Raw genomic sequence first — 71,651 nt, 5'->3', positions numbered from 1 at the left:
AACATTTTCGGGGGTGCTTCCCACACCGCTGGGAGAGGAACCTTTGGATAACTGGCTAGCGCAAGCAAGACTAATGATTGAAGAGTCAGACAAACCCGACAAATAAAAGAAAATGAGAATAATGGAGAGTGTAAAAGGTCCTGCCATGGAGATTCTTCAGGCGGTGAGATTTAATAATCCAGACACAACTCCCACAGAATACCTAGATGTTATTGAAAACACGTTTGGCACAACAGAGACGGGAGAAGAGCTATACTTCGCTTTCAAAATGATGTGCCAGCATCCAACTGAGAAGCTATCAGAGTTTCTGAGAAGAATGGAAAGAATATTAAATAAAGTAGTTCAAAAAGGGGGTTTACCACTTGCCTCCAAAGACAAGGCACGCATTGACCAACTCATTAAAGGTGCCATCAGATCTGACATGATGATTTTAAGCTTGAGACTAAGAGAGAGAAAAATTGTCCCGCCAACATTCCTGCAGCTCTTGAATGAGATTCGAGTGGAGGAGGAGCATGAGGCCTCCAGACGTAGGCTGAATCCCCCTAAATCTGTGCACGTCAAACGTACTGCTGCAGCTACAGAGATTGAGGCAACAGATCTTGGGGTGGAGGTTGAACGGCTGAGATCACAAGTGATTGAGCTCCAAGCTTTAGCCCAGTCCCAGCGTGCTTCTCCTTCTGCACCTCCACCTGCAATTCAAGCAGAGACAGTTAACTCTGAAGAGGACGGGAGCCTACAAGCTTTTAAAAGAGAGGTTGTAAAACTTAGAAAACAAGTCTCAGCAATGTCAGTCAAATCTACTGCAGCACCCCAAGAGCTTTGACCTCTCAAAGATACCTCTCCAACTCCTGGGGCGCCGAGGGCATCCATGCCCCGAGACCCCAAAGACATTTTTTGCTACCGTTGTGGGGAGGTTGGGCACATTTCCACTAAATGTACCTCACCAGAAAATTATCCGAAAGTTATTCAGAAGTTGATTCAGGCCCAGAGGAGGGGTAGAGCAGGCCCAGGATACCCCAGCCTGTGCACAGATGGAAAAAATGTTAACGCCAATGTGAAAAGGAGTGCTGTGAAGCTACATGCCGATAATCTGCCTAAAGGTTTGGTAGGACCACCCTCGACTGCTCATGTCAAAGTAGAGGGAAAACCCTGCACGGCTCTTCTAGACAGTGGCTCTCAGGTGATGATTGTTTTTGACAGCTGGTACACAGAACATTTATCACATGTTCCTTTAAATCCAGTGTCAGGATTAGCTATCTGGGGTCTAAGTGAGTCTGAAAGCAGTTACCCATATAAAGGTTATATTGAAGTAGACTTAGAGTTCTCAGAGGAGACACAAAATAAGGTGAAATCTGTTCTGGTTCTTGCCTTAGTATGCCCTGATCCTCGTTGCTCAGACACAGTGCCAATCCTCATTGGTACTAATGTTAACAAAGTCTGGTCCCTCCCTTTGAACCGAAAGGCAGCCACCTCCGACAATGTCTATGCTGCACGAGTGGGTGTGACAGATCAGGAACTTAATGTAGATCCCAAGCCTAAAAACTCAGTTCACAGCAGCAGTGCAGTGGCTGATGTTAAATGGACAGGGCCTGGGCCCCTGATTATTCCCGCTGGGGGTGAGCATATAGCGGTTTGCAAAGTCTTAGAACAAAAGAGACTAGGAGACAGCATTCTCATCTCCGAGCGTGCGGCCTCATATGCTCTTCCACCAAGTTTGTTTGTGCAGCCAACAGTGTTATTCTCCAATATGTTGGACAGAGAGAGATTTCTGGTTTTATTGCGAAATTAGTCACTAAAAGACACTGCCATTCCCATTGGCACAGTAGTAGCACATCTTCATGTAGCTGACACAGTGACTGAGATCCCAAATATAAAGACACACAGTCACAAAAAACTTGATCCATCCCTATTTGATTTTGGAGACTCTCCAATCCCCTTTGAGTGGAAGCAGAGACTGAAAAAAAAACTGTTGGAGCGATCCCATGTGTTTTCAACAGTGGAGTGGGACGTGGGGTTAGCCTATGGAGTGGAACACCACATTCGACTCACCAACGACACCCCGTTCAGAGAGCGGTCAAGGCGCATAGCACCAGCAGATGTTGAGGACCTTCGTCGTCATCTTCAGGGACTCCTTGCTGCAGGGATAATCAAAGAATCCAGAAGTCCTTATGCGTCACCCATTGTCTTGGCACGAAAGAAAAGTGGACAGCTACGAATGTGCATTGACTACCGGACACTCAACTGCAGAACTATTCCAGATCAGTATACAGTTCCCCGCATTGATGATGCTCTGGACTGTTTGTCTGGAAGCAAGTGGTTCTCGGTTTTAGATTTAAGAAGTGGATATTACCAGATCCCAATGGCAGAGGAGGATAAAGAGAAAACCGCATTCATATGTCCATTGGGTTTTTTTCAGTTTGAGAGGATGCCTCAGGGGATCACTGGTGCTCCTTCAACATTCCAACGCCTCATGGAAAGGGCAGTTGGGGATATGAATATGCTGGAAGTGATTGTATATTTGGATGACCTGATTGTTTTTGGGAGCACCTTAGAGGAGCATGAAAAGCGACTTCTCAAAGTCATTGACCGATTAGGAGAAACAGGACTAAAACTGTCACTTGATAAATGCCAGTTTTGCAGACCCCAGGTGTTGGACATGTGATTTCTGAACAAGGCATTGCTACCGATCCAAGCAAAGTGAAGGCAGTCGCTAACTGGAAACAACCCACTGATCTCCGATCACTGCAGTCCTTTTTAGGATTTTGTGGGTATTATCGACGCTTCATAAAAAACTATTCAATCATTGTTAGACCACTTACAGAGCTGTGTAAAGGATATCCGCCAACCCAAAAGAAATGTAAGGCAGGAAAGACTTCATCAAAACCCTACTACAAAGTCACTGAAATGTTTGGAGATAGGTGGGACCAGAGCTGCACTGAGGCTTTCCGTCAGATCCTTAAATGCCTCACCGATGCCCCTGTTTTGGCTTTTGCCGACCCTTCAAAACCCTACGTGTTACATGTTGATGCAAGTTTGCATGGCTTGGGGGCGGTGCTCAACCAGGAGCATCCTGAGGGATTAAGACCAGTCGCTTTTGGCAGTAGAAAGCTCAGTGCGTCTGAGAAGAACTATCCAGTACACCAGTTAGAGTTCCTGGCACTCAAGTGGGCCGTCGTGGATAAATTCCACGACTATCTGTATGGAGCCGAATTTGTTGTGAGAACAGACAACAACCCTTTAACATACATCCTTACTACCGCTAAACTGAATGCCACAGGTCACCGCTGGCTGGCAGCCCTTTCCACTTATAACTTTACCTTGCAGTATCGACCAGGCTCTAGCAACATTGATGCTGATGCATTGTCACGCCACCCTATTTCTGATGATGAAACTGAGTTTAGGAGTCTTCCCCCTGACAGTGTTAAGGCCCTCTGTAAGCAAGTAGCCAGAGATGAGTCTACTGAGTCCCTTAGCTATGCAGAAGCTCTGGGGGCTTCCCCCACTGGCATACCAGAATGCTATGCGTTTCCAACCCGTCTAGATCTGGGCTGCTTGATTCAACTGAGCAGATCAGATCTCCGCAAAGCTCAAGACCAAGATCCCATGATTGCACCTGTTAAGAAGGCATTAAGTGGTGAAACTGTATTTTCACCTGAGAAGTGTGCTGACAGGGGGTCACTTCTCCTGCATAGAGAGGCAAATAAGCTAGTCATGAGGGAGGGATTGCTCTATAGACAGGTTGAAAAACCAGCGGGGACAGAAGTGTTTCAGTTTGTTCTGCCAAGAGAACATGTTCCCATGGTGCTTAAATCTCTCCATGATGAATCAGGCCACCTTGGAGTGGAAAAGACTGTTGAGCTGATTCACAATCGATTTTACTGGCCTAAGATGGGGTCAGAGGTCGAACAGTATGTGAAAACTTGTGGCCGATGTATCACACGTACAGCACTGCCCCAGCGAGCAGCTCCGTTACATCAGATTACCAGCAGCGGGCCATTAGATTTAGTGTGTATTGACTTTTTGTCTTTAGAACCTGATTCTCAAGGGTATGCAAATATCCTTGTAGTGACTGATCATTTTACAAGGTACGCCCAGGCATTTCCTGCCAAAGACCAACAGGCAACCACCGTTGCCAAGATTCTATGTGAGTGTTTCTTCATTCATTATGGTCTTCCCGCACGGATACATTCCGATCAAGGACGTGATTTTGAAAGCAAGCTCATCCATGATCTTCTGAGAATGTTGGGGATCCGAAAGTCGAGAACATCCCCTTATCATCCTCAGGGAGATCCTCAGCCTGAAAGATTTAACCGAACATTGTTGTCCATGCTGGGGACTCTTGACCCAAAACAGAAACAGCAATGGAGTCAAAACATCAGTCAGTTGGTGCATGCCTATAATTGCACCCAAAACGATGCGACTGGATACTCACCTTACCTCCTGATGTTCGGGAGGGAGGCCCGCCTGCCGGTGGACATTTGTTTTGGAGTATCAGAGGAAAGCGGGAAAGCAGTAAGTTACCCCCAGTATGTCTCAAAGCTAAGGAGGAATCTGGAACAAGCTTATCATCTAGCTAAAGACGCAGCTGACAAGAATCATCAAAGAAACAAAAAGGCACATGACAAACATGTGACAGAGCAAGTCTTAGAAGCTGGAGATCGGGTGCTTCTAACGAACTTTGGGGTCACTGGTAGACACAAGTTGAAAGAGAGGTGGAGGACAGTGCCATACGTTGTAATGGACAAGATGCCTAACTTGCCTGTTTACCGGGTAAAACCTGAAAGGGGGCCTGGAGGAGAAAAAACAGTACATCGAAATCATTTGTTGCCCATTGGCCATCTTGTCAGGTGTACAGCTGGGGATGTTGAGTTCGAACAGGTGCAGAGACCTGTCACCAGGAGTAGACGACAGCAGTTGGAGCCTGTCAAACCTTCTTGTTATGCAGATATTGTTGTGTCATCTGATTCAGAGTTTGAGGTGGTACCCATGCCAGCTTCACGACAAGTGAATCTAAGAGACATTCTGGGGCCATCAGGGTTGAGGACTAGAGAAAAGTCTTTAGTCCATGAGAGAACTCGGGTTTCCTCACTCCCCAAGGACTTGGACAATGCTGAAGTAAGTCCAGGTTTACCTCTAAGGGATCCCCTACCCTGTCCAGATCTAGATTTAGAAGGGGAAGAAGGAAGCAGTGGGGATGTAGTTTGCAGAGCCGATGAGGTCCCTGAGGAGCGTTCTAGGCGAGTGATAAAACCGGTCATTAGGCTGAGTTACGATGAACTGGGACAGCCATCAGACCAGCCTGTAAAAGCTTTCAGTTGTGGAGTTCTAGTTGGCAGTGTAACTTACCAGGACTCAAGAAAGTTGTCTTGTCCTACTCTATGGTGCCACCCTATGGCATTATGTCGTAACTGTGTTGGGTTAGACTTAGCTGGGTCTACTACTCTTATTTGGGTCATATAACCTCATTATTTGATGGGGACATCAAATGTTTTAGAAGGGGGAGGGTGTAGCCCCCTGGGTTACACAGTTTACTTAAAACCCTTCAATGTAGTAAACCAGGTTTGACATTACTTTGTATCCACATGAACAGTGAGGTGCATGTATAATGTTAACTGTAACATTGCCACTTAAGTTATGCAGTTTACATTGAGTATTTTTCAGTTGAGAACAGGCCTCAGATGAGAAATGTTTGTTTCCATGTATGTGTGTATTATTGTTTTGTTGATTGTTTAGTCTAAGGATGTTGGACTGAATTTTAAACAAATGAAAGCTGTGTAGGAGCAATAGCAAGTTATGAACACTAGGGGGAGCTTTGGGGAAAGTTCGAGAAGAGGGAGACAGCGGGAAGGAGAGAGAGAGAGCGAGAGAAAAAAAAAGAAGGTTCGGGAGAGAGGGAGAGAGAGAGACGGCGGGGGGTTGAGACGTTGGGACGGAGAAGCGGGGGAGAGGAGAGCGGAAGACAGCAGTGGAAGAAGCCCGGAGAGACCACGAAACTTCAGAGCCGTAGCTGTGAACTACTTTTGAGTTCAGTAACAGAAACTACATCGGACCTAAAGACTGAAGAACGGTTAAAAACCTGGCCGGTTTGGAGGAGTGGGGACGTTGCAGTTGAGGAGCCGTTAAATGATTTCAACGGTGCTGGCTGCTTTAACAAGCCATAAAGCTTCTACCTGGGATAATCAGGGACAGAGACGGGACTGATCGGGAGCTGGTTGGAGCAGGAGACGCAAGGAGAGTCGGAGGAGTGGTGTGGGGAGGATCACTGAGGACGTCTGGATCCAGGTTTTCAGACGGAGGACACAGACACCCGTCGGATCGCTGAGGACATCGGGTTTCGTGTCTGTGTTGAGGATGCCTGCTCTGCGAATCTGTCAGGGCATCTGAAGGAAAGGTTTCGCATGACACAAAATCACTGTACAGGCCTGCAACGGAAAAAAAAGCTACGGTACCGAACTTGGTGTGTGTGTGTGTGTGTGTGGGTGTGAGTGAGTGTGGGCCCATGGGTGGATTTAGATTGAACTTGGTATTGTTTTTTATTTATATTTTTTGAGAAATGTATGGAGGTCGGTTAATGACCCATATTAGATATGTTCACTGAAAAAACAAACCGATTTGGTTATTTGATTCAAAGACATTTACAATTTTGGTAATTTGATTGCTTTCAGGTTAACTGAACAGTTCCTTCATTCTAAGTGAGTTCTTTATTAAAGATTTTTTTTTTTCATTTAGAAAGTTGTCTGGGCTTATTCTGGGTTAAGTGATAATGCTAATGTAATGGTTTGAGAGCAAAAGGAAAAGATTACTTTACCTTAGGTGAACCGGCTAGGTTTCTACCAGAAATCAACGAACCCAAGAAGACACCCCACCTGTTTTAGATTCTAGTGCAGTTACTAGACTGGGTAAGGGGGAGCTACAGTTGTGTTTAAAGATCCCCAGGCTCTAATATAGTCATTTTTAAGGATTGGTTGGAAGAGGCTTATTCAAAAATTAATCAAAAAGTTGTTTGTATTTGTGGGGATTTCAATATCAACCTGCTCAATCCAAAGAAGCATAACATGACAGAAGAATTTATTAGCACAATGTATAGCATGGGCTTATATCCTAAAATTACAAAACCTACCAGAATTCAGACACACTGTGCTACTTTAATTGACAATATATTTACCAACGATATTGAAAACAATGCAAGAAGCGGATTATTAATTAGTGATGTCAGTGACCACCTGCCAATCTTTGTAGTTTCTGAGGATAACTCTCAGAGATGTCAGCAAAAGACAAATTTGATCTATAAAAGGATAAAGTCCCAGGAAGCGATGAGAGCTCTGAGGGAGGATTTGGGGGCACAAAACTGGAGCAGCGTGTGTAGAGAAACTGAAGTTGACAAGGCATATGATACATTTTTAACAATATTTAATACAATATATAATCAGAACTGTCCAATTATTCTGTTGACTGTAAAGCAAAAACAAATAGATCAACCATGGATGAGTAAAGGACTACAGAACGCTTGTAAAAAGAAAAATAAACTGTATAAAGATATCTTAAATCAAAGAACAGAAGAGGCAGAATCTAAATATAAAAAATATAAAAATAAGTTAACAAATATTATTAGAAAAAGTCGGAAGGAATACTATAGTAAAAAGATAATTATATATAAAAATAATATAAAAAGAATATGGGACACACTAAACAATATTTTTTTTTAAATCAGTCAAGACAGCATAATTACCCAGAGTATTTTTTTGATAATAATAGTAAGATAGAAAATATGGGGAATATAGCCAATGGATTTAATAACTTTGTTAATATTGGGCCGAACCTGGCAAAACAAATACCGGATGCTTTGTCAGTGGACAACAGTACTAATAATTTGATTGAGCAAAATCCCTGTTCTATGTTCCTCACAGCAGTGGAAGAAATGGAGATCATAGATCTAGTAAATAAATGCGAAAGTAAAACATCAACTGATTATAATGATATTGATAGCAAGACAATGAAAAATATTATTGGGGTAATGTAAAACCACTTACTTATACTTGTAATTTATCATTTCTAACTGGAACATTTCCAAACCAGATGAAAATAGCTAAAGTGGTGCCACTGTTCAAGACTGGAGATAAACACAGCTTCACTAATTACAGGCCTGTTTCATTACTATCACAATTCTCAAAATACTAGAAAAATTGTTTAGTAAAAGATTGGATTTATTTTTGGATAAGTGTAAGATATTATCAGAAAGTCAGTATGGCTTTAGATCTAATAGATCAACTTCATTAGCATTAATGGACACTGTTGAGGAAATCACAAATGCTATAGATCATAAACATTTTGCTGTGGGAATTTTTTTGGATCTTCAGAAGGCCTTTGACACAATTGATCATAACATTTTAATTAACAAATTAGAACGGTACGGGATTAGGGGGATTGTTTTGAAGTGGTTATCAAGAGCCACAGGAAGCAATTTGTGAAAGTGGGACAGTTTTCGTCAACATACTTGGACATTGCTTGTGGTGTACCACAGGGTTCAATTTTGGGTCCAAAGTTATTTATTCTATATATTAATGATATTTGTAAGGTTTCAGAAATATTAAAGTTTGTAATGTTTGCTGATGACACAAATATTTTTTGTTCAGGGGAAAAATTAAATGAACTAATGGAAATACTTTCTGCAGAAATGTTTAAAGTAAAAAAATGGTTTGATAAAAATAAATTATCATTGAATTTAAGTAAAACAAAATACATGTTATTTGGGAATAACAAAGTAAACACCAAAATTGTGATGAATATTGATGGTGTAACTATTGAAAGGTTGAATCATTATAAATTTCTGGGTGTTATAAAGAATGATAAAATTAGTTGGAAACAATATATAAAACATATTCACAACAAAACTGTAAGAAGTATTTCCATATTAAATAAAGTGAAACAATTCCTGGATCGTAATATACTTCACATGTTATACTGTGCGCTGGTGCAACAATATTTGAATTATTGTGCAGAGGTCTGGGGCAACACTTATAAAACTAATCACCAATAATAATATTACAGAAGAAAGCCATCAGGATTATTAATAATGCGGGCTATAGAGATCATACTAACAACCTGTTTTTGAAATCACGAGTATTAAAGTTCACTGACCTTGTTCAATTTTTGACATTTTAAATAATATATAAAGCTAATGACAAACTACTCCCTGGTAATATACAAAAGTATTTCTCATAGAGATAAACAATATAATTTGAGAGAGGAATGGAATTTAAACTACCCGTCTGTGCAAATAACAGTAAAAAGTCAGTGCATCTCTGCTTGTGGAGTAAAATTATGGAATGGATTAAATAGTGATTTAAAGCAATGTCCAAGTATGACCCAATTTAAAAAAAATGGTACAAAAATATGGTCTTCATGAGGTACAGGGAGGAAGAGGGAGTTTGACTCAAAAAGATCCAATTAGTTGTGTGAGGGTGTAAGTGTACAAAAGAAAATGGGGTGTGTTGTAAGTATGTGTAGTGAATGTTAATCGCGGTGTGTGGTGGATAAATGGAAAAGGTATGTAGAACAATTTTGCATGGGCCATTTGACTATAGAGGAATTTTGAAAATTTATGATTAATTAGGAGAACGACATTGTTCATTTTGATCTTGAATAAATGGGAAAAGGGGGGTAGGATTTAATCAGCACTAGCTTCCTCCTACTCCTTTTCGAACATGATAATTTAATTTTTGTGTGATTTTATTTTTAATGTCTACAATGACTTTGTTATTATTACTATTGTTATAATAGTTATTTTTAGTTTTATTATAATGTTCGAAATAAAGATCTCATTCATTCATTCATCTCATGAATATGACTTCTAGTAATCGAGTAGCTAGCTGTGTCACCTAACTCTGTCATGTTGTGGGGCAAGAGTCTAACCCAGGACATGCAGAATCAGAGTCAGTCGGGTTGTTTGAAAAAAAAATAATATTTATTGGCAAAACAATGAACTAAGAGCGCACTGGAAAACCAGCGGGTGCAGAAACGGGAAGCAGCGTCTAGAGGGGAGAGGAACATGGGTGAGCATGGAAGTAGTAGAGTGGTAGGGGAATGGCGGACGGAGGGACTTACGGCTTAGAGAGACGAGACGTGTGTGGGAGGGGTGAGCCGGGGTAAGTCCAGGGAAAGAATGTAGAGCGGTTGAGGTGAATGGTGAAATTGGATCCGGACCGGGGTGGTTCTGGAGAGGGAGCGAGAGGTGGAGGAGATTGGGTCAGCACTTGGAGGAGGGTGAACCAGAAGACGAACCAGAGAATAATCCAAAACGGCGTCGGGGAAAACTCTGATGATTATCCAGACCTGAGGTGGGGTAAAATCCAAAAATAGAATTAATCCAAGTCACGAGAGAACAAGAGCAGAGATAAGCGAGGGCTAGAGACTACCAGTCAGTAGTTAATCATCCAGCGTTGAGTCTTCTTCTTCTTCAAGTTTATTGGCGGGTGGCAGTGGCGGCTGGCCACTAGAGGGCGATACGGCGCCACCCCCCCAGTTTTCCCCAGTGTTTTTGATTTTTATTTAAAAAAATAAATAAATAAAATTAACAATAATCACATATTCTAAGTTAATTGTGTGTTTTGTAGCAAAAACAAATCATTATATATATATATATGTATATCATTGGTGAGAAGCTCCCTGCCGAGCGGTGGAGGCGACAGAAAGATCGCCCAAACGGCAGTGAAGCAGCCAGCCAATTGCTGACAAGAAAATCAAACTCATAGGAATGGGAATGAATCCAATCAGCGTCGTCGATTTGGAAGCCCGAAGGGTGATAGAGCTACCGTCCAAGGCTGTTCGTTGGTGTTCGGGTTGAGCTCGACAGTCTCGACTACTGGAGCAAGGTATTTGGTGACACAGATGCAGTGATGGACGTGAGTGCGCCTACAACGAGCATGGATACCGGATCTCAGCAGCCACTGAATTCAGTTCGGTCTCTTCTCCAGTGTCACGGTTTGCCTCTGCAGTAACCCATTTGCAGGAATAAAGATCCTTTATCCAGAGTTCAAAAAAAAATTTAATAAACAAAACTTCCTCCACTGACTGTGGGAACCAAAAACCAAAACCAAACTCAATCCATACAAGTACAACTCAGCAAAGACAACTCCACACTGATGACTGGCAGCAGTGGCCTGAAATAGGGTGAGGGCAATCAAGATGATGTGGTTCAGCTGCAGCACTCCAGGAGGTTCACAGGGAAGGGGAGGATTCCTGAGAGGAGCTGCAGCTGACCTGAACAAAAACAACAGAGAAAAAGTTAAACACAAACACAAAAAGGGGCGAATCATAACATAACCCCCCCTCACAAAGTCCAGCTCTCAGACGGACGTCTCGGCTGGGTGGGGTGTTCCCGGTGAAACTGATCGATCAGATCACGGCTGAGGATGTGGCGTTCTGGGACCCATTGCCTGTCCGCCGGGCCGTAACCCACCCAGTCCACGAGGTATTGGACGCCCCTGCCCACTCTCCTCGAGGCCAAGAGCTTATTCACGCTGTAGACAGGACCGCCATCCACAATGCGGGGAGCTGGAGGGACCGCAGGTGGCGTCTGCAGGGGACAGAGTTTCTCAGGCTTCAGCTTGCTCACATGGAACACAGGGTGGACTCTCAGTGCCCGAGGGAGCTCCAACCTGACGGCTACTGGGTTGATGACCTTGGTGATGGGGAAGGGTCCGATGAATCGGGGCCGCATCTTCCTGGCACCCCCCTTCAGTGGCAGATCAGCCGAAGAGAGCCAAACCCTGTCACCCACCTTGTACTCCGGAGCAGCAGACCTCCGGCGGTTAGCCACGGAGGTGAACCGTTCCTGGTTCCGAACCAGTCGGGAACGGTACTCAGTCCATGTACGACGGCAGCGCCTCACGAATGCTGCAGGACCGGAGGTGGAAGCCGACCTCTCCTGATGGGGGAAGAGAGGCGGTTGGTACCCGTAGGCAGCCTGGAAGGGGGAGAAGCCAGTAGAATTAACCAGGGTGTTGTGCGAATACTCAGCCCAGGGGAGTTGAGAGGACCAAGTCTGGGGGTTCTTCAGGCACATAGCACGCAGGGTGGTCTCCAGATCCTGGTTAAAGCGCTCTACTTGACCATTTGTCTGAGGGTGGAAACCAGAGCTCAGACTGACCGTTATTCCAAGGAGTCTGCAGAACTCCTTCCAAAAAGCTGCAACAAACTGGGGTCCTCGATCCGAGGTGATGTTCTCCGGAAGTCCGTGCAGCCGAAAAACATGCCGCACCACCACCTCCGCCAGTTGCTGAGCCGATGGCAATCTCTGCAGGGGTATAGCATGCACCATCTTTGAGAACCTGTCCACTACAGTCAGGATCACAGTCTTACCCTTAGAGTTGGGTAGTCCAGTGATGAAGTCCATTGCAATGTGGGACCAAGGTCTGGAGGGAACAGGTAGAGGTTGCAGGAGTCCAGCCGGAGGAGTTCTGGGTGACTTGACGCTGGCACACACTGGGCAAGAGGAGACAAAAGCTCGAACGTCAGACGACACCGTAGGCCACCAGAACCGCTGCGCTACCAGGAAGGCAGTCCTGGTTACCCCAGGATGGCAGGCCAGGCGTGATGAATGCCCCCATTTCAACACCGCCGGGCGAAAACCTGGGGGAACAAACAAACAGTGCGGGGGGCATCCAGACGGAATGGTAGTGGGGTCTCGGACTGCAGCATTGATCCTGCGCTCCAAGGACCAACGAGAGACCCCAAGGACCAAGTTGGGCGGCACGATGAACGTGGACTCTGACTCCAAAGCCTCACCCTCCTGCTGGTACTGGCGGGACAGGGCATCAGGTTTAATGTTCTTACTGCCCGGACGGAAGGAGAGGTTGAAGTTAAACCTGTCAAAAAACAGAGCCCACCGTGCTTGGCGGGGGTTAAGGCGCTTGGCAGTCCGTACATACTCCAAGTTCTTATGGTTGGTCCACACCAAAAACGGCTGCTCAGCACCCTCCAACCAGTGGCGCCATTCTTCGAGTGCTAGCTTAACAGCTAGCAACTCTCTGTTCCCTATGTCGTAATTTCTCTCTGCAGGAGTGAGCTTGCAGGAGAAATACGCGCAGGGATGTACTTTATTATCAGACGCTCTCTGTGACAGCACAGCACCCACCCCTGACTCAGACGCATCAACCTCCACAATGAATTGCTTGGAGGTGTCAGGCTGGGTCAGGATAGGGGCCGCAGAGAACCGTCTTTTGAGCTCGGCAAAGGCCATGTCGGCAGCAGTGTCCCAGACAAAACGTACCTTAGCCGAGGTGAGTCTGTGGAGGGGTGCAGCCACGCCACTGAAACCTATGATGAAGCGCCTGTAGAAGTTGGCGAACCCCAGGAAAAGCGTTGAAGCTGCTTCCGACCAGTAGGTGTAGGCCACTCGAGAACCGCTTTGACCTTGTCACAGTCCATCTGTACCTCTCCAGGCGTGATCACATGCCCCAAGAACTTAGTCTTGGTGGTGTGAAACTCACACTTTTCAGCCTTACAGAAGAGCTGGTTCTCAAGTAGGCGCTGCAGAACGTCCCTGACGTGCTGCACATGTGTTTTACGGTCTGGGGAGAAAATTAAAATGTCATCCAGATAGACGTACACAAATCTGTTAATCATGTCCTTCAACACATCATTAATAAAACACTGAAACACAGCTGGTGCGTTTGTCAGTCCAAAAGGCATCACCAGGTATTCAAAATGGCCGCACGGGGTGTTGAAGGCAGTTTTCCACTCATCCCCCTCCCGTATGCGCACCAGATGATAAGCGTTCCGTAGATCCAGCTTAGTGAACACCCGAGCCCCTCTAATCTGGTCAAAGGCAGACTGCAAGAGAGGCAGGGGGTAAGTGTTACGAACCGTGACGCTATTCAGACCCCTGTAGTCAATACACGGCCGTAAACCCCCATCCTTCTTGCCCACAAAGAAAAACCCTGCCCCCGCAGGTGATGAGGATGGCCGAATAATGCCTGCCTGTAAGCCCTCCTGAATGTATTCCTCCATGGCTGTTGTCTCAGGGATGGACAGAGGATAGAGACGGCCTTTAGGAGGTTGAGCACCAGGAAGGAGGTCCACAGTAAAGCCCTGCGCGGGACTGTTTTCTTCATCCCGCTCCTGCCCGCTCCCGCTGAATTTCTGACCATTACCGCCCGCAACCGCAATGTGTGTGTTACACTCCCGCCCGCACCCGCAGTGTGCATGTCCACTCCCGCCCGCAACCGCAACGTGTATGTTACACTCCCGCCTGCACCCGCAGTGTGCATGTCCACTCCCGTCCGCAACCGCAAAACCTGGAGAAATTATTACCTCACAATAAAAGAGATGTATTGAGTTTGTGTCCTCTCTGGTTCTGGAGAAAACATGTCATTTTATTGGATACGGAAACCACATGAATCCTTGTTTCGTTTCTCAGGCCTGCACGTCTTGGTCAGGATTAACCATTTAACGCCGATGCGTCACCAGGATCACCGGTGACACCTCGGCGCATGCGATTTCAAATAACTCCTCACTACTTAAATTATAAAATTCTTAAAAAAAAATAATAATAAAGGAGCTACTGTGTGGTGCTTAAAGGAAAATCAAGGCCGTTTCATATTCTATTCTCCTCTGTAATCACGCAGTGATCGAGGCCTCTTTTCTAAGAGACCTGAATGAGAAATATTGACACAATCGGCATATAGACAACACAGCGCAGTGACTTTTAATAACTTCGTTTTTATACATGTGTATAAAAAATTAACACAATCACATTGTACATAAAATAGACCGCTTTGCAAAACAAGTACCGTATAAACATGAAAAACAGCAGATTTAAAGTTTTTTGCCATATGTTGCAGGTGTTCTGTTTGAAAAAATAAAATAAAATAAAAACGTTCAAACTTAGGCATGCCGCACAGTAACACAGGCACCTAATTAACAAATAGCAACAGATTGAGTGGCTCAAATAACACTAATAGATAACAAAGATAACTTATAAAAACCAAAAAATTAAATTTACTGATTAATCACTTGGTTGGAATATTGCTGTGAAGGAAGAGAATGTGGCTGACCGACTGCGGTCCCAATCCTGTGCGTCTCTCTTCCAAGATGCGCCCACAGACACTGAATGCGCGCTCTGAAGGCGCACTGGAAGCAGGGATACTGAAAATGAAACGCGCCAGCTTTGAGAGCGCTTGGAAGCGCTCTTTGTTGAACTTCCACCATTGAAGCACGTTGTTTGGGTCTGGGTTGTCAGAGAGCCGGCAGGTGAGATATTCAGAAATTTCATCATCGACCGACTTTGGCGCTGATGCAAATGACGCGTCATCTTCCCAGTCTGCGAATCGTTCTGTGCTTTGCTTTTTGGCTGGTGGTGGCTCATCCTCTGCTGTGGCTGGGACCAGGTCAAACTGCATCTTCTGAATAATATCCTTTGCGCCTTTAAAAAAGGATTTTATTCATATATTAATTAATATTTATTTAAAAAATGGCTTGTGTCATTCATTTAGCTATTATGCCTCTCATTCATTCTTATTTCTCCTTCTATTTTTAAAATTCATTTTAAATATAATTTTAATTATAACTGCATTGCATGCCATTTTCTGTTTTTATAAAAAGCTAGGCAGCATACCTTTAATTACATCTTCTCTTGCGTCTGAGGGCAGCATCCGTAGCAGTCGCATTTTAGGAGTCAGCAGTGTTGCAATCCTGTACATCATGTGGAGAGGGGATGCAGATGTGTCACTGGTGCCCATAAGTTCTTCCAGACGTGAGGCACACACACTGGCGACTTTAGAGAGCAAGGGCTCGTGGGATGCAGCTTGGCAGTGTTCAATGAGTCTCACAGACCACGGCAGTGGAAGTGATGCGCTGGGAGAGGAGTTGTCGGATTCTAGGTCATTAGTAGCATCCTTAAATAACTTAAGAAATGCAACTACTGTTTTCAGAGTGTTTCCATTGATCTGCACAATTCTTTCATATTGGTTATTGCTCAGCAGTAATGTGGAGATTTCCTCATGCTGTTGAAGTATGGAATCCAACATGTCATAATTTGAATTCCATCGGGTCTCGACTGACTGCTTGAGAGATTTTTTCAAGTTGTTTTGCAGACCTGAATGTTTGAAATATTTCACCAGTTTTTTTGCATTGGTCAACAGTTCAGACAGCTCAGCAGTTTCATCCAACACACCTGGTGAAAATGCACTAGACAGAGTGACGTTCAGGATGTGCGCGTTGCAGTTCAGCCTTGTGTATCCACGCAGGGCAGCAACTATGTTGGCTCCACGGTCGGTAACAAACACAACACGGCCAGACAGGAGTGTCGCATCTATTCCAAACTCACGGAGTTTCTGGAAGAGCAGGTTCCTGATATTCTCCCCTGTTTTTGACACACCGCTCTCGAACGGAGCAGCAAATAACACCCTGGAAACTAGGTTGAAGTCGTTGTTTGCATAATGGATGGTGCCGGATATAAATGACGTTTTATGATAATCCTCCGTCCAGATATCTGTTGTGATGGCGCATCCGTACGTTTCAATGATGGGCCTTATCTCCGCTGCCACTGACGCCTGCAGCGCTGTTGCTCGCCCCTCGACATGTCTGGATACAGTGGTTGGATGAGGCAAAATATCTTTTACATCAAATTTGCCATATTTAGCGGCAACATTAACAAAATGTTGCGCTATGTCAACAAAGCCTTTCCCGGCAACAAAATCATACGGCCGTATGTCTGCGCAGCACACTTCCACACATTTCTCAGCAGTTTCTTGTTTAATTTGTGCAGGGAGAAGTGGTTTATCCTTGAAAAGCAGCTTACTTTGACCGGGGAGAACAGAGCAGGAGTGCCGCCTCAACCCAGAGGTGCCGGATTTGTGTCCGTTGTAGACGAGTATTTTCGCGCATTTGTCGCAACTGACAAAGTCCAATTCGTTTCCAGCTTTGTCACAAACAATTGAGAAACTCCTCCAAATGTCTGACTTGCCTTGCTTGATTTTCGTGTCATAAAGACCTTGTTTTAGCTTCCTTTCAACGTCAGTTGCCGACTCCATCATGCTTATCCCGATCCCGCACTGTTTTTTTTAACCGACCGTTCCCGCCCGCAGCAAAATTCAAACCGCCCGCTCCCGCGAGATTTGTGTTGGGTCCCGCGGGACCCGGCGGGACCCAATCCCAATGCAGCCCTCTAGTCCACAGCACAGTCGTAAGGACGGTGAGGGGGCAGGTTCTTAGCACGAACCTTACTGAACACCGCAGCCAAGTCTGTATACTCGGGGGGAACATTACTGATGTCAGGTGGTTCCAAGGGAGGCTGGCTAGAAACAGGGCGAACAGGAGCAGCAGACAAACAGTTCAATAAACAAAAAGGACTCCACGTCAACACGCGGCCAGAAACCCAGTCAATATGGGGACAGTGTTTGCTTAGCCAGGGGTAACCCAGGATCACAGGAGGCACTAAAGAGTCAACCACAAAAAAACACATCCGCTCTGTGTGGTTCCCAGAGACCGTCACAGTGACAGGAACAGTGCGTGCAGTCACCTTGTGGATAAGGGAACCATTTACAGCATGGATGGACAATGCAGGAAACACCTCCTTGACTGGAATCAAAAGTTCGCTTACCACTGCCTGGGACATCAGATCCCCATCAGAGCCGGAGTCAATAAGGGTGACATATTCACCGTGTTTCGTCCCATATGTCAACCGCACACTGGTGGGCGGTCGTGAGGGCGGAGAAAAGGATGACACCCGACCCGCTAGCTGCATGGGCTCCGAGGGCGGGGCGTCACTGCCCAGGTGAGAAACACTCACAGAAATCGAGTGAGGACGAGGTGAAGAAGTCAGTGGGCGGAGTTCATCATGAAGGCTCTCCATCCTCCGCCGATCGATGCGTACAGCCAGATCGATAAGATCCTCCAGCTCCTCAGGAACCTCCCTCGCGGCTAGCTCGTCCTTGAGCTCGCTGGAGAGCCCCTGAAGGAAGATGTCGACCAGTGCATCATCAGGCCAGCGGGAGCTTGCCGCCAGCGTCCGGAACTGTACTGCATAGGACGCCACGCTGTCATCTCCTTGTTTGAGCCGGAGCAGCTCAGAAGCAGCCGCGCGGTGCGGTGTTGAGGGATCAAACACCACGAGGAGTTGAGTGGAAAAGGCCCGGAAGGAACGAACCACCTCCGCTCCACGATCCCACTCAGCCAGCCCCCACCTCTTGGCTCTGCCCTTCAGGAAACTCAAGGCAAAAGCCACCTTGCTCTGCTCCGAGGGGAATTCGCTTGGATTAAAGTCAAAATGGAGCCGGCAGGAGGTGAGGAATGGTCGACAATCCTCTGCGGTACCAGAAAAAGTTTCAGGACGACCCAAACGAACCTGTCGAGGGGGAGCAGGCGCTTGCTCCAGTCTGGCTACACGTCCATGCAACTGCTGCAACCCTGACATGCAGCTGCGGAGCTCCTGGGTCAGAACAGGAAGGCTGGCTTCTCCTGCAGCACCCTCACTAGAGGCAGGTAAGGAAGGGTCTTGTCTCTGAGTTCTTCCTGCTGGGTCAGACATCTTGGTGGAGTTGTAATGTCACGGTTTGCCTCTGCAGTAACCCATTTGCAGGAATAAAGATCCTTTATCCAGAGTTCAAAAAAAGATTTAATAAACAAAACTTCCTCCACTGACTGTGGGAACCAAAAACCAAAACCAAACTCAATCCATACAAGTACAACTCAGCAAAGACAACTCCACACTGATGACTGGCAGCAGTGGCCTGAAGTAGGGTGAGGGCAATCAAGATGATGTGGTTCAGCTGCAGCACTCCAGGAGGTTCACAGGGAAGGGGAGGATTCCTGAGAGGAGCTGCAGCTGACCTGAACAAAAACAACAGAGAAAAAGTTAAACAGAAACACAAAAAGGGGCGAATCATAACACTCCAGTATCCGTTCGAGAGGAGAACAATGGTTGAAAAACGTAATGTCAAAGAGCTTGGACCAGATCAGCCCGAAGTAAAGATAAGCCAGCAGGACAAGGAGAAGGGTAAACTGTACACACGAGGCTTCTCCCAAAATTGGTACACCAGGAAGGCTTGGCTAGCTGGATGCAATCACGCTAATGCTTTTTGCTTTCTGTGTTTGTTATTCAAAACGACTGGGACAGATAAGGCATGGATTGTGTCAGGAGTTACAGACATGAAACATTTTTCTGAGAAGGTGAAGAAACACGAGTCATCCTGGGCACACATGGACAACACGGTGAGCCATGCTAGGCAGAGCTAACATTGCCATGCAGCTCGACGAGGGAAACGGAAGAAACGGAGGACGTTTGGCCAGGGAGAACAGCAGCTGAGTGCAGAGGTAAGTTGTACATTACATTTCTGTGAACAAGACAATCAGAATCAGAAATCCTTGGTTGTCCCACAAACCGGGACATTTGTTTAATAACATGTACATTGTTTAATGTGCAATAACTGTAAAAACTCATTTCAACACACATACTTATTATACATATTTAATCGTGTAAATGTGTATTTCATGTACATTTGTACATACATATATCTGATTCCATTTTACTTGTTACACTTCTGCTGAAGCAAACAAATTTCCCAGCTTTTGGGACAATAAAACATTTCTGATTCTCGATGAGATGTTTTTACATTTGAAGTAAAAACATCTCATTGAGAATCAGAAATGTTTTAGTGTCCCAAAAAGTGGGAAATATGACATTTGTAAGAGGATACTGATGACATTATTTCCTATGAAAGTGTTTCCTATGTACTTATCTGTTGTTTTTTATTTATCATATGACAGGTTTGTGACACCATCCTGAGCCATGCAAAAGAGCAATTTCCAGTGTGCTTTTTGTTTTTTATTAAACATGTGTTTTTTTAAATTCAAATATTCTATGTTCTTAGCTGTGTGTGCTATATCTGATCAGTGGTGGTTAAGAGTTTGGACCCTGTGTATTAAATTACACTAGTTTTTCCGTGCTCTGTATAAAAGTAGGAAATTACTTCATTAGAAAAAATATATGCATTTTGTTGACTAAAATTGCTTATTTTTATCGACTAAAATTACTTGTTATTTTCGTCGACTAAAATGGGACTAAAACTAAAATAAATCTAATGACTAAAATTGGACTAAGACTAAAATTAATTTTTAGCCAAAAGACTAAGACTAAAATAAAATTAAAATTTCCTGTCAAAATTAACACTGCATGTTATGTGTTTATTAGTCCCATTCTGAACACTCAGGTGTGTTTTATTCTGTTCCAGCAGGTGGCGCTAGTGCACCTTTACGCTGGTCACCGACCACCAGAAGAAGCAAAAACCAGAAGCTGCTAGCAGAGCTAGCTTGTTGTTGTTCTGGTGTGTGAGGAGAATATTTGAGGCTCTGCAGTAAAAATGTCTTCACTTCAGTCTCTGGGAGAGTTGATCAGCTAAAGCGACTAACTGCTGCTGCTGCAGAAATCTTCTCACCAGGCTGTGGAAACTTTCTTCTCCTCAACAACTTGGTGGAGTTCTTTCCAGAACCAGAGAAGATATTCTGCGGTCGTCGTGACAATCGGAGCTCCAGAATCAGGTTGTGGGTCAGAAAAGTTTTTCTCTAGACTTCCTGCCCTCTGGATCTGCTGCTGTTCCTTTGCCCAGAACCAAAGCGTTGGCTCTTTAATCTACTGCGTTGTTCTGAAGCAGCATCTTAATCAGCTCTCCTGCTTTGTTTCTATTGCAGCTGTTAGCTAAACACGGCTAAAGAAAACCTGCTACCACTTCAGGATCATCCATCAGCTGGGACTGATTCATCGTGTGTTCTTCACCACCTGGACCTGGACAGCATGCACACAGGTAGGTCTGCCACCTTTCAGATATGTAAATAAGTAAATGAGTTGGAGGAGTGGTTTTTCTCTTAGACAGCTGTGTTATTCACACAGGTGTGAAACATCTGTAAAAGCCAGATCTGGTGCAGGAAAGTGGCTGAACAGGAAGTGGGGATACACTTTGCCTTCTGCGGTTGTAAGTGATGATAATAATAATAATAATAACAATAATAATAATACATTAAACTTGTATAGCGCTTTTTAGGTCAGTCAAAGAGGCTTCACAAAAAAATGCAAGAAACACATAATAAAACAACATGAAACATAGTAAACAGACTGGGGGATGCTGTGTTGATCTTAAGAGAAGGCCAGTTTAAAGAAGTGGGTTTTAAGCAGTGACTTAAAAGTAGAAAGAGAGACGGCATTCCTGATGTTTAGTGGGAGAGAGTTCCAAAGTGTGGGGGCATCGGCTGCAAAGGCTCCATCCCCCGTGGTGCCATGTTTTGTTCTGAAAGGGGAAAGGAGGTTGGAGTCAGCAGAACGGAGGTGCCGGGAAGGAGAATGGCGATGGACTGATTATGTTTTTGATTTAAAAGTTGTGAAACTATTCAGTATTTCCGTGCTGCAATAAATGGTCTGCAGCGCTAAAGACAAAAACAAAATGCTTACTACAGCCTCCACATGTGACTCCAGAGTGCAGTCGCTAAGTCAACATGCAGCTCAGTGAATTTAATGTCCTAGTCGAGTGGGTGGTGGTCTTATGGAAACATGAGAGCAAGTCAAATTGCAACTTTAAGAGCACTCTGAGCAACAGTTGTTTTTCTACACATCTGTTTTTGATTCACTGCACTACAGACAGGAAAATATCTCAGCTACCATAGCTGTAGATCACACTGGATAACTTCCTGTGGTTGCATTTATTTGACTTATTTTATTTTACTTATATTTTACCGCCTCTTGCATGAGCTGTCTTTAGTCCATTTCCAATACAAATACAGACAGAAGGACAATATGGGACCAGCTCAGTGGCCTTGTGGTAGTGTCCTCCCTGGGACTGAGATCAGGTTCCATTCTCGGTCGGGTCATACCAAAGACTTTAAAAATGGGTCCCAATGCCTCCCTGCTTGACACTCAGCTTTAAGGGGTTGGATTGGGGGTAAAACCACCAAATAGTTCCCGAGCCCAGCCACTGCTGCATCTCACCACTCCCCTCCAATGAGATCACCAGTATGAGATGATGACTGTGGGACTTTCTCCATTTTCTTCTTCTTTAATGCGTTGCATCACCACCTGGTATCAGAACAGGACTCAGTATTGGAAGATAATCAAAAATCAAACAACTTGGATTCAGATCAGGGGCAAAAATGTGGTTGTAACATAAGTCAGCTTTAAAAACTAAAACAACTGTTTATGAAATAACATTACCTTAATTAATGACATATTTTCCTAGTTTACATTATGTTGTTTGAAACCAAGGCTCTCATTATCTGAACTTTTTAACTTGCTGGATCGTGAATCTGTTTAAAAATGTTGCTCTATATGTGCCCCTTTTTTAACTTTGACCACCCGCCCCTTCAAAGGTCTCTGCACGGCCCTGCTCTATCTGCTTCCTTTACAGCACCTGCTGAGCTCATTTAAAGGAGTCTCCTACCATCTTCACACGGATGACATCCAACTGTACATCTCCTTTAAGCCCCATGAGATGTCTAAGCTGCAGCTGTTACTCTCCTGCTTACCCCTTCTTTCCACCGGAGCCGTCAGCAGCACGTTACTGCAGCAGCAAGTCATAGCTGCTGATAGGAACCGCTGTGGTCAACAGAACCTTTTCCACCGGAGCCGTCAGCAGCGCGAGTCGGTCACGTCTCAGGAGCAGCATGTCGCGGCCCTTACGTGCTGGTTCTATTTTCTACGCGCGACACCTCTGAAACGGGTCAAGTTCGACAGTTTTGGGGAAGGAAAGACAGGAAATCGGACGCAGGAACGGAGCGAAGCTCCCGAGATTTTCAGAATAAAGAAACGTACTGCCTTCCGGTTGCTTTACTTTAAAAAAAGTTACTAACTGTGCGGCCCCGTGAGAAGTTATCACCTAGCTAGCGGTCTCCTTTGTTTTTCAGGTCCGTATTGGCGATTATAAAACGGACAGAACGTAAAACACAAACATTTTGGAGCCATGTTGTAGTTTTCTCCTGCTTGTTGTTGTGTTTACTGACGAAGTCACTCGTGTGACTTCGTGCTCTGTCGGTGACAGCTGCTCCCCTGCTGCTTCACGTCTCGTGGGAAGGGCCAAGCAGCAGCTTACGCGAGTATGACGTGCTGCTGCAGTAACGTGCTGCTGACGGCTCCGGTGGAAAGAGGGGCTTAGACTCTTATCAAAACCTGGATGGCTGGGAGCTTTCTACAGCTGAATGAAGATAAGACTGAGATCCTCATCTGTGCCCCAGACAAGCTGGTTCCCAAAGTCAGAGACTCTCTTGGTCAGCTTGCTTCTCACACCAAACCTTCTGTCAGGAATCTTGGTGTGACCTTTGACCCAGGTCTCACCCTGGATTCTCATGTCGGTTCTCTTGTTCGCTCTTCCTTCTTCCATCTCAGGGACATTGCTAAGCTGAGTCCCATTCTGTCCCACTCTGAACTTGAGACAGTTCTCCACACCTTCATCTCCTCACGCTTAGACTACTGTAACTCTCTTTTCACGTGTCTGAGCAGAACCTCCCTGAACCGTCTACTAGTGTTGTCAAAAAAATCGATACCTAGATATAAATCGATACTAAAAGTGGTATCTAAATTATATATACCATCCCTGTGGTATCGATATTATGGACTATTATACACAGGAATGTAGTTTTGTTTTTTTAACAGCGGCACCGGCGCAGATCCAAATCTGTCAGAGTTAGTGTCCTCAACATTTACCAAGTGGTTCCGCCTTAATGTGGTACTGCAGGGCTGAGCGCTAGAGTTGTAACCTGAGACAGAACTGGAACCGAATCAGCCCGACCGGTTCTGTTGGATTTGGGCCGTGAATTATGTTAACTGAGTGGGTTGTCATGCAGCGCGCTCCGCTCGCTCGCACAGCAGCTGAGAGAGAGACTGTCTGCTCACACAAGAGAGAGGATCGGAGGACGCTCCTCCAAACCGATGCTCCAATCACGCGTTATCATTTTCATAATTTAATTATTATTTCTCCTGGAAGCGCTCAGTCAGGCCGAGTGTTGTGATGCCGGGAGATCCGGTCTCGGGGGAGGGGGCGGGGTCAATGACAGCGGCTGCAGCGTAATCATCTGTCTCTTTTATTTAGGGACACGGAGAAGTTAAAAGGAGAGAGAAATAGAAGTTCTTGTTCCACTTTATTCTTTTGTTTCATGATGATAAACTGATGTTAAATTCAGCTTAAAGAGAAACTGGGAGGAAGCATTGGTTCATTTTAAGTTACAGGAGATCTTGTTTCCTATCTGCTCCTCCAGAGACAGCATGGACATGAGGGTTACATGTAGGGCTGCAACTAACGATTATTTTCATAATCGATTAATCTGTCGATTATTTTTTCGATTAATCGATTAATCGGTTTGTTATTGTTTAGCTATTTAACCTATACAAGTGATGAATACATTTCAGTTAAGAAAAAGAAAAACATAAGAGAATTGTGCAGTTGACTGCAATCTATTTTATTGCACATGACCACAGTCAGCAGTGTAAAATGAGCTAAACAGTGCAAAATATCAGTCCAGAATAATTTTTTGGCATCAAAATATAAGAGGTAAATTCCATAAAAAATAATGTAGAATCTGGAATAGAGTTTGTAAGTGGTATGCATTGCTGTGGGTGAGTGTCTTGTTCCCCATGTAGTTGTCCATCGTTGCTTGTTTTTTTCTGCATAAGAAACACAAATAAACTGAATTAAGTACACATATAAAATAAAGCAGCACACACACTACAACACTAAATCAATATTACATTATTTGAATTAATTAACAATATACAGTGATCATTTATTTTGACAAAAATGTGTTGTGAGGCGTTTTACAGCGTTAGATAGTAAAACAGCCTTTTAATAGTTAAAAAAAGGACTTTCTGAATTTCTCCTGTATTTAAAAATTGAAAGTACAACTATGCCGCGTTATATTCACCTGGACACAGCTCGTCTGTATATTTTTCTCCGCGGAGTTGTCCTTTTTTAAATGAGGAACACAGTTATGGGTTTGTGCCGTTTTTCTCTTAACGAGAACATTCTTATAAACAGACGTGCTAAATTTGGCAAGCGCATGATTCACAACACAGAGGAGATTCACGATTGCATCTAGTCAATCAGAAGTAGAACACCGTAAACTGACGCGGCAAAGAAAAAAAAAAAACATGTTTAACATCCACTATAACGAACTCAGCTAACACTAAGTCCCAAATGTGATCTGCGTTAGCTTGTTTATTTTCTGTTACTTACCGGACATTCCTCTGCTGCATCAGCCCCCACGTTTTCGTCTCAAATGTTCACTTAGGGATGTCGTGCTTCCGTCGTGCCATGGTTTTTGCATATTTTGTAGGTCACCGGTCTTTTCAAGGCATCTAGTGAAGTGCTCCCATACTCGTGAGGTTTTTGTCCGGGGTTTCTCTTGTTTTGTCGCTTCTATTTTTCTTCCGTATTTGTTGTTGATCCGCCATCTCTCACAGCAAGATGCGCGTCAGTAACGTGATACGTCATGAAAACCGAGGGCACTTATTGGCTAATTTCTTCTTCTACGGCCCCACTGGTAGATCAGTGGCTCATTACTGCCACACACTGGCGGCAAATTTAACAGATTGTAACCGATGTTAGATTGTGGTAAAAAATAGACTTTATGCGGTAAAATATGATTATTAAACAACTAATCGATGACTAAAAAAGTTGTTAACTATTTTAATAATCGATTATAATCGATTAAATCGATTAGTTGTTTCAGCTCTAGTTACATGGTGAGGATGACACAGGACAGGTTAGTGGAAAGGTTTGTAGTTAGCTGGTTAGTGAAAGAGATCCATCAGCTGGGTAATTTAATCCTAATCCAGCCCACAGCCTTCTACTGGTCTTATTATCAGAAAGAATAAAACACACATCTTAAATATTATTGAAAGTGTAGAATTTGTTTGATGTTTTATTATTTTCTGCATCAAACAGAACTTGATTCATTCTCCCAACATTTCAGAAATGAACCACTGGGTTCAAATAAAATAACAAACTAAGTCAAACATTTCATTTGGTGTTATTTCTGACACCCTTCAACTGTGGCATAAATATCTGACTCTAAAGCTGCTCAGAGACATTAACACTCATATATGAACCCATTATGTATTTTATTATTACATTATGTTGTGTCCTGTGGGTTTTCAGTACTTTTTTAGATTTTGTGAGATTTTGTAAAGCGTGTTTTTCTCAGCCTGAGGCGTGGTGTTGAACGAGGAAACAGATTGTTTTACTTAAATCTTCTTAAATGTTTAAATGTTTTGTCCTAACCTGTTGGGAATGGAGAGATTTTGAGGGCTGGCAGGTTGTATCAATTACGTTTTTGATAATAAAAGAAAAAGCAATTATCTGACATCTTCTATTTATCAATGAAAACAAATCAATATGAAATAATCGTGATGCATCGGGATATCGAATCGAATTGAATTGTTGACCCAATTATCATAATTGAATCAGTTCAGTTCAGTTCAGTTCACTTTATTTCAAACATATACATTCACCAACATTTCATAAAAATCATTCCACGCAATTGTTTGAAAAGGAGTAGGGAGAAGTGTATACTTATTTAACCCTACCCCCTCAGGTTTACATCCTCATCATCAAAATGTAAACAACAAAACAGTTACAATGCCTTCAAAAAAAAACCACAAAAACAAACAAAAAAAAGCAATAATAATAAATAAATTAAATTCTCATGTTCAACTATAACTATATTTAGATTTTCTAATTTGTAGAAGAGATTAAACATCAGTTTGCATGCCGTCCTGGGTTAATTGCATTTTCTTCAGTCTTATACTTATTTAACATTTCTTTTTTGAGTTTTATTTTAAACTGGTTTACATTACTACTATCCTTTATTTCTTCTGTTAACTCATTCCAGAATTTAACGCCCGCTATTGAAATAGACATCCTTTTCAATGTTGTTCTTACTCTTTGTACTTTTAAATTCCACTTCCCTCTAAAATTATACCTCCCTTCTCTTTCTAAGAACCATTTACTTATTTGAATTGGGAGCATCCCTTTCCTTACCTTATATATTATTTGCACTGTTTTAAACTTGACCAGGTCCTGGAATTTTAAAGCTTGCGTCTTAATAAAGAGTGCGTTTGTGTGAGCCCTATACCCCTCCTGATTTATTAGTCTAATAGCCCTTTTCTGCATTATGATTATAGTCTGAATATTACTTTTATATGTGTTTCCCCAAACTTCTACACAATAACTCATGTATGGTAATATGAAAGCACAATATAACATATATAATGTTTTCCTATCCAGAAAATGTTTCACTTTCCCCAAGACAGCAATGCCCCGTGCTAACTTTCCCCTCACATAAGTGATGTGTGATTTCCAACAGGCCTTATGATCAATGATCACACCAAGAAATTTTATGGTATTAACCCTTTCTAGATATACATTATCAACACAAATTTCAATGTTAATATCTTTCTTATGGTTTCCGAATAACATAAATTTTGTTTTATTTAAATTTAAGGACAATTTGTTTCTATCAAACCACGTCTTTAATATCTTTAACTCCTGTGTGATCACCTCCACAACCTGTTGAAATTCCCCACTTGAACAAAGTATATTGGTATCATCTGCAAAAATTACAAACTTTAGGATCTTCGATACTTTACAAATATCATTTATATACATTATAAACAATTTTGGTCCCAATACTGATCCTTGAGGTACTCCACATTCAATATCCATCAATTTAGATTTAAACTCATTTATTTGTACATATTGCTGTCGATTCATCACATAGCTTTTTATCCAATCCAATACCACACCCCTAAACCCATATTTCTCCAGTTTGATTATTAAAATTTTGTGGTCAACAGTATCAAATGCTTTTTTTAGATCTAGAAAAACTCCCAAGTGCATACTTCTTGTTATCCATACATTCAGTTATTTCTTCCATTAAATCCATCAATGCCAAAACTGTTGATCTGTTATTTCTAAACCCATACTGGCAATTTGCCAACAGATCATGCTTTTCCACAAAGTTATCAAGTCTTTTTAGAAATAGTTTTTCCAGTATTTTAGAAAACTGGCAGAGTACTGACACTGGTCTATAATTTGTAAAACAATGCTTTTCACCTGATTTATAAATGGGAATAATTTTTGCTACTTTCATTTTTTGTGGAAAAACCCCTTCCTGGAAAGACAAATTAAAAATATATTGTAGCGGTTTTACAATACCATCAATTACTCTCTTTACTGTTAACATATCAATATCATGGAAGTCAGTACTTGTTTTGTTCTTAAGTCCACTGACAATATCATATATCTCCTTCTCTTCCACTGCTCTTAAAAACATTGAACTTGCATTCCTTTCAATGTGTCCTCCAGTCTCCTTTTCTATCATATCAACCTTTATTTCTGCGGCTAGTTTTGGCCCTATATGTACAAAAAAATCATTAAATCCATCTACTACTTCGTTCATTTTACTAATAGTATTTGTCCCTTCCATAAAATACCCAGGGTAGTCATTAGTCCTTGGTGCATTTTTTATTATACTATTCAATACATTCCATATCCCTTTCATGCTATCTTTATTATCTTCTAACTTTTTGATGAAGTATTCTTTTTTACAAGTTCTCATTATGTTAGTTAATTTATTTTTATACTTTTTATATTTCTTTTCAGATTCTGTAGTTCTCTTTTTAATGAATTCTCTATATAAGCTGTTCTTTTTTTTACAGGCATTTTGCAGTCCCTTCGTCATCCATGGTCTTCCTGTATATTTGTCTTTCCTGTTGACTTCAATAAGTAGGCTATTTTTCTCTAATAAGGCCATGAATATACTTAAGAATGCCTCATAGGCTTTATTGACATCCTTATATTTATATACAATAGTCCAATCTTGTTTTATTAACTCATTTTTGAGACACTGCATTGCCTTTTCTGTTCTAATTGTTTTATATATCATCTTACCTACATTTCTATGAACTTTATAGCAACAGTCATAAGTTACAAAGACTGGTAAGTGGTCACTTATATCATTTATCAATATCCCGGCTTTTATATTTTCTTCCATTACATTTGTAAAAATATTATCTAATAGAGTTGCACCATGAGTGGTTATTCTCGTTGGTCTTGTTATCAGGGGAAATAATCCCATACAATACATTGACTCAATAAATTCTTCAGTACTCTTATTATGATTTGGGTTCAGTAAATCAATATTAAAGTCTCCACAAATAAAAATTCTTTTCTGATTCAGATTTGTGTACAAGTCCTCCATAATGTCCTTAAAAGTCTCAATCTTTGATCCTGGCGTTCTATATATGCAACTAACAATGATATTTTTCTGTTTGTTCATATTTATTTCCACTGTTATACATTCCATCACTCCATCTACCACCCTTGTCATTCTACTAATTTTTTCAAACCTTAAATTTTTATCAACATAGAGTGCCACCCCACCTCCTTTTTTATTTGTCCTATTTAGATGGAGGAGCTCATATCCCTCCATCTCAAAATCCTCTTCTTTTCCAGTGTTTATCCAAGTCTCTGATATTGCTATCACATCAAATGGTTGATTAAACTGTGCTATATATGCTTTATTAAAATGAAAGTTTGCATATAGACTTCTACTATTGAAATGAACCATAGTTATATTCTTACCCCCCTCTATGTTCCTATTAAATTGTTCCATTGTATAATAATTACAGTCCTTTAACATTTTAGTAAAAAAATTACAGTCAGGATCTATATTGCTATCATACCCCAATGTCCCAGTTTCAGCATCCATTTGATTTGTTACTTGAAATCTGTCAGCCATCTGACTTTGTTATATATCTTATCCACACACCATCACCTCTATCAACACTTCGTCTAGGCCTAGTACTATCCTATTTGACAATTCATTAAAAGTACCATCAACCATCCCCATGCTTTGCCTTACATTTATCAGCCATATTTTTCCAGTTCCATCAGCTCTTTAATGACCAAGACCTTTGCCTGCTCCGGTGTTCCATTTAACTTAATGAACACCTTACAATCTGATGTCCAGGTTGACTGTATTTTCTTCTGTTTTCTTAATAATCCCGCTTGTCTTGCAATATCTGCATTTTTCTTGGTTAGATGTTCATTAACATACACATTCGTTCCTTTCAACTTTCTTCCTTGCTTCAGTAGTTCTTTTTTCTGCTTCCTATTCACAAATCTTATAATAATGGCAGGTTTTTGATTCTTGTTTTTCCTTGGAAGAGTATGGCACCCCTCAATGTCCCTACTATCCATTTCAATACCTTTACTATTGAAAAATGCTATTACCTGCTCTTCCAGGGAGCGCAACTCTTGCTCAGGCGGCTCCCCTCTCTCTTCAGCTGCTGCCCGTGCATATGTCTGGTGCTTGGTTTCCAGACCCGTTACTATTACATCAGATATCCTTGAATATTGTTCCAATTCTGCCACTCGTACTTCCAACATATTAATCTTCTTGTCCTTTTCCTCACTTTGCCTTCTTAATTCTTTAATATCCTCAATTAAATTGATGATCAGTTTTTGTTGTTTTGCAATGGTTGTAATCTCTTCTGACATAAAGTTCAAAGATTTCTTTATGTCCTCCAGTTCTTCCTCATTGATATTACCTCTTTTAGGCGGCTTCTTCTGAATACTTGAATACTTGTGCCTCTTCTTTTTTTTTTTTTTTTTACTGCAGCCTCAATCCATAGGCCAGCTCCGGGCCCTTCTTGTCTCTCGACGGGGAAGGCTGTTGTGGTTTAGTCTCCGCGACGTGATGAATGTTTGTTGGGCCTGGCTCAGCAGGACCCCTCCGTAGTCGGTGTCGCTAGGCCCCGTCGACCGAACTATGCCGGGTTCGGCGCTGTTGGGCCAGGCCGATGGAGGCGCGCCGGGCTCAGTACCGTTGGGCTGGGCCGGCGTAACCACGCTGGGTACGGCACTGCCGGATGGAACCACGCCGGGCCCGGTGCCACTGGGTTGGACCGATAGAACCACGTCAGGGTCGGTGCCGCTGGGCTGGGCCCGGCTGGGCCGGTGTCACCACGCCGGGTTCGGCGCCAAATCCTGTGTGCTTCCGTCGGTACCGGGATGGAGGTCCGGTGTAGCGAATCGAAAGACAAGTGAAGATTCACACCTCTAATGGTGCAACCTCGAAATAACACATTATCTGAAACCAAAACATCTCAATGTCGAAAGGTTTTGTTAGGAATCATTAACATGATTCCCCCTGTTCGTTTGGAGCGGGTCTGGGATTTCTTGGCGTGAACAGACTAGCCGCGGCTAATCTAACCGGCGCTTTTAATGACGTCACTGCCGTGCGCCAATCTGTTTTTATTAAGATTACCGGTAGATGTACCTTTGTCCTACTGTGGAGAAATTCATTTTCTCCCTTTATTGACCAACAGAGTTGTTCAAAAGTACAGAACAAAACATATGGCATTACATCTTATGACAAAAATGCTACTTAAACAGAGTTTAAGCAGCAAAACATCACTCTGCAAATAGTGTATATATAGTGAGACAATTCATGATTTAAAGTATTAAGTTTAGCCAGTTTTTGTATGCACGTTTTAAAAAATGCTGATACTTGAAAGCTAGGATCCTGTTTCCCCCAGCGAGAGCAGCCATCTAAAGCCGGGCGTACACTGTGCGACTTTTTCACTTTTTTGAGCCGATTTTCCAGTCGTGCGAGAATCCACGACATCGGGGCGAGTTTTGCGCCGAACGGTCGTGTAGTGTACAGGGGGTTACGAGAGGCAATTAACACCACGTGACCAGCTGCCGATCAGCAGTCGTGAGGTCGCACGGACTTTTGGCGTGTTTAATATTTCGCTCGTCCCTCGTGAGGGTATCGCACTGTTGAAGCGGCGCTGCGATCCACAAAGTATCAGAACCGCTCACGGCGCATGCGCAAACACGAAAGCAGGGGCGGAATTTAGGAAGCGGAAGCGACAAACAAACAAACAAGCATGGCTACGGAACAACGTGTTGTTTGGACTTCAGCAAAGGAGGCTCAACTTGTGGAACTTTGGCAAAGTCACGCAAACCTTTACGATGTGGGCACAAAGACGTATCACGACCGCAACAACCGGGAGAAAGATTGGCAAGCAATTGCCACACAGTTGCAGCTGCCAGGTAAGCATCTATGAACTGTATTGTTTCTAGTAACAATCAAGCAATATTAACAGTAACATGTAGTAACATTAGATAATACATTTCTCTATTTATTGCTTGAAACAGTAACTAACGAACTGATGTAATTCAATTCAACTTCAATACTTTATTAATCCCAGAGGGAAATTAGAGACTTCACAAAATGTTATAATCTATGTTCTTTGATTTTCAGTGAACGAGGTGAAAACACGTGTGGCATCACTTCGCACACAATATGGCAAACTGATGAGGCCGAAAGCCAGCGGCAGTGGCCAAAAACAACTCACTCCCAAACAGAAATGGTTGCTGGCCAATTTGGATTTCCTGAGGCCCCACGTAATTCACAGAGCCACAGTCTCTAATGTAAGTTCATAAGCAAGACAGACACACACAGACACACACACAAAGACACACAGACACACACACACACACACACACACACACACACACACACACACACACACACACCATAACAAATGTACTCCTCACATAATACAATTAATAAGATCTCACATTTATTAACCCTCATCCATCTATTTGTATGTTTTCCAATGCAGCTTGGCATGGATTCAGATGCCACATGTGCTACAGATGAGGGCAGCATTGAAGAGGGGAGCGAGGACCCGTCTGCTCCGCATAGTGACGCTGATGTGTCCAATTCATCTCCAGCCTTGGAAGAAGAGGAGGAAAGCAGTTCAAACAGCTCAGAGTTAAGCCGATCCATGAGGCAGCCCACCCAAAAACCCGGAATGCACAACTCAGACACCAAAAAGAACACCAGCAAGAAATCTGAGCAAAACCTAGAGATGGTCAAACTGTCATTACTCAAGCAAGTACAGAGTTCACTGAGCCAATCGGATGCTGAGGAGCAGTTTGGCCAACAAGTAGCCGCAGAAATGCGGAATGTCAAGGACAAACATTCACAGCTGAGGCTCAGGAGAAGCATCATGAACTTAATTTATGATGCACAAGAAGCAGAACAGGCTGGACAATGTCCTGTTCCACATGTCAGTCCTGCACCTTCCTTCCACATGCAACAGTTCCAGCCACCACGGAATGACAACTTTTTGCTATCACCATCGCCAATGTCATACAGACACCTGCTCAACTCAGACTAGTTAATTACTTTTATCAATAGTATCTTTGTTTAAGTATTTTTTTTAAATCATTTTGTCTTAAAAAGGGAAAGTTTGCCCTTTTTTCTCCCACACAGGTTGTTTGGTGTATATGTAAATTACTGTGTTTTTTATCTGCCATTGTTTAAATAGTTTTCATAAATAAAAACTCTTTTTGAAAAATTCTTTAATGTACTGCTCACAAATGTTACAAACATAAGAAAATGCATCACTCCACTCCCACACATTATGAATTTTCAAAAGAATCCACCCTAAGAGTTGAAATCAGCCTTTAAATGCAGTTCCGTACATGCAATCAATGTCTTGTTCTTGTTCAGAGAAAGTTAACAGCCAGACAGGAACACCATCTGAGCTAATGACTGAGTGGAACCAATGCTCTCGCTTTATTTACAGAAGTTTAACGCATATGAAGCTACACCATGTTTTCCTGCCAGGAAATTCTTCCTGCAGGTGAGACAAAGTACTGGGCTAACACATCACGTTGTTTCTTAGCATCCACTGAGGAGTTCCTAGCTCTGCTTGCCGAAACTGACTGAAGGGCTCCCTCACTTCGCCATGTGCCACTGACCAGCTGATGGTTTGCATCTTCAGAATCCACATAGCCAGGTGGTGTGTAGGCATCTGATCTCTGTTGTCGGAGGAAGTTGTGGAGACCAAGTGTTGCAAAAACAATTGCAACAACTTTGTCTGGATGCAGGCAAATTGTGGTTCTGAAAACGCGAAAGCGATTGGCCAGAATTCCAAATGCGTTCTCAACAACATGGCGTGCTCTGGAAAGCCTGTAGTTGAAAATCCTTTGATCATGGTTGAGGTTTCGTGATGGATATGGTTTCATCAGATCTGGCCTAAGGGGATATGCTTCATCACCAATGAGCACATATGGCATTGTGGAGTCAGTGCCTAGCAGGGTTGCATCAGGAGGGACATTCAGAGTGCCTGTGTTCATAGCCTCTCTGAGATCAGAATGGGCAAACACTCCAGCATCAGATGCCCTTCCTTGTGTCCCTGCACTTGCATATACAAATCTATAATTTGCGTCAACTACAGCCATAAGTATGATGGAAAACCTTGACTTGTAATTATAAAACGTGCTTCCACTGTTGGCAGGGGGTTGAATGAAGATGTGTTTCCCATCTATGGCCCCTATGCAATGTGGAAAATGCCACTTGTCTTCAAAGTCTTTAGCGATGACCTTCCACTCAGTCTCAGTTGATAGTGTCTGTGGAAGAAGTACATGGTGATACATTATATTAGTCTCAGGTTTAATCAGGACTGCACATGCAAATTAGCTTCTAGCTAAATCTGGTGCAATGCATCACATTTCACTATCACTCAACAGGTTCATAATCCTCAGAATGTAAACACACTTCAATAACAATTTTTACGTTCCAACTGTATGTGCATGAATCTGTGATGTGCCACATGCCACTCTGTTACTTGAGGGTCCTTATCAAGCATGTTTTACAGTTTTTACTGATCAACCACACCAGATTTACATCAGCAGGTGAATAAATTGCTTCTGCACAGCGTGATGGGTGGATGCACTGTTTTAGGGCAGGGAAAAAATTACCTTTAGGTATTCCTCACGTAATACTAGAGTTATGGCTGCACAGGTTTCCATCACAATGCGGCTCAGTGTGGTGCTCCCAATCCTGAACTGGAAAGATAAGGAATTGAAGGTCTCACCTGTAAAGATTAAGAAAGTGTTTCATAATGTGTAAACTTGATTTGGATGTGTGTGTGTGAGAGAGAGAGACAGAGTGTGTGTGTGTGTGTGTATGTGTGTGTGTGTGTGTGTGTGTGTGTGTGTGTTCTTGCCTGTTGCAAGGAATCTCAGTGTCACAGAGAGCCTCTCCCTAGGACTGATCGCCTTCCTCAGGTGTGTGTCTCTCTTGATGATTTGAGGGGTCACTCTCTCCAGAAGGTCGTTGAATTCTTCCACAGACATGCGGAGAAGGTCCCGAAACCCCTTTATATCATCGACCTATTTCACACATCAATGCAACAGCATTACAAATGGCGGTTTTCACTCCACCCACCACCCCAAAGTCCATCAGCTGGTCAAAATGTAATTTAAGTCAATAGATACAATTGTAGTTACATAAGGAAAAGACAATTTCAAACATCTTACCTCCAATTCCCGCTGTAGATTTGACAAACCATACTGGCAACGTCTGCCCAGCCATTTCTTTGTCCACATTCGTCTTCTCTTTTTCTTTTCATCGACACACATGATGGCAAGAAGAGCCAAAGACAAACGTCTTGTTTTCACGGGCATTATTGCGATTAACAGCGAGCATGCAAGCGCTTTTCTGCTCGGAACCGAACGCGTTGTTTTCGTTTTCCCTCGTGTTTACTTACGGGGTTTTCTTCTTCGAGTTTGTAATTCCTACGTGTTGCATCATCTACTGGCTAATTTTTAGCTGCGGTAGTTCATGCCACACGTACTGTGTGAGCATTCAGGTCGCATGCGAGAACTGGGTCGTACAGTGTGAGCACACGACTCGTGAGATCTGCTCTGCGAGGAAGTCGTACAGTTTGAGCTGAAGCTGAACGCTGCGAGTGAAAAAGTCGCACAGTGTACGCCCGGCTTAAGGCACCCATCTACTGTACAGTCACAGGTGGGAGGGAGATCTTGGGAGAAGCAAAGAGCACATTGACTCCTCCAACTGATGACCTTGCCAGGCTGAAGTCCACCAATCCGGGGGGGTTTCCACAGCATCTGTCTGAATTCCTTCGTGGGGGTTTTAGTTGCTTGTACTTCAAGGCTACCAGGGCGTCACATTCAGATAACAATAATTTGTTTGGGTCAGGCTGAGATTATTTTCCTCTCTGCCTTCAGTCTTTAAACTGATCATTTCAAGTCCTTCAGTGAAGCCAATCTTGGGTTTTAAGCTTGTCGATACCGTCCGGTGACCCTCTCCGAGATGACATCCATTTTGCGCTCTAATACCGGTGTCACAGCTAGAACATTGTCCAGCTTACGATTCACCTCGAGTAACGTCCCAGTCTGAGAAGTCTCCACACGGACGGCGCTTTCCGTGGGTGTGGGTCGCCCTCCAATCGTTCCCATCTTCCCAAATTTCCAGAAAACCAGATATCCTCCCACTCCAATCAGGAGAAATCCAGTGATCGTCAGACCAAATATCCACACGTCTTCGATATCCTCAATGGACAGCTGGGAGAGGCATATGATCTTCCACTCCTTCCAGGAATCCAAAAGATATCCAACCGGGTGTGTCCCCTGTGGACATGTGGGAGCCCCCCTGCTCCATTCTCATTGTTGAAAAAATCTTATCGATCGCATTCAATGACCAGTTTATCAAATCCATGGTTCGTAAAAAATAAGAGTTTTTCAGAAGAAATGCAGAGAAGCGCTCTGTGGGCAGACAGGACAAAGAGCCTTGGGGGGAAAAAAGATACGGGAGCGAAAGAGGGAAGCGTCTATACTCCTCGAATGCCGGAAGAAATGCACATAATCAAACTGGCATATAAATTGTTAAAATTTAGATAAACATTCAATATTTGATTTTTTCGATCAAAACTATAATAATAATAATAATAATACATTTTATTTCAAAGCGCCTTTCAGGACACCCAAGGTCACTTTACACAAAACACGTAATAAAATACAATAAAACAATAATAAAACCCAAAGAAGAAAAAAACAGAGAGAAACATTTCAATAAAATCAGAGGTTGTAGGCAGATTTAAACATGTGTGTTTTGAGTTTTGTTTTGAAAAGGGTAAAACTGTCGACGTTCCTGATGTCTGGGGGAAGTGAGTTCCAGAGTCGAGGAGCAGAGCGGCTGAAAGCTCTGCTCCCCATGGTAGCGAGACGGGCAGAAGGAACCGCAAGATGGATGGAAGAAGAAGATCTGAGTGAACGGGACGGGGTGTGAATACTTATAAGGTCTGAGATATACGGAGGAGAGAGGTTGTGGATTGCTTTGAAGGTATGGAGGAGAATTTTGAAGATGGACCTGAATTTAACTGGGAGCCAGTGAAGCTGCTGGAGAACCGGCGTGATGTGGTGAAAGGAAGGGGTTCTGGTGATAATACGGGCTGCTGAATTCTGGACCAGTTGCAGTTTATGAAGGAGTTTGTTGGGAAGACCATAGAGAAGTGAATTGCAATAGTCGATACGGGAGGTGACGAGGCTGTGGACGAGAATGGCGGCAGTGTGAGGGGTCAGTGAGGGACGGAGACGGTTTATGGAACGTAGATGGAAGTATGCTGACCGAATTAAGTTATTAATGTGAGCCTGAAAAGAAAGTGAGCTGTCGAGAATGACACCCAGACCCTTGACATGAGGTGAGGGGGAGACTGTGGCGCTGTCAATAGTTAAAGAAAAGCTGTCAGATGTTGAGAGGGTGGAGTTAGTGCCAACAAGAAGAAGTTCAGTTTTATTGCCGTTGAGTTTGAGGAAATTAGAGGTGAACCATGATTTGATTTCAGAGAGGCAGAGTGTAAGGGAGGATGGTGGGAGAGTTGAGTTGGGCTTACTGGAAATGTAGAGCTGGGTGTCATCTGCGAAGCAGTGAAACTGGATATTGAATTTGCAGAAGATTTTGCTGATAGGGAGGAGATATACTATGAAGAGGAGGGGCCCCAGGACAGAGCCCTGGGGCACACCTGACTTGACTGGGGAGGGTTCTGAGGTAAAGGATTTTAACTGGATGAACTGAGTGCGGCCAGTAAGGTAAGATTGAAACCAGCTGAGGGGGGTGTGAGTGATGCCTAAGGAAGAGAGTCTATTGAGGAGGATGGGATGAGAAATGGTGTCAAAGGCCGCACTCAGATCGAGGAGAATAAGAATAGAGATTAAACCAGAATCAGCAGCAATGAGTAGGTCGTTAGTGATCTTGATGAGAGCTGTTTCTGTGCTGTGGTGGGGACGGAAGCCAGACTGAAACTGTTCATAAAGGTTATTGCGGGTGAGATGTGAATGGAGCTGAGATGCAACAGTTTTCTCAAGGACTTTGGAAATGAAGGGAAGATGGGAAATGGGACGGAGGTTATTGAAATCATTGGGATCTAAACCAGGTTTTTTTTAGAATAGGGCTGACTGAAGCGGATTTGAAGGGATGGGACCGTACCAGAGGATAGTGAGGAATGAATAATGGCTGTTATAAAAGGGAGCAGAGAAGAAAGGCACGATTTAACTAAAACAGTTGGAATAGGGTCCAGTTGATAGGTGGAAGGTTTGGATTTGGTGATGTAATCTAATATTTCTGAGGGATGGGGAAGTTCAAAGGAGGAGAACGGAGGAGAACTGAAGTTGATCCTAAGATTTAGACCCAAAAAGCAGAAAAAAATATTAATCTGGTTGGTATAATTTTAAAACATGATATAAGATGACTTTATATCTTTATATCTATATAACTGGTCAAACTGCTATGCTAGCGATTAGCAGCTATGCTAGCGACATGTTGCTCCGTCTCTAAGTGGCTATTGCATGTAGAGCCCTGCATGGGCCTAAAATCTGAGCCCGTGTCCGGCCCGGCCCGAGGGGGTGGAGCCCCAGCCCGACCCAACCCGAAAAGGTTTTCAGGATTCTCTGGCCCGGCCCGAGCCCAAGCCCGACTTTTTTTTTAACCAACTAAATGAAAACAAAGTGCGTCAATCCTGACCAATGTGTTAAAAGACGTGCAGGAACCGAGCGTCGCAGAAGCGCATGCGGGAAGCTTCCTCCCACTGAATCGAGTGTTTTCCAAACCCTGTCGCTCAGAGAGACTTGTCACTTAGAAAATGTTCCCTGATTATGAAACTTTGGCTGAATAGCGCTTGTTCCTGTCTCCAATGCGCGACACATCCAGGAGCCGTCTGAGGAGAATCCCAGAATCTCACATCCTCTTCAGCTCATGAGCGCATATTTACGCACAAGCGTGACCCAACACGGTCTCACAGTAAGACCGGGTTGGAACTGTTCAGGTTTACGCAGACAATCTTCACATAGAATTGACTTACAGATATAAAATTAATTCAGTAAAATATAAAGCATTTTATTTAAATATCCATTCATTATTTTACAAGCACAGAGAGCCGCATCAGATGGATGGAAGAGCCGCTGGTTACCGATCCCTGCTCTAGTTCAAGATATCATTAAGATTCCAAAAGTGCTGAAAAGATTAAAAATGGGACTTTCCGTGCATATACAATACATTACGGCAGCCACCGGGATTCCCTGTCTTGAGCGCACCGAATCACAACACAGATTCAGAGACGTGCCGAGTTTGTCATCCAAAATGCTCCGTTTTATAACTTTTGAATGGCTGATCTGATTCAAATAATTCCAACGGTTCCTAAAAGTACATAAAAGCAGCTTTCCAACGATCTATAGCATGAAGCAATCAGAGTTAAGAGAAAATATCGCTACGAGGGGAAATCCTGCCATACAGCCTGATTGAAACGGAGCGCAGCGCTGCGGTGAAAGCGGATAACCTATAAAATGACATGTTGAGGACGCAAACTCAATACATCTCTTTTATTGTGAGGTAATAATTTCTCCGAGTTTTGCGGTTGCGGGCGGGAGTAGACATGCACGCTGCAGGTGCGGGCGGGAGTGTAACACACACGTTGCGGTTGCAGGCTGTAATGGTCAGAAATTCAGCGGGAGCGGAGCGGGATGAAGAAAACAGTCCCGCGCAGGGCTCTACTGCTGCGTTTAAGTGTTTTAGTTTTTTTAATGATTTCGATTAAAAATAAAGGCGCCCGGCCCGTGTCCGAGGTAATTACACAGTCGTTGGGCCGGGCCTAGGGCTTCAGTGCAGGGCTCTAATTGCATGTATTCTTACAAGTTTGCTCAATCGGCGAGCCTCTGGGTAAATGTACTGCTCTAACTTTGCATTTGGCATCCTGGTTTTTAATTATTTGGGGATGTTCAACGTCAACGGAGTTCTGTTTTCCATCCTGCTTGTGCGGAGAGACGAGCCAAACCCCTCCCTCCCTTTTGTAATGAGGAAACAACTGCGGAAAGCTGGAGTGGCCAAATTACCTCAAATATATTGTAAGGGTTTAAATAGTAAACTATAGGGTGTTGTTCCGGTTTTTTCCGCTCTGGTTTGCTATGCTAGTAAAGTGGACGTTTTTGTCCTCTAACGGCTCGAGTGTATTGTAAATTTTAAATCATTTGCTATATAAAAACTATAAGTGCAAAAATTCAAAATTTTAGATATTTCACAACAAAATCAAGACTGATTTGTGCTAAACACCCCAGGCAAAAAAAAAATGTCTTTTTTAGAAAATAACTCTGTTTTAGTGTTTATTTTTATTTAATAAATTACATCAATGACTTTGAGTATTCAAACTGGCATTTCAGGGGTTAAATGCCTCAAAATGATTGAATTTTTTTATGTTTGAGCAGGGCTGAAGTTGTTCAACAGATCTATGAAAAAAAAAATTATGTATACATTTTTTATAGCCACTTTTACAAGCGGACGTTTTTGTCCTCTAATGACTCTTTTGTATGAAAATTAAAGTGAAGCCTGAGGGTTAAAGCTCATATGATTTATAGAGGCTCAAAGTTCAGTTTCCAATTGTAAATATATTTCATTCTATTGTCAGTTTAAAGAAATAATACAACTGTTATATTTGTGAAAACAAACTTACAGCTGTCTGTAATTCACATAATATGTTTCTGTGTTTCCTACAGATTTTCAACAGGTGTTCTGGTTAAATAAGAAGCTTCAGAAGAACAGAGTGCTCGTGTCAACCACCAGCACCTAGATTTTCTCCACAAAAAGGAGGAACAGGAGAAACTCTGGTCTAGTATGGAGGGAGAGCATCTCCATTTGAATAAGGAGACCGATGCTGCCAGGTTTCAATCCTTTAGCCATAAAACACATTTAAACAAACACACGAGAGTCCACACAAAGCAGAAGCATTTTGCCTGTGAGCACTGTGGACAAAGGTTTCACCAAAAGAATAATTTAACCACACACATGAAAGTCCACACAGGACAGAAGCCTTTTGCCTGTGAGCTCTGTGTAAAAAGATTTAACCAAAAGAAAACTTTAAACAGGCACATGAGAGTCCACACAGGACAGAAGCCCTTTCCTTGTGAGCTCTGTGGACAAAGATTTAGCCGAAAGACACATTTAAACAGTCATATGAGAATCCACACTGGAGAGAAGCCTTTCGCCTGTGAGCTCTGTGGACAAAGATTTAGCCAAAAGACAACATTAAACAATCATATGAGAGTCCACACAGGAGAGAAGCCTTTCGCCTGTGAGCTCTGTGTAAAAAGATTTAGCCTAAAGACAAGTTTAAACAGTCACATGAGAGTCCACACAGGACAGAAGCCCTTTCCTTGTGAACTCTGTGGACAAATATTTAGCCAAAAGACACATTTAAACAGTCATATGAGAATCCACACAGGAGAGAAGTCTTTTGCCTGTGAGCTCTGTGGACAAAGATTTAGCCGAAAGACAACTTTAAACATTCATATGAGAGTCCACACAGGAGAGAAGCCTTTCGCCTGTGAGCTCTGTGTAAAAAGATTTAGCCAAAAGACAACTTTAAACAGTCATATGAGAGTCCACACAGGACAGAAGCCTTTCGCCTGTGACCTCTGTGTAAAAAGATTTAGCCAAAAGACACATTTAAACAGTCATATGAAAGTCCACACAGGACAGAAGCCTTTCGCCTGTGAGCTCTGTGTAAAAAGATATAGCCTAAAGTCACATTTAAACAGACACATGAGAGTCCACACAGGCTTTTTGCCTGTGAGTTAGGTGGAAAAGATTTACCCAAAAGATCAATTTAAATGGTCACAAAAGAGTCCTTAAAGGACAGAAGCATTTTGCTTGTGAGCTCTGTGGACGAAGATTTCGCTGAAAGAAAACTTTAAACAATCATCTAAGCCTCCACTAGGGCTGAACGATCTATTGCAGGGGTCTCCAACCTTTTTTGGCCCGTGAGCTACTTTTACACAATGAAAGTACAGCAGAGTTACTGCCATATGATTTATTTACATTGATACTTTCCATGTGTGAATGTCCTTATTTTAAACATGCTATACTTACTATATTATCATTCATTGTACTCACAAGTTGATTTCTCTGTATTTCAGTACATCAATATATATATTTTTTAAAAGTGTAAGTAAACTAGTGACATTCTGAAAACCAAATTGAACAAAACATATTTAGTTTTTTAAACTAATCAGATACTTTCAGATAGTGAATAACAAATCTACTTAATGTGAATGATTTGGTAATTTTTTTTAGGTTAGTAACATAACTTTTTAAGCACACAGGAACAGCTAACCTGTAAAGCTGATGATATTTTATATAAAATAAAGGCTAAATGTGATGAAAACACAAAAGTCTAAATAGTTTGAATTGAAGTAAAAAATGTAAAATCAGAAATAAGTTTTGTTCCTGCTCTCCTGATTTATTGAATAATTTTTATGGGTTTTTTTTTTTTTTTGGGCAATGGGCATGTAGGTTTTTTTTCTCCGCAGGTCTGAAGGCTGTGCGTTACACAGAGCAGAGAGACAGAGAGCAAGAGACCAGAACCAAAAGAAATGATCACATCACACCAATCTTAAAATATTTACATTGGCTTTCAGTAACTTACAGGGTTGATTTCAAAGACCTTTTACTTACTTTTAAACCATTAAATGGCCAACGACCTCTGTATATAGAAGAGATGTTTGAAACGTATCACCCTTCAAAATCACTTAGGTCAGCAGATAAATCCCAACTGGTACAACCCAGAGTCCGCACCAAGCACGGAGAGGCTGCCTTTAGCTACTATGCGGTCCGTTTCAGGAACTGTCTTCCAATAGACATTAAGACCTCTCCCACCATTTCCATTTTTAAATCCAGATTAAATACTAAACTTTTTCATGATGCCTTCCATTAACCTATCCTTTCATCTATGCTCTACTAGGTCTTTATCTGTACTGTGTTAAATTTATTCTATGTGTTTTTATGTTTGTATATGTTATGTATACCTATTCTGTGCTGTTTTATTGTGTAATGAAAGCGAGTACTTGTAATAAAGTGTAGTTATTGTGTAAAGCAGTATATACTAGGAATGATTAATAAAAATAAAAACTATAATTGAACCTGAGTTACATGGTAATAACAATTTAAGAACTCAGAAACAACAATACACTAACTTACTAAGTAAATACCATGTAAGTACTAAGTAATTAGAGGACTGTAAAAGAAAGTGCAACCAATAATTGTACTTTATATGCTTTTATTTTTGTGTACTGTGTTCTGTGTCGATATACTTTGATTTTATTTTACACAACATGATGTGACATTTTATGCTACCGTTTTGTGTATGTAATGGGCTATGTAATAAACTTGACTTGAGAGAGAGTTCACAAACATGTTTTGTTACTAAATGAGACACTCAACTGAAACTAGGGGAAATATATGATGAATCTAACAGAGCCGTGTCCAGGACTTTTAAAATGGGGTGGCCCATGTGGGGCACTTGTTTATGCATGGGTGACACCAATGGTTATGCATATTTATTTATTTACACAAATCGTTTATTTATTTACTTTCTAGTGAATTTTGGAGTTTCACATTGCACAATCACCTTTTTTTTCTGTTCATCTTCTAGTTTTGCGGTGGTTAGCAAGTCACTTCTTGTTGCATTATTGCCACCAACTGGAGTTGATTGGGACTTTAAATACTATTTATGTGAATATGAAAAAATAATAAATAATATTAATACTAGGCAAGACTGGACGGAGGCAAGACTCGTGGTGGGGTCTGTGTTTACATCCGTGACGAGTGGTGTCGTGATACCACTGTAGTACGAAAACACTGCTCATCACGGAGTTCATGATTGTGAAGTGTCGCCCCTTCTACTTTCCCAGGGAGGTAAGTTCGATCTTGTTGGTCGCTACTTATAGACCTCCATCTAGCAACAACATCGATAGAAATGCGGCGCTGAACGAATTGTATCAGGCCATCAGTGAGCAACAAACAGCACACCCAGACGGTTTCATCATCCTCGCAGGAGACTAACCATGCTGATCTTAAAACTGTTCTTCCAAAGTTTCATCAGCATGTACATTTTCCAACAAGGGGAGATAACATATTGGACCTGGTCTATACCATAGACTGTACATATACGGGACAAAACGATTCCATAGGCTCCAATAACACGTTTTTTGTCTATAATGGGAGGTGGCCACCACCGCCATTTTGACCGTGTCACAGGTTCCGTCCAGCCCAGACAATTCCATAAAAGGGAAGAGAGGAGGAGCTGAGGGTGGGGCTGTGAGGCTGGGATCGAGTGACGACACCCAGGCGAACTAGCTACGAGCTAACCTGAAGCTAACCCTGGCTAACCCAAAGCTAACGCGGAGGTGGGAGCCGGGCTAACGGATGTAGCCACCTAGCTTCAACCCTACCGGAGCTAACTGGAACATCGACCTGAAACTCAAATGGACTTTAGGTGGAGGTTTTCTGCGCCTGTTCGTGAAAAGTACCTGTATTAAAAAAGTTTTAAATCGGTAAGTTTATAATTTATCTCCGTAATGAAAACATTTTGCTTTGAGCAAGTTTTCAGTACTGTATTTTCCGGGCTATCGCTGAATTAGCAGCCTAAATACATTTCATATATTTCCAAAACGTAATTCTTGTTTGTATCTTGTACAGCCAACTAGCCTTTATTCTGGACTCAGTAAAATTCACCAAAAGTAAAGAGACATTATACAGATGAAGGAAGCACAAGATAACTTACTGGAAGACACGGAATTATCATGAGAACCACAACAAGAGAGCCTGATAACAGTCATGTGAAAATAACAGTTAAAAAGTATGTATGTGTAATAGAAATAAAAAATATATTAGAATTAGTGTAACTCACTGTGATCCAAACAATAAATCAGCCATAGCTGATTAGTAAATATGACATGAGGTCTGGGAGTTTTTAAGTTTCATTATTTTATTACATTTTTTTCTTAGTTCTGTTTAAAGGTCACCATGGCAGCCTGTGTGCCTCCAACATCAGCTACACAACGCAGCAAGTGTAAGTTCCAAGTACCTGTCTTGACCACTTCATGTATGGTTTTGTACTTTAAACAATTATGACAAACCTGTTATTTTTTCTCCATAGCCATTTGGATCATTGGAGACAGCTACGTGAGGCCCAGAGAGCTGCAGAGACCCTCGGAGACAACCTTTTAATATTTTACGTTTTTTTTAATGTGTCGACACTTTGTGCCCTGTTGTTTTATAAAATGTAGTGTAAAAAATAAATGTTTTTGCTCAATTACTGGAATTTCTTTGGTTAAGACTACAAAGTGAGGAATAATCATTTACAAGTTATTTGTACAACAGGCACATTTTAAATCCCAACAGTTTCTTACAGCCAATAGAAATGTGTTCTTTACTAACTTTACTTGGTTTAAAAATCTTACTAAAATAAACAGAGTGCTGTATTGCAAAACCCAATCATACTTGTTATGTTAACATTAGCTTTGTAGATATTTGTGTGCAACAAAAACCAAACTTAAATAATTAGTCATTCTTTATTGAAAAACAACAAAATACAGGTAAACAAAGTGTGGGAAAATGATAACGTGAAAGTATTGCATTTTAAATGTAATCCTATTTATCTTTAAAAAGAAAAACTCTAAAAATGTCCTGTACAGCAACATGACAGAAGAATGGTGGTCTGTCTGTCAGAATGTGCTGCACAGATTTGCTCTATTAAGAGGAGCCTTAATGTGTACGAGGTTCCCCTTGAGTAATATTGGTTTGGGTTATGTATCGCCACATCCGCATGTAAATGCTGAACCAATCTGGAATAAAGACTGCTGATAGAGGATAAACAAGTAAATAAGAGAAAAATTCATACAACTAGGAAACCAACATAAAAACAGCAACCAGCAGCTGCACCTGTGAAGAAACATTTCTAAGAGTCATCAAGAAAACGTGGGATGAACAACTATAAACATGTAAAGCATGAACCACAAACATCATGAACAACAAACATCAACAAGCATGTGTTCGTGTGTGTGCTGGGATATGAAGTGTGAGACCCCCAAGGACCAGGTGCACTCTGGAACGGCCCCAAGCGCCAGAAAACCTTGCTACAGAGAACTCAGCAAGGCCACATCCAGAACCGGGCTGACACAGGTCATGGGCCACAGGACACAGGAATCACACAGCATTTCCACCTGAAACAGAATCATTCAAATTAGAATTAAATACAACAGTTGTTCAGTATGACATCAAATGGATTTTTAAAGAAGGCAATTGGACTTCTTTGGTTTCATGAATATAGGAGGGTTGATCTTAAGCCTGATTCATGCTTCTTATCCAGCTTCATGCTGGGTTTTATCCAGAATCGAGACTTTGAAAATATATAGTTTAATTACAGTTTGATTTGACATCTGTATAATGTTTATTATTTTGTTTTTTCCTCCTAAATGCCTAACGTTTTAGTTTAACATGAATATTTGTCATTCATCCCAATACATAAAGTTACACATTAAAGACTGTCCAAAAATTAAATTGTTTCTCTGAGTAATTAACCATAGAATTAGATGGAAATTAATAACATGATTGTTTCCCATCTAAACAGCCCTAGTCACAGACAGTTCAAGGGTGGGGAAGATTTTCTTCTAGTTACACAGCAATGTAACATCGGTATATTATACAGCTAATGCTTCAATTTTTTAAATCTCAACCAAAACATGAAGTAATGTGTTTGTACCCTGGAGTCCGTGGTGAAGTGATGACTCTCAAAGTGTTCACTGCACAAGCGGGAGAATGAATTGGGAGTCCAGCACTCTCTTCTTTGGTTGCTCACCCAAAGGTCAAGCCTCTCTGGATCACCTAGAGGAAAACTTCATACAAAGAACTAATTAAGTATATGGCTTTAAAATACTTACCGGAAATTACTGACTCGAGCGTACTGCAATATAAGCCTCACCCCCCCCCCCCCCCCCCCCCCCCCCCAAAAAAAAAGAGCCAGTTTATCTGATGGCATACAGACGTCTAACATCAAGCACTATCTACCAACTCACCGAGCTGCAGTATTTCTGCGGTCAGGTCCGGCTTGGGGAGAAAATATGACACGTCTTTCAGGATGGACTTCATCTTTGGTAGCTGGCAAAGCTGGAAAAAGCAGGATCTAACCACCTGGCTAATGTGGGAGTCCATCTGCATCTCTGGGTCCAAAACCACCCCCAGGTTAGTGATGGCTGGCTTCACTAACCTGCAAAAACAGGGTTGCAGGACAGGACTAACTGCAGTGGGAGAGGGAGGAACAAATATTCCAGTTATAAATATTAAATATTTTAACAAGTAAATATTTGTTAAAAGGAAGAAACTGATGATGACTTTAAGATTAGAGGAATGTTGTAGAACGGGTCTGGAACCAACGATGGCCCTTTGGATCAAATCTGGATTTAAAAAATAGCTCCTGATTTTATTTATGGATGGAATAAAAATACAGGTTTTAAGCATCTTCTCAGTATCTTCATGTTGCACGACTTTCCATAGCAGAAGGACACAAAAACTGCCAGAATTATGATTAGATAGATTTACGTTTTAATCTCAGAATCCCAACTTTTCCCAGAATCCTCACATTATTCTATGAATTCAGAGAAAATATACATTTTTCAGAGGTCTCGCTCCCCTGCTGTGGATATTTCTCAAAATTCAACCATTTTTTTCTTTTCAAAAGCTTTAGTAAGAGTTTGGACTCTAAACAATTTTTACTTTGCAGACTGCTTGTCTACACCTTCATCAGATCTGCTCATAATAAAACATTTGGGTTATATTTAATGTCTAGAGAAGATGCTCTTCCTGTGCATTAAGTTATCAAAAACAGATAAAAGTTTTTTTTTACCATAATTTTAACTGCTATCAGCTGATAAAAATAATAAAAACAGCCTGATCATTAAAGGGGTGTAAGTGAAACCGGGCTGACACAGGTCATGGGCCACATGGCACAGGATTCACACAGCATTTCCACCTGAAACAGAATCATTAAAATTAGAATCAAATACAACAGTTGTTCAGTATGACATCAAATGGATTTTTAAAGAAGGCAATTGGACTTCTTTGGTTTCGTGAACACACTGGTACACCAGAGCACTGTGTGTGTGTGTGTGTGTGTGTGTGTGTGTGTGTGTGTGTGTGTGTGTGTGTGTGTGTGTGTGTGTGTGTGTGTGTGTGTGTGTGAGTGAATGTGCTTACGTGCATGCATGTGTGTGTGTAAAAGCCATGTGTAGTGTTTGTTATTTATAAAGCATATGTTGTTGGATTTTATCCAGACTAGAGACTTTGAAAATATATAGTTTAATTACAGTTTGATTTATTTGACATCTGTATAATGTTTATTATTTTGTTTTTCCCCATAAATGCCTAACGTTTTAGTTTAACATGAATATTTGTCATTCATCCCAGTGTTGGGAACGTTACTTTAAAAAAGTAATTAGTTATAGTTACTGATTACTTTGTCAAAAAAGTAACTCAGTTACTAACTGAGTTACAAGATCATAAAAGTAACTAATTACCAACAAAAATAACTACTTAGTTACTTTTTTCATTAAAGAATGCAAGAATTACTACAATAGTGAAATATAAATGACTATTGACTGGAACATAATAAAATGTATGTCCAAATGTTTTTTATAAACCTGAATAATTTCAATAAATCAGCACTTAACAGGAGGAACTACTAATAGGAACATTACACTAATCTAGACTATTAAAAGGTCACTGTGTGATATTTAACAAGACCCCAATCAGCTAAAATTTAAAATTGCAGATAGAAACACCTGTAAAGGTTCCCGAGCCTTTAAATGGTATTTCGGTCTAGTTAAATTACAGAAATAAATGTAATTTTGCATAGTATTCTAATTTTTCCAGCTTCACATAATTGTGTGTTTTTAGCGCATTTCTGTTGCTGGTAATCTAGTATCAGTTAAATAAATAAATAAAATCCTTTAAAATTACACTAGAAGAGGCACAAATCTGATGGAGGACTTAAATGTACTAACGTGGGTCAGACCCAACCACAGAAGAGCTGAAGCTGGGTGGTAAACACACACAGGTAGTTCTAATAACACCTGAGCTCCATGTCGTCTGAGACTGATGCATCAGTGTTACAGCGGGACTAAAGACATGATCAGAGACAGGTTACAGCTGGATAATCTAGGAAGGTAGAAGATCAGGACGTCTGAGCGATGGACAGGTGAGCGAACCTTCGGGACGTCCCGCTGTCACGCCAAGAAGGGCACGGCTGCAGACCCGCAGATTCGCTGCTGCAGATTCCCACCTGCAGCAGCGAATCTGCGGGGGGTCTGCAGCCGTAGACTATTCATCATGTCTTCCTCGTTCTTCACGGGCCGTGATGCTCTTGGATGAAAACATCTACCTCTTTAGCTCCTGATCAGCTGATGACAGCTTCAACACACCGCGCTGCTTAACGCACGCATTTCCTTATCAGTAACAGAAACAAAGTTTTGATAAAAGAAGACGTGGGCCGCTGCTGTAAAAAAGTGAGGCGCGAACCGGAAAAGCTTCTGCCGATCACAATTCAACAACGGATTATGGAAGAACGGATAACGCTCGAAACACGCAGATTCTTCCTGATGTGAGAGGTGAGTCTCCACTTTGTTTTGGCGTCGACATCATCCTAGCGTGCCGACACCTCTCTCTCCCTGGCTGCAGCTGAAGTGTGGCGGTCAGAAAGCCTCATGCTGCTGCTCAACGTTCGACAAGCACATAGTAACGCACAACCTTCCGTCCCCAGTAACGGTTACGGCGTTGCAATGGCGGGAAAAGTAATTAATTAGATTATTCCGTTACCTATAAAATAACGCCGTTAGAAACGCCGTTATACTTAAACGGCGTTACTCCCAACACTGATCCCAATACATAAAGTTACACATTTTAAATTTTAATAGGGGAAGACTGCAGGAGGGAGCGGTAAAATACAGGGGGTCCCCAGCAAAAACAAACTTTACGAGTGTGATGAAACCTGCTGGTGTTCCTTCAGCAGGCCTGGTGGCAGCTCCAACGACCCAGTGGCTGTGCTTGGCCAATGTTATCGAGCTCAGTCCGACTCGGCCGTGAACGAGCCGAGGCGACATCCTGCTCTGCTTAAGAAGAAGTGTTATTTTCCGCTTCAGAAGAAGCGTCCGTGTTTTTACGCTTTCTCAGAGACATGTCACGTCGCTAAGTTGTTAGCGCCGCGCGCTAACACGTCAATAGTGCAGCGTAGCCTGCTGGAGATTTTAAGGGTTCAGATGAAAACACCTTTACCCTTTTACCCATTGAAATATGCCCTATTAATTATTTTACTGTATTTTACATTTAAATTTCATGGTTTAACAGTACATGCTACATGTTAAACTGATAGTTAGCTAGCTACTTCGGTAAACTCAGCTAGTTTAAAGGCGGCAGTGACATAAAATACAAATATAGATTTTAACTTAACGAAAAAAATGAAGTGGAGACTCCTTGGACGTTCTATTAGTGCAATTAATACCACAGCAAGTCATTTTGTCCAACAATTGCACCAATAATATCCAAAACAGAATTCACAAGCACAGAGACTCAAAATCCCGACACAGTTTCCAGGAGGGACCGAGGCTGTACTGAGGCCTTTCCACGGAGCTAGCTCTGTGGTCACGTGGGTCTGAGGCGGCGGTCACGTGTGTCGGATGCTCATTAATTATTAGGCTTTCAATACACTTAAACAGAAGAGTAAGAAAAAAATTCACCCCCCTCAGAGTTGTCATGAGTATAAACTAGATAATTTAGACAAAAAACATGTTTTGGTACCAGGCTGTAAACATGTTTATTTCTGCTTTGAAAATGGCATTTTTAACATGGGAGTCAATGAGGATTTGCTCGCTTCTGGTACCAGCCCCCAGCGGATGAGGGTGGAACTGCAATTTCTCTTACTTCCGGGATGGGACCATTTTTTGAGCCGCATTGTGGGGGCTTGGTCTACACACAGGAAAAGGGAGCATACAAAGCCATTCCCCTCCCCCATATCGGCACCTCTGATCACCTCACTGTTATGCTAATGCCAGCACAGGGCCGTTGCTAGCTATTTTGGTGCCCTAAGCACAAAGGCATCGTGGTGCCCCCCCCCCCCCCCCACACACACACACACAGAGGAAAAACTACACAATAACACAGTATGTGCAAGCGCTTCGCCTTAAATTCTCTTTCTCTTGTATGCACAAACTGCTTATTATTTCCAAAAAGTAGGATTGATATTTACATAATATAACATACTCAACACAGGAACTCCATATTGTTATTATTTAGAACTATGTACCAGGTCCACACAACACAAGCACCGGTTGTGGCACATGTGTTTCTCCAATGTAATTTTCAGATGCTTTTTCAGATCCAGGACTCACTCTGCCTTCTGAAGTGCTGGCTGTGGGCTGTGCTCGGTCTGTAAAGCCGGGCGTACACTGTCGACTTTTTCACTCGTAGCACTCAGCTTCAGCTCAAACTGTACGACTTCCTCGCAGGGCAGATCTCACGAGTCATGCGCTCACACTGCACGACCCAGTTCTCGGATGCGATCTGACTGCTCACACTGTACGTCTGGTAGCAACACGTCAGACCTAAAAATATGCTAAAAATAGCAGTTTTTTCTCAACACGTCAGACTTTTTTGTCTTGTTTTGCCTGTTGTCCTTCGGGAGTGCTGCAGGAGGACACACAGGGATTTATGGAGCTTGGATGAGGAAAACGAAATAAAGAAAGTTACTCTGTGTTTTGTGATCAGTTTAATTTGACATGAACACAACAAACACGCTTTCTTGACAATCTGTGAGTAAAAAAACGTGTAGAAATAGAAACGAACAACATGTGTTATTAGGGAAATAGCGGGTGAGCGGTGTTGATGCATGATTGCGCATGCGCCGTGAGCGGTTCTGATACATTTGGGGTCGCAGCTGCTCACAGCGCCGCTTCAACAGTGCGATACCCTCACGAGGGACGAGCGAAATATCAAACACTCCAGAAGTCCGTGCGAGCTCACGATAGCTGATCGGTAGCTGGTCACGTGGTGTTAATCGCCTCTCGTAACCCCCTGTACACTACACGACGCTCGGCGCAAAACTCGCCCCGATCTCGTGGATTCTCGCACGAGTGGAAAATCGGCTCAAAAAAGTGAAAAAGTCGCACAGTGTACGCCCGGCTTAAGTGTGCTTTACTTTGTAATTCCTGGTCAGGGCTGGGTGATGTTGTAGAAGGTTCAGACGTGATGGCTCTTGAACTGCTGGTGGAGGGCTGATCTGAACTTTTGGCGTGAGCTCCTCCTTGAATGTACTTGTTCATTGAGCCTGCATTCAGACACAAAAAGACAATTTGTCATATTCATTCTATAATAAGATAAAAGTTTTAAACCATGGTAAAAAATACTGCAATTAATTATTTATAGGTTTATATTGGCTTATAAATTACTGGCATGTGACATGACTAAATTCAAAACTATTTAACCTTTATTAAGAACTAGAGAGGCACAATATACACATTTTATACACAACTAGAAAATTCTGAATATGAAGGGAGGAGGTTAGCAAAATGGACTTTTTTCTTCAAATTAAACAATCAGCAGCTGATGTTCCCCTTGGCCCGTGAATGTTTATGAAATATATATCAACATAGAGCAAATACCTAGTTTGAAAATAGATTTGTCTAATTTTTCATATTAAATCTCAGTTACATAGCCTATAGGCCACATGGGCTATTTAATAATGATATAAATCATGTCCATAGTTAACTCATGATTAATCACAAACAGCCGCTTATTTAAAAATAAAATGCCTTACTTTACCTTGATGGTGTTTTTGTCCTTCCTGTTTTTGTGATATTTAAGTATTTGGGTGGACAAATATGATTCATTTGTTTATTTCTGTTCCAAAACAGCACAGATGGGCCTATCCGACCTCACAGAGGAAACTTTATTTTACTTGAGAAAGATGTTTTAAGATGAACTTATTAAAACAAAAAAATCTTCAAACTCTTAAAGGTTTATTTTTAGATGAACAACCTTTAACACTGTTCAGACTTATTTTTTGATACAAGTCGCATGAGCAGGCTGAATAAAAGGATATTTCCCTTTGTTGCATTTAACTATTTCTTCTTCTTTAAAGAAGTGCTGATTCAGAAGAGAATAACTGCATTTAGGAAGATGATGACTTGCTACGTTTTTTTCTCCAGCAGTAAAAAAGCTCTAAAGCGTCTCTGAGTTTCTCTCCCTCTCAGCCTCTCTCACTCAGCTACTGATGAACGCCCGGTAGGTGGACGGGAGGCTGCGAGACAGAGTGGCGCATTATACTTTTAACAGACTGGAGAAGCAGAGAACAAAATCTGCCCAAACCACGCAGATAGAGTCAAAATGTTAAATGTACGGAAGCAGAGTGCGAAAAACACCAAATAAAAGTCCTGAAAAGCAGCATGATTACTAAACTTGGTAAAATTTGACCAAAAACAGATTAACAGCAGTAACAAGTCCGAATTTAAGCTAGGTCAAACGACCCTCTGAACTTCACCACACCCGTGTTTAAAATTAGAAAAAGATAAAAAGTTAAGAATTTCCATTAAACTACTTGTCTTACCTGCCACCGAAGCAACAGCATCATCCCGCTGTTTTTTCTTTTGTCTCTTTACTGCCCCGGACTCCTGCAGCCTTTTCGGAGCCATGACTGTGCCCGTATGGAACTAGGATTGGGACAATATTCAGCGTAACTTGTACAATATTCAGCGTAACTTGTACAATATTCAGCGTAACTTGTACAATATTCAGCGTAACTTGTACCAAGTTTTGTAACTTCGAACATGTTTCATCACATGTAACTTTGGATTCGTAACTTGTAACTTTGGATTCGTAACTTGTAACTTTGGATTCGTAACTTGTAATTCTCAATTCGTACTTGTATTCTTGTTTTGTAACAGGAACATGGTATTTTGTACATGTATTTTTTTTTTGTAAAATCAAACATTCATTCAGAAACATGAAACTTTTGTTTTGTAACTAGCAGACTTCCTAATTGAAAAAAATCAAGGTACAAGTTTGAAATCAAAACTCTCAAAACACACATTTCATTCTACAGGTACAAACCAAAATCCTACAACGTTACCGATCTTTTTGTCTCGATTCTAGCGTCAGTGGGAGGGACTTGGGTGGAACCAATGAGAGCACGAGTCTTAGCTACCAATCACGTTTCTCGAATTCCTGTCCAATCATTGGGAGAGGAGGGCAGAGCTGTAGAGACGACACTCCCGAATGTCCGAATCCAGAGGAAGGGTGCTTATGAGTACGGATCCTCGCCGGTCTAGCAAGGCCGGGTCCTTGAAGACCGCTAAAACCGGAACCCAGCGGCTCTGAATTTGGACAGTCTAGCCTTCACCTCTACGGTGGCCCGTAGGTCCCGTCACAGCCGTGGCGGCAGCTACACGCAATGGAAAAATGCTAAAGCTAGCGAAAATGGAGCAGGAATATTAAGGAGCTACAGCAGCTTCATGTCCATCAGCAGCGTTTGTTCACAGCCGTTTTCAGGTAAAGTAACTTTGTTTATTCTAGAAGCTTTCAGGACTTACATGTTAACTTTAGATGGTTTAATGTATGTTTTAAGCTACAGAATGAACTTGTTAAACGTACACAACACATTTCTACAGAGTATTATCATGTAGGTAAATAATATAAACCAAATGCATTATAAATGTTGAATGCAGTAGGATGTTTTCTAATGTAAATTGGACCTTAGAACTTCTTTTGCATCAAATGAGGGTAAATCGTTTTAAAAAACAGGCTTTTTAATAAAATGAAGTGTTTTCAATGTGCGTTTGTTTATTCAACTTAAGCCTAATAATGATTAGATCTGTCTTAAAAATGTAAATTCTCTGTCGTTTTTATTTAACTATTCCCTGCTGCTTTTCTTTAAACTGAACAGAACCAGTGTACTGCAGGTTATGGGTTTGTTTTACATTTTTCTATAAAAAAACAAACTAACTCTTATTTAATCTATTACAGGTCAGCATGCACTGTGCTGCGCATCTGCCTCTGTGCTGCTGAAGTTGTGGGTCTGGAGGATGAGCCTGAGGAAGATGTGTGTGGAGGAGGTCAGTGGTGCTCTGTCCTGGAGGAGGTACCAGCAGACCACCACTACTGTTAACAGGCAAGTCATTCACAGAGATGTAACAGCCGTCGTCTGAGCCAGCCCAGCAGGCCCTGTAGATGGACGATGGAGTGGACTGTGAGAGGAAGCGTCCCAAAGCTCTCTCTGCAGACCGTCCTGTATGATGTTCCTCTGACCAGAAACGTCCAGCCACGGGTCTGCTCCAGCCCTCCATCCACATCTGGATCCTCCTGCAGCAGATCCAGCTGCACTGTTAAAAACTTCCTGCTCACTCAGTTTAAATAAATGATCCAGGAAGAGTCACTCAGGTTAATCCTGCTTTAACCGTACAAAACTGGTCCATACTGGTTTTGATCTGTAAATAAGTGTAACGTATTATAAATAATCTTGTCTCCTTACCATCTTTTCATTTTCTGTTCATGTAACATGTTCAAAAACATCTGTAATAATAAAATTGGTGATAAAATCAATGACCAGAAAGAGTTATCAGTTAGTATTTGTTTTAATAAATGTGTTCAAATATCAAACAGCTAAATAACATTAACATGATGACAGTAGAAGGCTCCTCTCCCAGGAGGACCACCAGGTAAAGACTCTCCTGACCCTGGACACCTGCAGTCCTATACAGAGAAAATCAGACCACGACCACAGGTGACAAAAAGGCAATAAACACATTTTTACATTTATCCACATGAGAAGATACAAATTATATTCTTCACACAAACTTTTTACTTCATTAAAACGTGTCAGCTGTGTAAATCCCCGAATGTAAAACTACTTTTCACAGAAGAACTTCTGTGGTTGTGTGTGTAAACAGCTTCACTCTTCACCTCTAAGCTTAATAAAAACGCTTCTTTGCTCCGTTGTCCTTAAAACAAATGACAAGTTTAATTTGCCACACACACACACACACACACACACACACACACACACACGGGGGAATAACTGGGACCCGCGATACAAACTCGTTCTGGCTGATTTATGCCTAAAATGTAATTTAAAAAACAAAAATACAAACGAAAAATGTCTATAAACTGAACCGCTTTAAGCTTTTTAGGTTTCTACGGCTAGTTTTTAACAAACTTACGTTTAAAACTTCGTAGCTCTCCCCATTTTCTCTGCCTGTTGAAAATCCACAGCCGGCGCGCAAAGCATGCTGGGATAGCCTTGTTCTGTGAGGAGACAACGAAGCGGTTAGCTAACGCTTCACAATGCAACAAAATGATGACATTTCATCAACTTACCGGAGAAAATCCTTCCGAAACACCGAAAATGAACTGCAGTCAATGCAGCAGCGGGGCTGTTTGGAACTATTCGAAGCTACATGAACCGTCACTTCCCCATTCCATAGGAGTCTACTGGAGTGTCGTAACTCTCTACATCTCTGGCAAAACCCTGCCCTCCTCTCCCAATGATTGGACAGGAATTCGAGAAACGTGATTGGTAGCCAAGACTCGTGCTCTCATTGGTTCCACCCAAGTTCCTCCCACTGACGCTAGAATCAAGACAAAAAAATCTGTAACACTGTAGAATGAAATGTTTTGAGAGTTTTGATTTCAAACTTGTACCTTGATTTTTTTTTTCAATTTGGAAGTCTGCTAGTTACAAAACATAAGTTTCATGTTTCTGAATGAATGTTTGATTTTACAAAATAAAAAATACATGTACAAAATACAATGTTCCTGTTACAAAACAAGAATACAAGTACGAATTGAGAATTACAAGTTGCCTCGCAACACGAAGGTTGCAGGTTCGAAACTCGGCTGCGGCCTTTCTGCGTGGAGTTGCGTGTTCTCTCCATGCATGCGTGGGTTTCCTCCGGGTACTCCGGTTTCCCCCACAGATCACAACATGCCCTATAGGTTAAAAAAAAATTGTAAGTCGCTTTGGGTAAAAGCGTCTGCTAAGGACATAAACATAAACATAACAAGTTACGAATCCAAAGTTACAAGTTACGAATCCAAAGTTACATGTGATGAAACATGTTCGAAGTTACAAAACTTGGTACAAGTTACGCTGAATATTGTAAAAGTTACACTGAATATTGTCCCAATCCTAGTTCCATATGCCCGCTGCATCCTCCGCAGGTGTACTGCTGGTGGTGGTGGTGGTGGTGGTGGGGGGGGGGGGGGGGGGGGGGGGGGGCACGGTCCATCTCCTTTTTGTATTGTTTTCTCTCTGTAAACATGCTGTTAACTTGCTTTGCACATCTTCTAATTGAAATCTGTCTTTATTATATACATATTATTTTTTCACAAGCTTGCATTTGGTGCCCCTCCCCCAGCGTGGTGCCCTACGCACTGTGCGTGGTGTGCGGAGCGCCGGCGCTGTGCCAGCATACAGACAGAGAGTGAAGGTCGTCAAACCTGTTATTAAAGAGGTATGAGTGTGGCCACAGGGGGCCACCTCTGCTCTTCAAGACTGCTTTGGGTCATCTGATTGGGACATATTCAGGGAAGCAGCTACCTACAATAACAGCATAGACATCGAGGAGTACACAGATACGGTGAGCTCATTCATCACCAAATGCATTGATGATGTAACACAGGTGAAAAGCATCACAACTCGAGCAAACCGGAAGCCATGGCTAATAGGAGATGTCCTCAGGCTGCTAAAGGCCAGAGACAAGGCCTTCAGAGCTGGGGATGAAATAGGCCTGAGAACAGCGAGAGCAAACCTGTCCCGTGGCATCAGGAAAGCGAAACAGGACTACACACACAAGATAACCTCCCACTTCAATGACAGCAAGGTTGCACGGAGTCTATGGCAAGGCATCCAGGCTATTACAGACTACAAGCCTGCAGCGCATAGCTGTGAGAATGACACCACTCTGCTCAACAACCTGAACAGCTTCTTTGCACGATTTGAAACACAGAACAACACACTCCCACAGAAAACACCACCACCTCCACATGACCAGCCTCTGTGCCTGTCTGTTGCCAGCGTGAAGAGGACACTTATCACCATCAACGCCTGGAAAGCAGCAGGTCCGGACATCATCCCTGGTAGTGTGCTGAAAGACTGCGCAGAGGAGCTGAAGAATGTCTTCACAGACATCTTTAACACCTCCCTGAGGCAAGCCACTGTCCCATCATGTTTCAAGACTGCCACCATCATACCTGTACCAAAGAAACCATCCCCAGCTTGTTTCAATGACTACCGCCCCGTGGCACTGACACCCATTATTATGAAGTGCTTTGAATGACTAGTCATGTCACACATCAAGTCCACCCTACCTCCCACTCTGGACCCATACCAGTTCGCATACAGAGCGAAACGATCCACAGAGGATGCAATCTGCTCTGCCCTCCACACAGCCCTAACTCATCTGGACAAGAAAGACTCATACAAGTGCTGGCCAGTAAATTAGAATATCATCAAAAGGTTGAAAATATTTCAGTAATTCCATTCAAAACGTGAAACTTGTACATTATATTCATGCAATGCACACAGACCAATGTATTTCCAATGTTCATTACATTTAAATTTGATATTCATAAGTGACAACTAATGAAAACTCCAAATTTGGTATCTCAAAAAATTAGAATATTCTGAAAAGGCTGAATATAGAAGACACCTGCTGCCACTCTAATCAGCTGATTTACTCAAAACACCTGCAAAGGCCTTTAAAAGGTCCCTCAGTCTTGTTTTGAAGGCACCACAATCATGGGGAAGACTTCTGACTTAACAGCTGTCCAAAAGACAATCATTGACACCTTGCACAAGGAGGGCAAGACACAAAAGGTGATTGCTAAAGAAGCTGGCTGTTCGCAGAGCTCTGTGTCCAAGCACATTAACAGACAGGCGAAGGGACGGAAAAAATGTGGTAGAAAAAAGTGTACAAGCTCTAGGGATAACCGCACCCTGCAGAGAATTGTGACGACAAACCCATTCAAAAATGTGGGGGAGATCCACAAAGAGTGGACTGCAGCTGGAGTCAGCGCTTCAAGAACCACCACGTGGAGACTCATGAAAGACATGGGATTCAGGTGTCGCATTCCGTGTGTCAAGCCACTCTTGAACAAGAAACAGCGCAAGAAGCGTCTCGCCTGGGCCAAGGACAAAAAGGACTGGACTGATGCTGAGTGGTCCAAAGTTATGTTTTCTGATGAAAGCAAGTTCTGCATTTCCTTTTGAAATCATGGACCCAGAGTCTGGAGGAAGAGCGGAGAAGCACAGAATCCACGTTGCATGAGGTCCAGTGTAAAGTTTCCACCGTCAGTGATGGTGTGGGGTGCCATGTCATCTGCCGGTGTTGGCCCACTCTGTTTCCTGAGGTCCAGGGTCAATGCAGCCGTCTACCAGGAAGTTTTAGAGCACTTCATGCTTCCTGCTGCTGACTAACTTTATGGGGATGCAGACTTCACCTTTCAACAGGACTTGGCACCTGCACACAGTGCCAAAACCACCAGCACCTGGTTCAAGGACCATGGTATCCCTGTCCTTGATTGGCCAGCAAACTCGCCTGACCTTAACCCCATAGAAAATCTATGGGGTATTGTGAAGCGGAGGATGCAATACGCTAGACCCAACAATGCAGAGGAGCTGAAGACGACTATCAGAGCAACCTGGGCTCTCATAACACCTGAGCAGTGCCACAGACTGATCGAGTCCATGCCACGCCGCATTACTGCAGTTATTGAGGCAAAAGGAGCCCCGACTAAGTATTGAGTGCTATACATGCACATTCTTTTCATGTTCATTCTTTTCAGTTGGCCAACATTAGAGAAACAAACATTTTTTCATTGGCCTTTAGAATATTCTAATTTTCTGAGATACCAGATTTGATGTTTTCATTGGTTGTCACCTATAAATATCAAAATTAAACGTAATAAACATCGGAAATACATTGGTCTGTGTGCATTGCATGAATATAATGTACAAGTTTCACGTTTTGAATGGAATTACTGAAATATTTTCAACCTTTTGATGATATTCTAATTTACTGGCCAGCACTTGTATGTGAGAATGCTGTTCATAGACTTTAGCTCAGCATTCAACACCATAATACCACAATAACTCATCTGAAAACTGGACAGACTGGGCCTCAGCACCTCCATTTGCAAATGGCTGCTGGATTTCCTCAGCCAGAGGCCGCAAGTGGTGCGTGTGGGCAACAAGGTCTCAAACAGCATCACCCTGAGCACGGGGGCTCCACAAGGCTGTGTGCTCAGTCCTCTGCTCTTCACCCTGCTGACACATGACTGCGCACCAACCTACAGCTCCAACCACCTTGTGAAGTTTGCGGACGACACAACGCTGGGCGATGAGACCCACTACAGGAAAAAGGTTGAGCTCCTGACCACTTGGTGCAGAGACAACAACCTCCAGCTAAATGTTAGTAAGACCAAGGAGATCAATGTCAACTTCCAGAGAGGCCACAACAACTACCCCCCATTGACCATCGACGGCGCTGCAGTGGAGAGAGTGAGCAGCATGAAGTTCCTGGGGGTGCACATCAGGGAGGACCTCTTCTGGACCACCAACACAGCTTCACTGGCCAAGAAAGCACAATAGCGCCTCTACTTCCTGCGCAAACTCAAGCGGGCAAGTGCTCCACCACCCATCCTGATCACATTCTACAGAGGAACTATTGAAAGCATCCTCTCCAGCTGTATCACTGTGTGGGGCGGTAGCTGCACTGACTATAACAGGAAAGCTCTACAGCACATTGTGAGAACAGCTGAGAGGATAGTTGGTGCACCACTCCCCTCCCTATAAGACATTTACACCACTCGCCTCACCCGCAAAGCCATCACAATTGTTAACGACGCCAACCACCCTGCGCACTTTCTGTTCAGCCTCCTGCCCTCTGGAAAGAGATACAGAAGTCTCCGCTCCCGCACTACCAGGCTCACCAACAGCTTAATCTACGAGGCTGTGAGACTGCTGAACTCTCTTCCCTCACAGATCCGAGCCAGCAGAATCACCAGGGTGACAGGAGTATGGGATGACAGACTGGACCCTACACACCCCCACCCCACCCCACCCACCCACCCACACACACACACACACACACATATACATGCACATTATACAAAAAGGAAATAGTGGTTGAACCAAGAACGGGGTAAACATTTCTGATTGTAAACAACTACCTCTGCATTGCAATTGCACACATCTGCTGCTATGTTTTGTATATTATTAGCGATATTTACTTGTTTAATATTATCTTATTGCTAGGGATGTTTTTTTGTTTTTGTTATTGTTGTGCATCTGCACTTTATGTTAATGTCTACGCATAGGACAGTGTGAAACGTAATTTCAATTCCTTTGTATGGCAAGCACATTCGAAGAAATTGACAAATAAAGTATTCTATCCTACTACAGAAATGTTCTGTAGGCCTGGGCTAGAAGACAATGTTAAAGGTGCATGCTACCACACACAATTTTTGAAGTTTACAACTCAAGCCTTTTGTCAATTTAAACTGGAACTTAGTAGGGTGTCACCTAGGGGTGGCCAATCAGATTCTAAGGGTGGTATGTGCTACCCATAGACTGTACATACTGGACAAACGGATTCCATAGGCTCCAATAACACGTTTTTTGTCCATAATGGGAGGTGGCCACCACCGCCATTTTGACCGTGTCACAGGTTCCGTCCAGCCCAGACAATTCCATAAAAGGGAAGAGAGGAGGCGCTGAGGGTGGGGCTGTAAGGCTGGGATCGAGTGACGAACTAGCTACGAGCTAACCTGAAGCTAACCCTGGCTAACCCAAAGCTAAAGCGGAGGTGGGAGCCGGCTAACGGATGTAGCCACCTAGCTTCAATTCAACCGGAGCTAACTGGAACACCCAACGACCTGACCCTCACACGGAGTTTAGGTGGAGGTTTTCTGCGCCTGTTCGTGAGAAGTACCTGTATTAAAAAAGTTTTAAATCGGTAAGTTTATAATTTATTTTCGTAATGAAAACATTTTGCTTTGAGCAAGTTTTCAGTACAGTTTTTTTCGACGCTATCACTCCTGAGTCGCACCAGCCATTAAATGTATCATGAAGAAGAGAAAATATATTTAAGTCGTATTTTGGGGGGGCATTTTATTATCTTTCTTACAAAATCTGAGACCAAGCGTTTCACATTGCAACACAAGCACCGGTAACCATAACAGAATGAACAGCCAGCAGAGGAGAGGATGGCGGTGTTTCAAACCCTCCCGGCCGGCGTGGAGAGCTTATTCCTGGGCTGGAGCCGGCCCTCAGCACCCCGCCACAGGCTCCAACAGATGCTGGCGGTGTTTCATATATTTCCAAAACATAATACTTGTTTGTATCTTGTACAGCCAACTAGCCTTTATTCTGGACTCAGTACAATTTACCAAAAGTAAAGAGACATTATACAGATGAAGTAAGCACAAGATAACTTACTGGAATACACGGAATTATCATGAGAACCAGAACAAGAGAGCCTGATAACAGTCATGTGAAAATAACAGTTAAAAAGTATGTATGTATAATAGAAATAAAAATATATTAGAATTAGTGTAACTCACTGTGATCCAAACAAATCAGCCATAGCTGATTAGTAAATATGACATGAGGTCTGGGAGTTTTTAAGTTTCATTCTTTTATTACATTTTTTTCTTAGATCTGTTAAAACGTCACCATGGCAGCCTGTGTGTCAACGTCAGCTACACAAAGCAGCAAGTGTAAGTACCAAGTACTTGTCTTGACCACTTCATGAATGGTTTTGTACTTTAAACAGCTAGGCCAAACCTGTTATTTTTTCCTCCATAGCCATTTGGATCATTGGAGACAGCTGAGTGAGGCGTGGTGCCCAGAGAGCTGCAGAGACCGTCGGAGACAACCTTGGCCTCCCTGACGTCTGTGTCTCCTGGTTTGGTTTGGGGCGGACCATCGACATACATACATGTGCCGACACTTTGCGCCCTGTTTTATAAAATGTAGTGTTAAAAATAAATGTTTTTGCTCAATTACTGGAATTTCTTTGGTTAAAACAAAAGTGAGGAATAATCATTTACAAGTTATTTGTACAACAGGCCCATTTTAAATCCCAACAGTTTCTTAGCAGACAATAGAAATGTGTTCTTTACTAACTTTACTTGGTTTGAAAATCTTACTAAAATAAACTTGAGTGCCGTATTGCAAAACCCAATCATACTTGTTATGTAAACATTAGCTTTGTAGATATTTTTTACAGATATATATTTGTGTGCAACAAAAACCAAACTTAAATAATTTGTCATTCTTTATTGAAAAACAACAAAATACAGGTATACAGAAGTGTGGGAAAATGATAATTTTAAAGTATTGCACTATAAATGAAGTGAGATGAGATGAAGGTGAGATGAAGGTGGACGCCAGCGGGCTGGACGCCGGACGAGGAAACCTGGAGACGGATCGCTCAGACAGGAAGGGAAGAGCTTCCTCTTACCTTGATGGAATTAAAGTTAGCCATCGTCTGAACGCCCAACTGTACGGTCTGAGGTCAAAGGTCACAGGAAACACACCAGTCAGCAGTCATACAGATGCATAAAGATAACTGTAGCCATGGCAACCAGCTGACATGTCCCCACTTTCACCAGCAGCTGGTGCCTTCCGGGTCACCTGAATTCCTGTGTGATGTCAGCACGGTCGGCCGTGACTGCGGCCATCAGAGGTGATCTCTGATCAGCTGAATGAACTCACCTTCCAGGGTGACGCCGTGTTAGAGTCTGCTTCATCCTGTAAACAAACAAACAAATGAGTGGTAACAAAAACACCACGTCTGGTTCTGGTGGAGGCGGAGGACAACATGCACCTTTCCAGGAGCAGAACCCAGATGTTCTTGTTGCTACAAACAGAGACGAGCAGAGTTAAACCAAGAAGTGAGAGGGACCAGCTGCTGCAGACAGGTGACGCTCACCTGAACCTGAACCATAGGAGCCTCCTCAGCCATCAGACCTTCTGACTCCAGTTCAGATGCCACCTTGTTGATGTCCCTCAGGCGGGACTCGTTGGCCTTCAAGTCCTGCAGGACAAAAGCACCTGCTGATAACCTTGTTGCTGTCGGGTTAACAGGTCTGGTGTTAGAACGTGGTGGATAAGAATGTTCTGACGGGCCGAGGTTTCTGAACTCACCCTGCAGGACTGGGCCTGCTCCTTCAGGGCCTGGATGCTGCTGCCGTAAGCCGACAGGTCCGACATCAGGGCCTCGTGCTTCTTCAGGAGAGCCTGTGGAGCAGAACATCAGAACCTTCAGCTCGTCTGACACAAGTGGAGCTTTCTCGCAGCGATGGTCCAATCGGATCCGCCACCGTAAAACAAACCCTGCTCAGTTCACCGCAGACGCAGCTCTGCGGGTGTTTAGTGGAAAAGCGTGAGCCTTCTGCCGGCTGCCACGTGTCATGGCTGCTCTGCAGCGGGAACACACATCACAGCTTGTAAACCGTTTGAAATAAGAGCAACGGGAACACGTTTGTCATCACTTCCTGTGCGAGGCCAGCACTTCTACCCCTAACCCACGAGACGCTCAAACGAGCAACGACGTCTGGTAGACAACCGAAGGAAATGACAAATACAGAAACACTAATTATGAAGGACTGGAAAGAGAGCAAAGAAAAGCGATTAGAGTTTCTCAGGAAGGGACTTCCATACCTCGGCCAAGTCCTCGTCTTTCCCTTAGTCTGGACTTCCAACGATGGGCTCCTTCTCCCTCATCCAGGACTCGGCCTCATTAGCATCCGCAAAGTACTGCTGGGCCTGCAGAGAGTCCTCCAGGTCCTGCCTCCTCTGGGACGCCTTGGCCTTCAGCGTCTCCCAACGTCCATGAAGCTCCCACAGTTTAGTCTTCACTTCCTCACCAGCGAAGTGACCTGGACCCAAAAAAAGTGAACCAGAACCTGCAGACACCTCAGAAACATGTCAGGACCAGACCTGCTCTACCTTCCTCCACCATGGTCTCTCCTTTCTGGGTGACAGCCTTGATGCGAGGTTCATGACCTGTGATCTCAGCCTGCAGAGCCTGGTGCTTCTACAGCAGGTTCTGGACACCAATCAGGTCCTTCCCTGAGGACACATGTTAGAGTTCAGCATTATGCAGTAGACAGACCATTTTAACCCAGGGGTTTCTTTCTTCTACAATCTGCTCTTTAACTGTATTATTTCCTGCTATTTCAGCTGTTAACTTTATTTTTTCTCTAAGTGTTTTTCTCCCCAGAAGAAGCTACAATAGTGTTCTGCTGAGCTGTGGTGGCCTCATGGAGGGGGCCATCGGCTAGCACACTGCTGCTAACCACTTAAACATTCTCCCTCTCCTGATAATAACATTTTACTTTCTTTGATGTTGGATGTGCTACTGCTAGTTTACCCGTTTAATTACAGATTCACTAGGATAAAAACAATAAAATTTATCTCTCGCCAAATAGAATATTTACTAAGAAATCACAATGTAATGTGTGTGTGTGTGTGTGTGTGTGTGTGCATGTGTGTGTGTGTGTGTGTGTGTGTAAAAGCCATGTGTAGTGTTTATTTATAAAGCATATGTTGTTGGATTTCATCCAGAATCGAGACTTTAAAAATATATAGTTTAATTACAGTTTGATTTATTTGACATCTGTATAATGTTTATTATTTTGTTTTCCCCCCTAAATACCTAACGTTTTAGTTTAACATGAATATTAGTCATTCATCCCAAAACATAAAGTTACACTGTTTAAATTTTAATAGGGGAAGACTGCAGGAGGGAGCGGTAAAATACAGAAATCCCCAGCAAAAACAAACTTTACGAGTCTGATGAAACTTGCTGGTGTTCCCGCTGCTTTTTCGGTAAACAGCGCCAACAAAAACAAAGAAACTTGGGATCTTGTCGGCGTGGCGGTGGGATTTAAGGGAAACGCTGTATGCCCTATAGACTTCTCAACGAGCTGCAGTATTTCTCCGGTCAGATCTGTCTCCGAGGTCGAGAGCTCCACGAGCGGTCAGCCCGCAGCAGCGAGGCGCCGCATCGGTCAGCCTGCCCGGCCTGACCGCTGGGGATTACCGGATGAAAGAATGGAGCACAGTGGAGCACAGGTGTCCCTCCAAGCGGCGCGCTCCGTCATATTTCAACCCATTTTTATCTTAAATGCACTGGGTTTTACCCTTTTACCCATCGAAATATGCCCTATTAATTATTTTACCGTATTTTACATTTAAATTTCATGGTTAAACAGTACATGCTACATGTTAAACTGATAGTTAGCTAGCTACTTCAGTAAACTCAGCTAGGTGGCAGTGACATAAAATACAAATATAGATTTTAACTTACCGAAAAAAATGAAGTGGAGACTCCTTGGACGTTCTATTAGTGCAATTAATACCACAGCAAGTCATTTTGTCCAACAATTGCACCAAACATATCCAAAACAGAATTCACAAGCACAGAGACTCAAAATCCCGAAACAGTTTCCAGGAGAGACCGAGGCTGTACTGAGGCCTTTCCACGGAGCTAGCTATGTGGTCACGTGGGTCTGAGGCGGCGGTCACGTGTGTCGGATGCTCATTAATTATACAGAATTTTAGGCTTTCAATACACTTAAACAGAAGAGTGAGAAAAAAATTCACCCCCTCAGAGTTGTCATGAGTATAAACTAGATAATTTAGACAAAAAAAAAATTTTGGAACCAGGCTGTAAACATGTTTATTTCTGCTGTGGAAATGGCATTTTTAACATGGGAGTCAATGAGGATTTGCTCGCTTCTGAGACCAGCCCCCAGCGGATGAAGGTGGAACTGCAATTTTTCTTACTTCCGGGTTGGGACCATTTTTAGAGAGGCATTGTGGGGCTTGGTGCTACCCCAGGCCACTCCCTGGACACGCCCCTGGAATTTAAATCACAGGAGATGTCCAGAGTTTTTAAAGCCCGTGTTCATCGTGGGACCACAGACATATATATAGACTTGGGACTGTTTGTAAATATTATTGACTGCTTGGCCGCTTTATCAGAACCAGAGACGTATGTGTAACAGACCATCTGGGTGTTCAAGGGCCCGTATGTGGAGGGCCTCACAGAGGCTACACACACCCAGTTCTTTGGACTGTTTGTATGTAGATGTAGCAGGACTGGTTGGCGTCTCAACCAGTTGATCGGCCAGCCTATCACACATATTAATCAAACCAGCCCACCATTAAAACATATTACAGAAGATAACTCTACTGCTTGTACTATAAGATTAATGCACACAATTTAATTTAAGACATCTAAATGCATGTGTGTGTTTGCACTGAATGTGTTCGTGCACATGGTTCACACGTGCGACCATCAAGAACAAAGTAGAAATTCAGCGAAAGAAAGCGAATTGACTACATATTAATTTGGTTACAAGTGAACCTAGAGCCCCATGACTGCTATTATTTGAGGTACGGAGAGTGATCACGCTTGATCAAACAATGGGCTGAGACAATGTCTTCCTCCAAACTTGAGTTTATTTACACACAATGCATAAAACAAGTTCTTCTATATAAAAAAAGGAACAAGACAGTTAAAAACCCCAGAGGGGACTAATGACACCTTCTGCTGGAGGAGGGAGGCAAAACGACCAGGGCTGTGTAGATGTATTTACTTAATACACACGGCAATCATCATGCAAACAAGAAAAAGAATAAAAACACGCACTATTCTCCACACCAACTGGTAATACGGCTGAGCCCTCTCACGTATGCGGCCCTCCACAGCCAACCTTCTAGTCGTCATAGACCCCCTTTCTAAAAGTGACTCACAATGAAAACATTAGTTTTATCAAAGGAAAAATAAGTATAACAAAATAATCAACTGAACAAAAACAGCAGTGTCAGCGCTTTCTGTTAAAAGGAAGGAAATAATTATTAAACTGCTGATTTCCTTCCTTTTCAATTAATCATCACACGCTTACCTGTTATGTTTCATGGGACGGGCTCACAGACAACGGGTAATCGGCACATCCACACCACCATAGGCGTCATTTTAACCGGGGACGCCGGGGACATGTCCCCGGCAAAATTTGTGATTGGCAGCTGTGTCCCCCCCACTTTCAAAAAAGCCTGCTGATGAGGATTTTTGTTTTACCAGCTCAGATCTTATACCAGGGGTCGGCAACCTGTTCCCATCAAAGTGCCATTATTACCCGTTTCCCACAGTAAAGAAAACATCGCAGCAGCCGCAGCATTGTGGGCGGGGCCTACCCTCAGACAGCAGAGAGCTGCTCACAACCAGGTGACAGCAGCCGGTACCGGTCGCTCGCATGGGCATCGCACCCGTGGGGGATTCAACACCCACACTTTTCCAGCTGTTTTGCTCACCTCCACACCAGTCTGGTTTCTCTATGTCGCACTCGCTCTGTTTGCCTCATCTCCTTCTTCACCTCCCGCTTCTGACAGCCGATGTCGGGTTTCCAGGAGAGCAGGAGAGGGAGGGACGGAAGAGCTCGACTGAATTCATAATTTTACATCTTGACATTAGCTGTACAAAGTCTGAGTTTGATAACGTGAAGAACAACAATTTGCAGAGGTTTATAACAGGTGCAGTGCCAGGTTTTCATTTTTGGGTGGGCCACGGTAATTTTGGACGGACCTTAATAAGCAGTGACTTAAGTGAAGCAGGCAGGTCGCGCTAGAAAATTTCGTTTAAAAAGTCGTCATAAATGTGTTCCCCCGTCATTTTTATTTCTAAAATATGAAGTAAAAACTCCCAATTTAATTTTCATTCATTTGTCATTAATATGTAGTCTACACCCGTGCGTTAAGTGGACCATCTTCCAGTGAAAGCAAAGCATCCAGTCCACCTCTCCAAATGCGTAAAATGTGCACCACAGCCGTTAGGCGCGTCGCGCGCACCATCAGCTACATCAGCCCAGACAAGAGCAGAGCAAATAGAATAGAGGATCATTCTGTCTGGATGTGGATGGAGAATACATTTTACAGCAGCCTGATCATCATTTAAATAAAACCATCACCAGTCTTCTAGTCCACGCTATCAGCATTATTTTAATTGGTGTGTGTGTGTGTGTGTGTATTCCACTTCCAACACTGGTCTAACCAACCAGACCAGCATGTCCAGTAACATATTAATGTTACAATTAAACAGTTTCACTTCATGTAGGAACATTTCACCTGCCGTGGCCCGACCACTTCTGCTCCACATGAACTTTGTGCGTGATCAAATGTCTCTACAGGTGCTTTCTAAGCTGCTATTCTGCCTCAGACTGGATGCGTCATGCGTGTCCATATTAGAGACGGGAACAAGCGCTGTTCAGCCAAAGTTTCATAATTTCATAAAAAGAACATTTTTGCAATTTTTCCATTTTTCCATCCCTCAGAGAGACCGGGTTTCCAGACCGCTTCAGTGGGAGGAAATCTTATCGCATGCACCGTGGTTCTGCACTGCGCTGCTAACCCCTCTACAGATCTTCAGCTCACTGTCCACCGTGGGCGCTCCGAGCCGCGCTGAACACAGTGTCCAGTATAAAGCTCTGATGTTCTGATGGGAATCAAGTTACCTCTGCGATGTGCGTATTAAATTGTCAGCTCATCCATGCGCATCAGTGTGCGTCGGGGTAATTCTTTCAAAACAACCAACATCCTTGAGTTTATCCATCAAAATACAGTCAAATGGAAATATCTGTAACCTGCCATTTAACTGTTTTGCCTTCTTGTGAAGATTGTTGCAAAGAGAAACAATTAAACTTGATTAACCCCAGAGCCATGCGCACTGCGCTGTACGTCGTGACTGTAAATGAGGGGAAATGATTTAATCGGATCCTTTTCTTTTCAACATGGTTTAATGTAAAGTTTCATTCTGTACAAACTTTAGTTACACCAATCTAACTAGACAGAGCCTGGATTTGTATTCTGAACAGTTTAAACATGTTTAAAACGGAGACATGCGTAACGCGTCTAAAATTCGCACCTGCTCCGCTATTATGGAAATTAAACTAACAAGGTGAATAACATCAAATTATTTTAGGCACAGACAACATCTCCCACACTTTTGAAAATCTTGCAACACGCCTGGTCGCTCGTGTACGTCAAAGTTATCTTTCATAAGAAGATAATCAATAAAACGATTTATATGAAGTGGATCCAGAAGTTGTAGCCCATCTCTGCCTACAATATTTTGATATTTTTCACCCTGTTGGTGGTTTTACTGAGCAGGTGCCACTTTTGTCATACGTTTCTTTTAAAAACATGTTTAGACTGTTCAGAATACAAATCCAGGCTCTCAGAACCAGAGCGCATGTGAGAAGGTTCCTCCCACTGAAGCGAGCGTTTTCCAAACCCTGTCTCTCAGAGACTTGTCACTTAGAAAATGTTCCCTGATTATGAAACTTTGGCTGAATAGTGCTTGTTCATGTCTCCAATGTGGCGACGCATCCAGGAGCTGAGGAGAATCCCAGAATCTGACATCCTCCAGCTCAGGAAGCGCATATGATTACGCACAAGCGTGACGCGTCAACCCGGTCTCACAGTAAGACCGGGTTGGACCTGTTCAGGTTTACGCAGACAATCTTTACATTTAGAATTAGCTTACAGATGTAAAATTAATGCAGTAAAATATAAAGCATTTTATTTAAATATTCATTCATTATTTTACAAGCACAGAGAGCCGCATCAGATGGATGGAAGAGCCGCATGCGGCTACAGAGCCGCCGACCCCTGTGCTAGCCTACATTGTCCCCAGCAATTTTCAAACCCCACTCAAGTGTATGGTTATTGTCCCCAGCAATTCTGAAAACAAACTGACGCCCTTGCACACCACTGATCCTACAGCTCATTTACACACACACACACACACACGCACACGCACACGCACACGCACACACACACACACACACACACACACACACACAGCCCCAGCCCCAGCCTTTCTAAACAATTGTATAAAAACTAAAAGGATCCCTTACCCGTAAAAATAATCCTCCATGCACCCAGTGTACAGCTCAGACACGCTGCCCCACCTGTCTGTCAGGACACCAGGTAAACGTTCTCGCCCAGCTTCTTCTTCTTCTTCTTGTTTATTGGCGGGTGGCAACCAACTTCTAGGTGCATTTCCGCCACCTTCTGTGTGGGAGTGGGAGTCGCAATAGGGAGAAACTGTTCTAATTAAATTCTATTTATGAAATTACTAGTCTTTAAAAATTCAATTAGTAATTTATAAACATCTAATCCTCCAATTAATATATTCCTCAAATTCAACTTTTCATTATCTTTCATCTTTAATTGTCTAGATAATATTTTCCTATTCTTTATATATTTGTCACATTTACACAACACATGTTCTACCGTTTCTCTATCCTTTCCACAACCACACATTCCTGTACTATGTTTACCTATCATAAAGAGT

At 42.6% G+C, this 71,651-nt stretch overlaps 4 protein-coding genes and 1 long non-coding RNA gene across 11 annotated transcripts; 2 read left to right on the top strand and 3 right to left on the bottom strand.

Moving 5' to 3' along the window:
• Positions 1–20,263: 20,263 nt before the first annotated feature.
• LOC107374165 (gastrula zinc finger protein XlCGF57.1-like) lies at positions 20,264–43,591 on the top strand. 3 transcript variants are annotated; one of them, XM_054732773.2, is made up of 4 exons: positions 20,264–20,538; positions 20,689–20,801; positions 20,888–20,969; positions 40,905–43,591. In XM_054732773.2, exon 4 carries the CDS (start codon positions 41,023–41,025, stop codon positions 41,983–41,985), a length of 963 nt encoding a protein of 320 aa, XP_054588748.1. In that variant the 5' UTR covers positions 20,264–20,538; positions 20,689–20,801; positions 20,888–20,969; positions 40,905–41,022; the 3' UTR covers positions 41,986–43,591. The 3 variants fall into 3 exon arrangements, with proteins under 3 accessions (XP_054588748.1, XP_054588749.1, XP_054588750.1); XM_054732774.2 differs by having other exon boundaries at positions 20,264–20,545; XM_054732775.2 differs by lacking the exon at positions 20,888–20,969.
• Positions 24,412–25,293, bottom strand: LOC139069631 (uncharacterized). Its single transcript, XR_011520324.1, has 2 exons — positions 25,209–25,293; positions 24,412–24,640 (listed from the first exon to the last, which is right to left on the bottom strand). It is a non-coding gene; the product is annotated as an uncharacterized lncRNA (long non-coding RNA).
• On the top strand, positions 26,405–36,907 carry LOC139069628 (uncharacterized). The gene is made up of 2 exons (XM_070550262.1): positions 26,405–32,477; positions 32,672–36,907. The coding sequence occupies exons 1-2, from the start codon at positions 32,361–32,363 to the stop codon at positions 33,230–33,232; spliced, it is 678 nt and encodes a 225-aa protein (XP_070406363.1). The 5' UTR covers positions 26,405–32,360; the 3' UTR covers positions 33,233–36,907.
• LOC107376703 (uncharacterized) lies at positions 33,663–34,939 on the bottom strand. The gene is made up of 2 exons (XM_054732688.2): positions 34,821–34,939; positions 33,663–34,469 (listed from the first exon to the last, which is right to left on the bottom strand). The coding sequence occupies exons 1-2, from the start codon at positions 34,869–34,871 to the stop codon at positions 33,663–33,665; spliced, it is 858 nt and encodes a 285-aa protein (XP_054588663.2). The 5' UTR covers positions 34,872–34,939.
• A 17,768-nt stretch (positions 43,592–61,359) lies between the features above and the next one.
• On the bottom strand, positions 61,360–67,694 carry LOC129153520 (spectrin alpha chain, non-erythrocytic 1-like). Of its 5 annotated transcripts, XM_070550267.1 has the most exons (6): positions 65,240–67,694; positions 64,952–65,169; positions 64,436–64,528; positions 64,221–64,325; positions 64,116–64,148; positions 61,360–64,039 (listed from the first exon to the last, which is right to left on the bottom strand). In XM_070550267.1, the coding sequence occupies exons 3-6, from the start codon at positions 64,499–64,501 to the stop codon at positions 63,986–63,988; spliced, it is 258 nt and encodes an 85-aa protein (XP_070406368.1). In that variant the 5' UTR covers positions 64,502–64,528; positions 64,952–65,169; positions 65,240–67,694; the 3' UTR covers positions 61,360–63,985. The 5 variants fall into 5 exon arrangements, with proteins under 5 accessions (XP_070406368.1, XP_070406366.1, XP_070406365.1 ...); XM_070550265.1 differs by having other exon boundaries at positions 61,360–64,148; XM_070550264.1 differs by lacking the exons at positions 64,952–65,169; positions 65,240–67,694 and having other exon boundaries at positions 64,221–64,904.
• Positions 67,695–71,651: the final 3,957 nt, after the last annotated feature.

This window comes from Nothobranchius furzeri, chromosome 4 (genome assembly GCF_043380555.1).
Source record: "Nothobranchius furzeri strain GRZ-AD chromosome 4, NfurGRZ-RIMD1, whole genome shotgun sequence".
Classification (NCBI taxonomy): domain Eukaryota; kingdom Metazoa; phylum Chordata; class Actinopteri; order Cyprinodontiformes; family Nothobranchiidae; genus Nothobranchius; species Nothobranchius furzeri.
The sequence above is the reverse complement of the archived record's forward strand: the minus strand, read 5'-3'. Positions and strand labels throughout refer to the sequence as shown.

Excerpts from the sequence above, each read along its gene's own strand:
- LOC107374165 (XM_054732775.2), top strand. The coding sequence starts at position 41,023 with ATGGAGGGAGAGCATCTCCATTTGAATAAGGAGACCGATGCTGCCAGG.
- LOC129153520 (XM_070550263.1), bottom strand. The coding sequence starts at position 64,544 with ATGTTCTGCTCCACAGGCTCTCCTGAAGAAGCACGAGGCCCTGATGTC. Across the intron at positions 64,149-64,220 it reads CTCCTATGGTTCAGGTTCAG|CAACAAGAACATCTGGGTTC; the intron begins GTGAGCGTCACC and ends CTCTGTTTGTAG.
- LOC107376703 (XM_054732688.2), bottom strand. The coding sequence starts at position 34,871 with ATGGAAACCTGTGCAGCCATAACTCTAGTATTACGTGAGGAATACCTA. Across the intron at positions 34,470-34,820 it reads TACGTGAGGAATACCTAAAG|ACACTATCAACTGAGACTGA; the intron begins GTAATTTTTTCC and ends CTTCTTCCACAG.
- LOC139069628 (XM_070550262.1), top strand. The coding sequence starts at position 32,361 with ATGAGGCCGAAAGCCAGCGGCAGTGGCCAAAAACAACTCACTCCCAAA. Across the intron at positions 32,478-32,671 it reads ACAGAGCCACAGTCTCTAAT|CTTGGCATGGATTCAGATGC; the intron begins GTAAGTTCATAA and ends TTTCCAATGCAG.